The sequence below is a fragment of the Mus musculus genome, chromosome 3 (assembly GCF_000001635.26).
Source record: "Mus musculus strain C57BL/6J chromosome 3, GRCm38.p6 C57BL/6J".
Classification (NCBI taxonomy): Eukaryota; Metazoa; Chordata; class Mammalia; order Rodentia; family Muridae; genus Mus; species Mus musculus.
Window position 1 is genome coordinate 87230791 of NC_000069.6, and position 72089 is coordinate 87302879.

The window sequence follows — 72089 nt, forward strand, 5'->3', positions numbered from 1 at the left end:
TGTCTAGATGATCTGTCTACTGTGAGAGTGGGGTATTGAAGTCTCTCACTATCATCGTGTGAGGGTAAATATGTGATTTTAGTTCTAGTAGGTGTTTCTCTTATGAACTCAGGTGCCCTTGTGTTTGGTGCATAGATGTCTAGAATTGCAATCTCCTTTGATGAGCATGTATTATTCTTCTTTATCTCTTCTGATTAATTTTGGTTTGAAGTCTATTTTGTCAGATATTAAAATGGTTACACCCACTTAACTATTAGCTCCACTTACTTATAATCTTTTCCACTCTTTTACCCTAAGGTGGTGGCAATTCTTGATGTTGATGCATGTTTCTTGGATGCAAGAGAAGGACGGATCCTGTTTCTGAATCTAATCTGTTAGTAAGAAATTGAGAGCATTGATGTTGGGAGTTATCAATGAGCAGTTTGTTGATTCCTGTTATTTTGTTGTTATGGTGTGGGTTTCCCCCCTTGTTTTGATTTGCTGCTCAGATATTCCTTGTGTTTTCTTTTATGTGGTTAACCTCTTCAGGTTGAGGTTTCTGATCTAGTGCCTTCTGAATGTTATGTCTGAGACTCTTTATATGTCTAGAAACAAGCTCACGCTGGACTATGCTCATTCTGCTTATAACCTCTGTGCTGTGTCCACCCCTTGCTCTCTTGAGCTGTCTTGCTACTCTAGCACTGTCTTGGTACTCTCTATTTTCTGGGTTTCTCTGCCTTTGTAGGCTCTGTCTCTTGCTATCTCCACTGTTCTCTCCCGTTCTTCTACTTCCCTAGCCCTGGCCATGTCCAGGTTGCTTTCTTTACTATCTATCTGCTTTGGTCTATTCTCGAAGCCTCTGGGTATTGTCTCTCTATTATCTACAATAACCCCACCTCCACCAATGGAGCAGTCATGTTGGCAGTTTCTTTATTGTGCCTGCTCACGTATACTGTAGAGCTGGATTAGCAAAGAAATGCTGCTTAAATTTGGTTTTATCTTGAACTGTCTTTCTTTCTCTATTTATTGTGATTGCAAGTTTTGCTGGGTATAATTGTGTGTGCTGGCATCTTTGGTCCCTTAGAGTTTGTTCATGCCCTCTGGCTTTTAGACTCTACATTGAGAAGCCGGTGTTATTCTAATGGGTCTGCCTTTATGTATTACTTGGTCTTTTCCCTTGCAGGTTTTAATGTTCTTTCTTTGTTCTGTATGTTTAGTGTTTGATTATTATGTGTTGTGGGGAATTTCCTTCCAGGTTCTATGTATTTGATGTTTTGTATTCTGCTTGTATATTGATAGTATCCTCCTTCTTTAGGTTTGGGATATTTTCTTCTATAATTTTTTTATTAGGTATTTTCTTCATTTACATTTCAAATGCTATCCCAAAAGTGCCCCATGCCCTCTCACCCCCCCCCCAACTCCCCTACTTACCCACTCCCACTTCTTGGCCCTGGCGTTCCCCTATACTGGGGCAATTAAAGTTTGCAATACCAAGGGCCCTCTCTTCCCAATGATGGCCAACTAGGGCATCATCTGCTACATATGCAGCTAGAGACACGAGCTCTGGGGGTACTGGTTAGTTCATATTATTGTTCCACCTATAGGGTTGCAGACCCCTTCAGCTCCTTGGGTACTTTCTCTAGCTCCTCCATTGTGTTCTATCCAATAGCTGACTGTGAGCATCCACTTCTGTGTTTGCCAGGCACTGGCATCGCCTCACAAGAGACAGCTATATCAGAGTCCTTTCAGCAAAATCTTGCTAGTGTATGCGATGGTGTCTGCGTTTGGAGGCTGATTATGGGATGGATCCCTGGGTGTGGCAGTCTCTAGATGGTCCATCCTTTCATCTGAGCTCCAAACTTTGTCTCTGTAACTCCTTCCATGGGTGTTTTGTTCCCAATTCTAAGAAGGGGCAAAGTGACCACACTTTGGTCTTCGTTCTTGAGTTTCATGTGTTTTTCACCTTGTAACTTGGGTATTCTAAGTTTCTGGGTTAATATCCACTTATCAGTGATCATCTATAATTTTGCTGAAAATATTTTTTTCTGCCCTTGACCTGTGTTTCTTCTTCTTTCTCTGTTCCCATTATTCATAGATCTGGTCTTTTTATAGTGTTGCAGATTTCCTGGATGTTTTGTGCTTGGATTTTTTAGCTTTAACTTTCCTTTGACCAAGGTATCCATTTCTTCTATCTTGTCTGCAATTCTTGAGATTCTTTCTTCCACCTCTTGGTGAAGCGTGTCTCTGTAGTTCCTGTTTGAATTTCTAAGTTTTTCATTTTCAATTTTCTCCCAGTTTAGGTTTTCTTCTTTGATTACATGTGGGAGCCTGTGTAAGAAAGCTGTAACTTACTGTGAACTATGGATAGGACAGAATAGTTTTCCTGAAATGTGGCCTTCTAGAAAGAATTACATAAGCTATGATAAATTCATGTACTTAAAGTGAGGATATGAAGGGAAATCCCTGACATGTCTATTTTATCTCTGTGTGAAAGGCAGAAGCTTGAAAGGAATATTCTTGACTCTTTTCACATGATCAAAGATAATAAGACATGGCACCAGATGTATTCCCTTGTTGTACTTGTAAATGTCACATCTGTTTTACTTACTTTAATAATACAAACAAAAACTGCTTTGTTTACACTACTCTTGAGCTTGAAAGCCTGAAGTCCCTTAGTTTCCCTCAAAGGTCTGTGGAATAATCTTCAGTTCTTGGAGACTTAGCCTCACCAGCCACAGGGCAGGTTAATAATTTCATTTCCACTTTCATGTTGTAATCAGTTTTCTCCATCTCATTCCATGATTTGTTTATGTTTTCATAGATTTCATCAATGGATTTATTCAAATCTTCTTTAAGGTCCTTGATCATATTCATAATAGCCATTTTGAAGTCCTTGTCTTGCTTTATCTATATTGCATTTCTCAGGGTCTACTGTTATATGGTTGTTGGGTTCTAGTGAAGACATATTGTCCTGTCTGTTATTGATTATGCTTGTACACTGTGCTTAGTAAGGCATCTGGACTTGGATGATTGTAATTCCAGGTGGAGATATTTGGTCTTGTGTTTGTTGGGTGGGTGTTCATTCTTTGGTTTCTGTTGCCCTTTCTGGTTCTTAGGAGAGTATGATGGCCGTGGGTTGTGTGGTAGGGAGTGCTTCTGAGATCTTGCCTGTTGTGGACACTGGGGGTCCTGGTAGAATGAGTTTCTAGGTATTGGGATCAGACTCTAAGGAATAGGGTTGGGCTAGAAGGGCTGTGAGGGTCCACAGGAGGGAGGGAAGCTGGATGTGCTACCAGGGTCTAAAAAGCCCTGGGAATGAGGTCAATGAGGAAGAAGAGAACACAACAGGTCATCTGTTACAAAGCTGGGGGCAAGACTGAGAGGTTAGAACTGGTGGAGAGAAGGAAGGGTAAAAGTCACTGGCCTGATTCCCTAAGCAGGAGGTTTCCCAGGAAATATCTATAAAGGTTGTGGCTGAGACAATGGGTTGATGTGGTGGAAGAAGGCTGTTGGAAATCTGGGATCTGCTGGGAATGGGGTCAGAGAGGAAGGTGAAGCTGCAGCAGACAGGTTGCTATAGGCTGAGGATCAGACTGGAGCACTGGAATTGGAAGGAAGGAAAGAGAGGGAAGGTGTCAGGTGTTTTCATAGTGATACATTTGTTTTCTAGTTTCACTTGCTTGGAATAACCTTTTAGGCCTTTCTCTCCAATGTAGCATCTCTCTTTAACTGTGAGGTGCATTTCTTGGAAGTAGCAAATGGATGGATTCAGTTTCTGGTCTACTAGTCTCTGTGTTTTCCCGTGGGAGCATCGAGACTGTATTATTGGAAGATGTGTGTCAATGCCTTCAAGTTTACTGATTCTCTAGGACTTGGTGTTTTCTTACTCCGTTTTTTTAAACTACTGTTCTATCATCATCTCTTCTGTCCTCTACTGTTTAGATGTATTTATCTTTTCCTTCAGTCTGAAGAATTCCTTCCAGTGTCATTGGAAAAGTTGGCTTAGGGACCATGAATTCTATTAGCTTCCCTCCCTCCCTCCCTCCCTCCCTCCCTCCCTCCCTCCCTCCCTCCCTCCCTCCCTCCCTCCCTCTCTGGCTCTCTCCCTCCCTCTCTTACCTTTCTCCATTTTGCTGGTTAGTGAAAATCTGAGCAGCAGCTGTTGTCTTTCAGGACTTGAAATATATTACTCCAACCCCTCTGGGATTTTAACTTTTCTGTCACGATATCTGCCATTATTCTGATGGCCTGCCTCTAATGTGACTTAATGTTTTCTCTTGAAGCCTTAATATACTTCGTTTGTTTTATATATTTAGTGTTTTAATCAATATACAACATGGAAATTTTTTCTAGTCTTGAGTATTTGATATTCTACATGCGTCTTGTATCACAATGGGCCTAGACTGGGGAAGTTTCTGTGATTTAATTGAAAGTATTATCTATGCCTTGGCATGATGTTCTTTCACTTCATGATTCATGGGTTCGGTCATTTCATGTCCTCTGTTATGTCACAGGTTCTGTTTGTACATTTTTGTTAATTTATCCTTGCCACTGACAGAATCCCTCTACCAAACTATGATAGCCTGTAATCCCCGTGATCTCTTCCATTGTTGAGGATTTGCACTACGATTTTTTGACTTCTTAATTTTTTCCCCGCTATTTTAGTTGAGTTTTTACCAATAGTTCCATTTCCTCACTGTAGCCTGTTTTCATATCCTGTGTTGTCTTCCTTATTCTATTCAGATGTCTGTTTGTATCCCTTTGCAATTCATTCAGTTTGTTTGTGACCTGTTTGCTTCTTTGAACATTTTTATAATTGGGATACAAAATTCTTTGGAATTTTGTCTAATTTACTAACTCTTGTTAGGGATCATTAATACAAGATTAATAATTTTTGAAGGAAATATATTGTTCCCCTTTTCATGTTTCTTATACTTTTGTTTAAGTACTTGTGCATCTGGAGTTGGGTTGTTGATTTAACTTTTTAAAGCTTAAGTCACTTTTTATGGTGATTAGAATAAAAATAGCCTCCGGTCCATAGAGAATGGCAGTATTAAGAGGTGTGGCTTTGTTGGAGTAGGTGTGGCCTTGCTGGAGGAAGTATGTCACTAGGGGGTGGGCTTTGAGGTCTCAGAAGCTCAAGCCCAGACAGTATATTATTGTCACTTCCTGCTACCTGTGGATCCAGATGTAGAACGAACTCTCAGCTATCTCTGCAGCACCATGTCTGCCTGCATGTTGCCATGCTTCCCACTGTGAAGATAATGAACTAAACCTCTGAAACTGTAAGCCATCCCCAATTAGATGTTTTCCTTTATAAGTGTTGCCGTGGTCATGGTGTCTCTCCATAGCAATAAAACTCTAACTGAGACACCTTTATTCTTCCAGAGGAAGTGATTACAATGTTTAAGAGTGACTAATTATAGTAGGGCTTAGTTGGTGTTTTCCTCTGTTACAGGGTGTTCAGGGCCCTAGACTCCATTCTCTGTATTCTATAGAATAGAATACTGCCTGCAACCATAATTTCCACCAAGAGCAGACCCACTGTGAAAAATACAGTAGTTATCAAATAAGAAACAGTCATACTGTGTGTGCCCAGTATGTAAAGAAGAATAGGGACACTCAGCATTATTAGTTACTGTTGGAATGATCAGAGAGGAAAGGGAGAACAGAATAAGGGTGGTGATTGTTATTGGACTGGTAGATAGTAGGTGGGGGGAAGACTCAAGGTAGACTGGAGAGAGAAAGAGAGAGAGAGAGAGAGAGAGAGAGAGAGAGAGAGAGAGAGAGAGAGAGAGAGAGAGAGAGAGAGAGGATTAGATAACAGTCTCAGGTCTCTGGAGGTTGACATGAGACTCCATTCCAGTCTATGGTTTTGTTCTGGAAAGGAAGATGAAAAGAAGCAGAGTAAAGAAAGAGAAAAGAGGCATACAGGATCAAGAAGAGAGCAGGACAGAGCTGCCCTGACAAACTGCTGTAGGGCATTAAGAGCACAACAAGTATATGTGAGCAGAAGAAAGCCAGATAGCAGTAAGGTACATGGTGCTGTCTGGCCTGATTGCAGGATTCATCATTCTCTGTGTTCTGCTCTCACCCAGATCTTCCTTGGAGAGATATGGTTACAGATGCTTGCCCAGTCTGTAGATGCTTCACAAGTGGAATCTTAGATGCTGGGTCACACCTCTGGGGAGCCTCAAGAGTCAGGTTTCAAATGCTCTTCTGCACCTTTTACAAAGTGTTCCTGGCTGAGGGTGGAGAAATGGAAGAAACACTTTGTTTTTCTTTTGGGGGAGCAGAGGCGAGCCCCCTTTTTTTCCATTGATCTCCTAGTGGCTTAAATTCTGACTTGGTGATTCTAAGGTCCAAAGCTGTAGTGGGGCACAGAATGCCTGTTCAATCTTGGAAGGGGTGTTAGTCACCCCGCAGCAAGAGTGGAGTACCCTGCCCAAAACTTGGGACAAGGAGTAGAGGCAGGCCTCCTGGGGGAGGTGGCAAAAGAAGCTGGGCTCTTTGGTCAGGATTTCTTCCAAAATCATGTGTGAGAGGACCAGGGAGGGGCAGTGGATGTCACTGGTTTGCACTGGGGACTTCCACAGGCCCTGAAATTGTTTCCAGGGAACTCTGTGTTGAATGGTCTGTTCACTACTGGCTAGATAGTGTCCCAGCTAAAGGGACTGGCCTGCTAAGAGTGGGGAAAGCTACAACGAGTAAGCCCTTTAGGGTTCACTTGCCAAGTTAAGATGGTTTGAGGAGTATCTCCAGTCAGGCTGGCTAGCTCCCTCTGAACTGCCCCTGGTCCCCAGCCTGACCCATCTCAGGAAGGCCTGGGCATCACCTACCCTTGTTCTCTGAGTCCACTGCACCCAGGCTCTAGTCAGTCTTTTTGAAGGTCCATGTTTTGAAATCAGGGCACTGGATCCCTTCTTCGGAATGCAGCCAGGAGAGTGCAGAGGTGTTGAGTGTTGGAAGCTGGGTACTGGGGAAGAGCTCTTGCTGCCCAAGGCACCTGGTAGACCCTTCTTAATCTCTCCCACTTCCCTTCCCTGGGATGGCTTGTGTCTTTTTCCTCCTCTGGCACCTCCGTGTACCCCAGACTGAACCCATACTTCCAAGAGTGACTCTGGAATTTATCATCTGTGTAAAACTCTCCACTCTACTTTAATAGTTGAGCTAGATCTATGGAGACATTAAGTACCCCTTCTGAAAGCTGTTATTCAGCTTTTCTCAGGTTATTCCCTGGAGACTCTAGCACACTATGCCTGGGTGTTGTCTTCTAACCTCTCTTATCTTCTTACTTTATAATGTGTCAGCTAGCATACAAAGCAGCGGGGTTTGTCACGACAGTTTCCTAAACATCAGTAGGAATTAGGTTTGCTAATTTGCTGTTTAATTGTGAAATGTTTGAGCACCTGGTTCCCAAGGTTGTGAAGACCTTAAGAGGCAGAGCTTTGCTAGAGGAAGGGAGTCATAGGGGGCGGGGTGTTGAAGTTTAAGAGCTTAGCCCCACTTCCTGTTCACTTCCTGCTTCCTGACTGCCAGCTGCCTCTTGCTCTTGCTGCTATGCCCTCTCCACAACGATGGACAGGATTTTCACAAACTGTAAGCTGAAATAACCCACTTCTTCCTTAAAGTGTCTTTCATCAGGCACTTTGTCACAACAGTGAGAAAAGTACATAATGCCTCTCTCTCGCTTCCACATACTTTCTCACATGCTTCTTCATTACTGCTGGGTGATTCTTCCGCTCTCACGTTCTATGTATATATGTGTATTGTGTATGTATATGCACATATATATGTACATATATGTATACAAAAATTAAGTCTATAGCCTGTACATGAGAGAAATCATGCAACATTTTATCTTTCTTTCCCTGTTACCACCCCTCTACTTTCACATCCAATACATACACACATACTTCTAGATTCCGTATATAGAGAAAATGCAATACTTTTCTCCTGAGTGTGGCTTATTTGACTTAATATGGTGATCTCCAGTTCCATCCATTTCTCAGAAAATGATATAATTTCTCCTTTCTGAGACATTCTCACCATGCATTTGTAATAGCTGTTCTTGGAGTCAACTTGACTACATCTGGAATAAAGTACAGTTCAGAAATGGAGGGTATATCTGTGAGAGATTTTTTTGAGGTGAGGGGGGTGTGGTTTGAAGTGGCTAGATCCATTTCTAGTCTGAACCTTTGAGGTAGTAGGAAGGCACAAACCTTTGTCTTGGTCTTGAGGCAGGAAGACACACTGTTAATCTGGGCTACACCTTCTGCTGGAAGCCTATAGAAGGGCCTGGAAGAAGGAAGCTTCTGTTCTTTGCTCGATTACTCTTGCCTTGCTAGAAAGCCTATCTTTCCACTGGCATAGCATTGGAGCCTACTTCTTCAGATCACAGTGTCTATTGAAGACAAGCTGAGACATCCAGCCTTGTAGACTGAGTAACTTTTGGATTTTTGGACTTTCTCTTCATAACCAGCCACTGTTGGATTAGCTGGATTACAGCCTGTAAGTCTTTCTAATAAAAGTCCAATTGGAGCTGTGACTGCTACATGTTTGGTTGTATTCCTTAAGAGTCTCCTACTACTCAAGTCCTAGGTCTGAATGTTGATTTGCTTTTAGATAGTCTTAAATGTATCCTTGCTGGCCTCAAACTCCATTTCCCTGCATGGGGTATGTGTCACTAGGCCCATTCAGCTTCTGGTTTTAAGTCCTGTTTTGATCAATTGAGTTCACATTTTAGTTCAGTACTGCCTTTTTCCACATAACAGCTCACTCTTCTAGACTCAGATTAAGTGCTGTCTATTCTATTCTATTCTATTCTATTCTATTCTATTCTATTCTATTCTATTCTATTCTATTCTATTCTATTCTATTCTATTCTATTCTATTCTATTTTGAATATCCAGGTGTGGAAACCACCCATCTGAGAGTTCTCAGAGATAGCTGTTCCTACCTGTACCTTAGTACTGAGTGTTAGGGTAGGATGCAGAACTGCTTTGGAGTGTATTTACACAGGTCTACCCATGTAAGCAAATTTTAGAAGGCTTCATTCTAGGGCAAGCAAAGCTACCAGGAGCAGACCCCAGCTGTGCACTCAGGTGGCTCAGTGGGCAAAGTGTGAAAGGCGCTGCTTTTCACCCTCCCCCCTTTTTATTCCTTGGCTCTCATAACAATATTTAAGAAACAAAGCTTCCTTTTTATATACAGAAAAACAATCAACATTAATTACAGAGATTTAAAGAATATTGAAAATTAGGGGGAAATAGCAGATTAGTCTCTGGAAAATAAGTGAAATGAGTCCTATGATACACTGGCTCCCACTCTGTGATGGTGAAGGTGAGTTGTCGGCATGGCAGTTGAATCAGTTGGGAGACATGTCTGTAGAGGACTATCCTGACTGTCTGAGTGAGGTGGGAAGACCTGCCCACTGTGGATAGCACCATTTCATGGCTGAGATCCCGAGGTGTGTAAGTGATGAAAGGGGGTGGAACTACAGGATGCATCCCTTGCTCTCTGCTCCCCAATTGTGGGCAGGACCTTCCCAGCTGCTCTAAGCTTCTTCCTTCCGGCTTAGCTTCCCTGCTATGATGGAATATTTCTGGAACTGTGAGGAGAATAAACTCTTTTTTTTCTCCCTTAACTTAATTTTGTTCAGGATATTTTATCACAGCAACAGTCTATTCATTGTATGAATTTTAATTTAACTCAGTTGTAATCAAGTGATAAAAACAAAATTATACACATTTTGCACACATGGGTAAACTAGTCAACACATTAAAGAAAGGACCTGCAGACATGAGACCGAGTAAGGGAGAAACAAGTAACTTCTGGGATCTCAAACTAAGAATATTTTAGTTTATATCATAGTATATATTCACAAAATCATATTTTCATACACACACACACACACAAAACCTCCTCCTATGTGTCTTCAGAGACCAGAGTTACACAATGAAACCATTTATACCATTTGTCTTAAATTTAATCATAATAAGAAAGTCATTATAATTTAGTTGATAAAAATATATTTTATTCTTTAACTATTTATTGGTTCTTTGTGAAGCTCACATCCTGCACCCCAATCTCACTTATATGCCCACACTCTACCCTTGCAATATCGCTCCCTCAGCAGAAAAAAATCTCATTTAGGAAGTTGGAGTGTGTCCCAGTGTGTCCCACAGTACACCCTTTTGTCTACACTTCTTTGCTTGCAAATGTTCACTGCAAGGACTGGTACTAGGCCTCTGGCTTCTGCTACTCTATCCATACTGGATCCTCACTGGGTTGCCTCTCGGATATCCTGTGGTTGCCCTGTGTTATGGAGATCCTATGGTTTTGGATTGACAAAGGAAGACAGGCGGGAGTAAGAATCTTTAGGTAAACAATCGCTGCAGTACATTGGCCTGACTGGACTTGCTATTCGCATCAGAAGTGGAGTAGGTCATGTTTTATCTGGGTTTTCATCAACTTGGGAAAAAACATTATTTATAAACAATGTTTCTTGGTCTTTGAAGGGCAGTGGAAGGGGGAGCAGAAAACAAAAGAAATATGAAATAAGACAGTCTTGAGAAATACCAAGTAGGCTTTTGACCTCAGGCTAGCAAGGCTATTTAATACGACAGTGTTCAATTGCTTCTTCTGGTTTTGAGTACAGTTTAAAGAAAGAAAGATTTTTAATTTTGCCTTTTCTCTCTATTGGCTGGAACATAGCTTGGAGTAATTTGTTCCAAGATGAGGCTGTACATAGAGAGCCTGTGCTTGATCCCTTTCATTTCTGAAACTTGATTGCACAGGGGAACAGTCAGACTAGGCACACAGTCTTGGGGACAAGTGCCTGTATCCGTTACTTCTCTCACTGCTGAGACAAAACACCTGACCTAAACTCACAGTTTGAGGGGACACATTCCATCGCAGCAGTCAGGGTGAGAGGCTCGGTGAGCGCCATTACATTCAAGCACAGGAAGATGGATGTTCCTGTTTGCTTAGCTCTCTCTCTCTTTTTTATGGATCCTGCCTTCCCAGCCTTCAGAATGGTGCCGCCCACATTTAGGGTGGGCCTTTGCATCACAGTTAACTAAGCATAGGTAATCCTTTACAGGTATGCCCAGACTCTTGTTTCTAGAACTTGTCAAATTGACAGTCAAGACCAACCATCAGGATGACTGTCAACTCTTATGCTACTCTTGATTTATCACTGAAAACTAAGGCTGGGGAGATCGGAGGTCAGCCTTCAGGCTGATACTTTGAATTGTGGGAGGATGCCATTCTTATTTCTTCAAGATTTCTCCACCCTGTGGAAGTGCGATCCCAGGACTGAGTTTGTCTTCTGCACTTCTGCACTAGACTGGAGAGTTGGGAGAATCTTGTAGTGTAAGAAAGTGACTTTTTCTGCTTACTTTCACATATGTCTGCTCTGATTTTTCTAACAGCCAAGTTGTCCTATTGTTCTTCAATTCTAAAGACCTTAAAGTTTTAGGAGATTCATCTTACCCTCTACATTAGTTAGTTACCTTTGCATCATGGTGACTAAAACACTTGCTAGAAACAATGAAGGAAGATTTTATCTAGGTTCATGGTCCCAGAAGGTTACAGGTCACCACAGTTAGGAGGACTTGGCAGCGCTGCTCAGTGTGTAGGTGAGAGCACAGCATGGTGACGAGCATGTTCGTATACCAATGTGGAGCACAGAGGGGGGAGCACGGAGTGGGGATGAGAACCGAGGCTAGGCTACCATGTTCCAAGTCTCAGGCCCAGTGAAGGACTTCCATCAGACATCTCACACCTAAAGGTTCCACAGTCTCTCCAGACAGTGCCACGAACCAAAGAGCTGTGCAGGACACCTCAGATTCAAATCACATCTTCTGTTGGTAGGTTTCTGAGTCTTCAATTTTAGTGTTTAGTATCATTATTAGATTTATCTTTTCCTGGGATTTTATAGGTATTTGTTACAAAACTATAGGACACCAGGTTAGAAGCAGCTTGCCAGATATTTATTGACTCTATAAAGTCTGACTATGAAATTCAGAAGGCTTAATCCATCATAAAGTTATCATTTGCTCTTATAGGGAAGGTGGCTTAGACTTGTTGAGCCACTCAGAAACGAGCATAGAGTAGGGTTTCTAATTCAAGACTCTTTCTCCGACTCTCTCTCTCTCTCTCTTCCAGGTGTCCATATAGTTCCTGCACCATGGAGCCATTGTAAATGGTCAGGATTAGGTGTTAGAGACCACAGTATCCATTCCTTTCAGGGGTTTGCAGTCTAGTCTGCCCTCACCTGCTCATGCCCACAGGTAAGGGAGCAGGCAGGCTACATCTGGACCATGGCTGTTGGAGAGGCGCTTGCCCATCTTTGTCAATATTTCCCCTGTTACTGCTTCCCATTGGTAGCACCTCTGGTCTGATAGGTCAACATTGGGGGAATCCTGGGAAGCAATTCAGGTGGAGGCTATCCCTGTGACAGACAGAACCACGGCATCTATGGCAACAGTAAACAAGAACAGAGAGGAGCTATAGATGGAAGCAGGGTGAGAGAAAAAGGGTCAGAGAAGTCAACTGTCAGGAAGCAAAGGATGATGGGAAATGTTGGCCTCTCCACACAAGTCCTGGGCCGAAGGAGTCCAGGGGGATAAAGCAGAGGATGATTGAGAGGACACTTGAGCAGAGGAATGATCAAAGAAAAAGATGCTATAATCATAACCACAACCCGACATCTGATTTGGCCTCAAACTTAGGCTAGATGTGACAAAAGTAGAGCAGTATCTCTGACAGTGCTTCTCAACCTTCCCTTCCTGATGCTGGTGACCCCAACATAAAGTTATTTTTGTTGGTACTTCATGACTGTAAATTTGCTACTGTTATGAATCATAATGTAAATATCTGATATGGTATGTGACCCCTGTGAAAAGGTTGTTTGACCCCCAAAAAGGGTTGTGAGCCCCAGAACCTCTGATCTAAGGGCTGGTGCCAGAGCTGGCTGGCCTCTTTGCAAGCCTGCAGTTCCTGTGGTTTCTAAGAGACTAAGAGGGCTTGAGACTGCAGAACCCCGACTATGTCAGAAGAGGGCACTCTTTCCTAACAGACTGCTCCTACCAGCCTTTTAAAAGCAAGCCACACTGACCTGTCCTCTCAGCTAGACGAGACACATGGGGTACTTTATTCAGAGTCACTCCCTGATATTAGACCAAACTGATAGACCTGGGATCTTGTGTGGCTACACACTGTTGAATCCACAAATACATAAGGAGAACTGCACACATGTCAGCATTCTCCCAGGAGAGGCAGATGAAGAGGCAGTGCTCTGTGATGATTAATAAGGTATGCTGTACAGTAGCCTAAACATATATATCTCGGATGACTCTAACCATGGTAATAAAACCTTTAAGACATTGAAGAAATAACTGGCACTGCTAAGGGGGCCAAGATCTGAGACTAGGTAGGGAGACAAGATCTGGGACTAGGGAGAAATTCTAACACTGTTATTCTGCAAAAGGAACATAGCCACAAAATGACTTCTAATGACATTCTGCTAGACTATACAGAGAAGCAGCTTTTGCAGTAGATAGGAACTAACATATGGAGTCTCGAATGGGAAATTTGTGCAGTGAGAGACTTAGGAGCACCCTGTCCTAAGTGTGCCGTCTTCATAAAACCCTTCCCTCAGGACTCAGGGATCTATGCAGAAAAGGAGGTAGTACATTTATAAGAGCCAGAGGTGATGGCTGACCGCAAGGAAATAGTGTCTTCCAGAAACAACTGGACTGGGAGGGAGAAGTAGATATAGACTCCTAGCCTTAACTAAGAAACTATCTGCAATTGATCTCTGGAAAAGGAAAAATTAGACTGCAATGGAGTCTCACTGGATAATTGACCACAAATTAGAGTAGGCCCCGCCCAGGAGTAGCTGGCTGACACAACATGAACTCAATGGTGTTTTGTAATTTTTTTTCCTGTCTCATTTGATTTGTTTGGATTAAAAAAAATATTTATTTATTTCATGTATATGAGTGCTCTGTCTGCATATATACCTGCTTGCCAGAAGAGGGCATCAGATCACATTGTAGATGGTCAATGTGGTTGCTGAGATTTATTTATTTATTTATTTATTTATTTATTTATTTATTTACTTACTTACTTACTTTTGTTTTTCGAGACAGGGTTTCTCTGTATAGCCCTGGCTGTCCTGGAACTCACTCTGTAGACCAGGCTGGCCTCAAACTCAGAAATCCACCTGCCTCTGTCTCCCAAGTGCTGGGATTAAAGGTGTGTGCCACCACTGCTCGGTGATTGCTGAGAATTTAACTCAGGACTTCTGGAAGAGGAGCCAGTGCTCTTAATCGCTGGGCCATCTCTCCAATTCCTGTTTGGATATTTTTTGTCACATCAGTCTTTTGATTGTTTAGTTTGATTTCCATTTTGTGTGTGTGTTTCAGGTTATGTGTGTGCGCGCACACACATGTGTGTGTTTCTTATTTTTTTATTGTTTGAGAGAGACAGAGAGAGAATAAAGAGAGATCATAAAGTTGGGGAGTAGGTGGGTATAAGATCTGGGTATAAGATCTGGGAGAGAGGAAAACATGCTCAAAGTATATTATATGAAATTCTTTTCTCAATTTGAAAAAGAAAAGATGTGGTGTGAAGTACCTTGAATTAGAGTTGTAGGTCTGCCAATTCCTGTGTGCTCCTACATAATTTACTTAATCTCTCCAGGCTGTGTTGTTTCTAACTGAAAGAAGCCAAAAAAAAAAAAAAAAAAAAAGGCACTGACTTGGGGTTATTCTAAAAGCTAACTAAATAATTCAATGCAATTAAGGCATTCTGCGTACTGTCTCATTAGAAGATGGCAGTCATCGTGTTCTCATAAAGCTTCTACTGTTCTCAATGATGAAGAGAAGCACGGACTTTATGGAGCAATGCTGTTTTTATTCTCGTTCACTACTGTGAGTCTGAGGTGGTCACTCCGTCTCTCTGGTCCTTGATTTCTGGCATCTGCAGAGGATCAGCTTTCCGCTGATGTTATTGGTGGTGGTATTGTAGGCTAGTAGACATGGTGATGATAACACCCTTAGATCTGCCTGGTGACTCAGAAGCCCATTACAGGGGGTTCCACAGACTTCCAACTCCACCAGCAACCCTGTGGTTTTTCATGATGCCTTTTGGAGACATCTTTGTTTTTTATCCATGAAGAAGGAACCTTGGTCAAGGTAAACTCTTAAAATCCTTCCAAGTTTATTATTCAGGTTTCCTGCCGGAAGTCTGAATCCCTTTGTTACTTCACATGTCTGTCTAGGTGCAGATGTTATTTGACCAGCTTGTATCTTTGAGTTCACTTTTAATTGATCAGATGTGAATTGTCAAGTCCTGTAGTCAAAGAACTCCTGGCAGTCACTGCTGATAGATGAGGAGAGTGTCATGGTAGAGGACTCCTGGGCTGCCAAAGGGTGGCACTGACAATTCATTTCTAAATAACATGTGAACTATCAGTCATTTGCAAAACACTTTGATTGGTGATGGCAGCCCTGAACCACCTAGCAATGAGAAGCTTGAGTGGGTTACACATTCCTCCTCGTCCTCATTCTCGTCCTCCTTGTCCTCCTCCCCCTCCTCTCCTCCCCTCCTCCTCCTCCTCCTTCCCCTCCTGTCCTCCTCCTCCTCCTCCTCCTCCTCCTCCTCCTCCTCCTCCTCCTCCTCCTCCTCCTCCTCCTCCTCCTCCTCCTCCTCCTCCTCCTCCTCCTCCTCCTCCTTCTTCTTCTTCTTCTTCTTCTTCTTCTTCTTCTTCTTCTTCTCTTTTGGGTTTTTTTTTTGTTTGTTTCTTTGTATAGCCCTGACTGTCCTGGAACTCACTCTGTAGACCAGGCTGGCCTTGAACTCAGAAATCCGCCTGCCTCTCCCTCCCAAGTGCTGGGATTAAAGATGCGTGCCACCACTGCCTGGCTTTACATTTCTCTTCTTATAAAATGGAGGGAACATTATCTCCCTTTGGGGTTCTGAGCATTCAGTGTGATCATGCAGATGAGACTATGCAATTTAGAGTGGCAAATAATCAACTCAGTAAAAAAGCAAGTTCTAGTAACTCTCTTCTAATGGAGGACTGTGTCAGACTCACTTCTATCTTAGTATGCCATATGTCATGCACATTACACAATAGGGTTTTAATAATGACTCTGAGTATGTTTTTAATTGAAAATAATTTTTCATAACTATATTCTAATTATACTTTCCCTTCCCTTGTCTCCTCCCTGATCCCACTTGTGCCACATGATCCTTCTCTCTCTCTCTCTCTCTTTCTCTGACTCTCTCTCTCTCTCTCTCTCCCTCTCCTTCTCCCTCCCCCACTCCAACAGTGTGTTTAAAGCAAAGTCAATTTAGCACAGTCTCATTGGCACGGGAATATTCCTTGGCCTTTGGATGTCTAGTCAGCTGTAGTTTGTTTGCAGAATTATAAAAAAATGAGAGTCTGGCAAGGAATGCCATTCTCCCCACAACCCCAGTCTATTCAGGGGAGCCCAAGCATCTAAATACAGCAGCCACAGGTGATTACAGCCAACCCAAGACAAAAGGGCAGCCTTTATAAACAGATGCCTTTGCAATACAAAATCTGTTCAATGCTTTGCTGCTTATTTTTAGAACTTAGTGTTTTAAAAAAGGCAGCAGTAGGAGAAGCCTCTCTCGCTGAACTCCACTCTGTGATAATGCCAGTTCTCAGTCTGAGAACTCAAGAAGATTGAGAGGTGTGGATGACACATACGTACACTTGCATGCAAAGTGAAAATGCTTGCTATGTCTAGCTCTGAGTCAGCATGGACGCTTCTGCTCAAGTAGCTGGAGACTGTACCCTGTAAGCCTAGCACTCAGCAGCCCAGACCCACAGCCTGCACAGGGCTCAGATCCTGGGAACCTTAGGAACCAGAGACTATAGATGAGCTCTGATCTTCTGACACACGATGTCAGGGTCCCTACTGATGGAGACACTGTTTGAAGTGCAGCAGTATAAGAAGTCTTGGGGAAGCATGGTTTAAACGAAGAGTTCAGAATAGGAAGTAATAATGACTACATGCTGTCTTTATTGATTGATGGCAAATAAGAGAAATGACAGAACACAGTAGTCTGAGACAAAATATGGATAAAGAGAACTGGTTATTGGGAAAAGAGGTTTTTGTTTAAGATAGGTTTAGTTGAGGTACAATTGGCCTAGCAGAAGTGAAGTATTCTGAAGAGACAGTGTGTGTCTCTCAATCTCACTATGAGACTATAGAAACAACAAATCCCAAACAAGTGGGAATTTCCCCAGGAATCTCACTCTGGGAGAAGCTACGTGGAGCAGCTAGAGAGGAACATGCCTTCTGGAAAGAGATTCCACACTGTTCTAACACCTGTTAGACCACCTTACAGGGTGAGCCTGAAACCCAGGCAAGGCTGGGTCAGTGGTGTGTGGGACCACACCTTGACCAGGACTGCTTAGCCCTGCTATATTTGTTCCCTATTTATACTTTAAGCTCACCTCAGGACCATGAAGACTGATTTAGAGGATTCACAAGATCTCCTTTTCTTGCTTCCCACTGTAGCCAGGTTGACTAAATCTCCTTTTAAAATAGTTGGATCTATTTATTGGACTATGGAGGACAGGTGTGGAATGTGGACTGTGGACTGTGACTCCCAAGTTTGATGGCAAAAGTTGGTATGGATTGACTGTGCAGAAAATTCTAGTGGTGAAAACATCTTCTAAAAGTTTATTTTATTTTATTTTATTTTTATTTTTATTTTTTTTAGTGTCTGCTACATAAATACGGCGAAAAGCTTGAGAATTGACTGGGATGAAGATAGTTGTAGATTGGATTATAAAGATATTATTCAATCTTTTCTGAGCCTTGGAAGGGTTAATAATTCATGGAAAAGATACTGAAGTAATGTTTATAAAGGAAAATTTGTTTCTTTACATTCAATCCCGTTCAAGAAAATAAGATTGACATGTGCGATGGTTTGTATAAGCTTGTTGTAGGTAGTGGCACTATTAGGAGGTGTGGCCTTGTTGGAGTAGGCGTGTCACTGTGGGTGTGGGCTTTAAGACCCTTATCCTAGCTTCCTGGAAGCCAATATTTTGCTATCAGCTTTCAGATAAAGGTATAGAACTCTCTGCTCCTGCACCATGCCTGCCTGGATGCTGCCATGTTTCTGCCTTGATGATAATGGACTGAACCTCTGAACCTGTAAGCCAGCCCCAATTAAATGTTGTCCTTATAAGACTTGCCTTGGTCATGGTATCAGCTCACAGTAGTAAAACCCTAACGAAGACAACATGCTTATACCAAGAGAATACAAAGGGACCGTGAGATTGGAGGAAGATCTGAGGGAGGGTGAAAGTAGAGGGCGTAATGGAATGATGCGGTAAAAAACCAGACGGAGGAACTACAGGGGGGTTAGAAGAGAACCATCTAGAAGGAGACGGCATAGGGAAGGCCAGTGGGGGAGGGGATAACAAAGTACAATAGCATGTACATATGAAAGTGCCACAAGTAAACCTGTTTTTTTTTTTTTTTGCTAACCTAAAGTGATTAGTTTTTAAAGTACTGTTATAAAAATGCTGTTATAGAAGAGGAAAATCTACAAGAGTAGTTGTCTTTTCCGTAGAATCATCTATCTGGTAGTACATCATACTGATTAAGACATTTGTGGTACTGCCATTATATCACATTTTCCTGAGCTTGGCTGTGAGGTGGGTGGGAGTGGGACGGGAAGATGAGTGAACTTACTCTTTCCACTATTTAGATTAGAACGGTGCTATTCAGAATTCTCTGCCTGGTATAGTTCTTGGTTAGCAAGATCCATAGGCGATATCTTGTGCGATATTTGTAGACTAGCTGCTTTACTCTTGATTTGCTTGAAGGGTTGTGAGTACCCTAGGCCCTGTTGCAGCCCGCCTCTATAGCTTACTCACCTACTTGTTTGGCTGGTGTGGGGTGGTAACCGATAGGAATTCCAGTTCCTGGATGACTTCCCAGCTTCTCAGCCTCCAGGCCTCCTTCCTGCCTAAATTAGTGAGAGAAGCTTCCTTCTCCTCCAGAACTTTTGGGGGAGTTTCTGTTGGTCCTGGTCCCTCCTGCTGACTCGTGCCCATTCAGCTGAGGCCTGGCTGTCTCTGCTAGGTAGTGCCACTGCTGCTGATTCGTGTTTGTTATACTGACTCTACCAAACAGGACTGCTGGTGTGTCCATGAAGTGTCTGCGAGTGGATTGAGTTGCTGCTGCTGACTCCTGTAAACTGAACTGTCAATATCTTGACAATGCAGATGGGATTTGTTCCAAAGAACCATTTCTAAACAGGTCCACTTCCCCTGTATCCTTTCTTTTCTACTACCTCTGGTAAGTGGTGAGCTAGAAGGGAGGTTAAAGCATTTAAGAACCATCATTAAAAATGGGCTTTGAAAAATTAAAGTTACAGAGCATCACACAAAACCAGGCACAATAGCACATACCTGTTAACCAAGCACTCAGAAAATGGAGGCAGGAGAATTAGAAGCTCAAATTTACGCTTGGCTATATCACAAGTTTGAGGGTCATCCTAGGCTATGGTGATGGCCATCTGACAACAACAACAGCATCAACAGCAGCAGCAACAACAACAACAAATACTCAGCAAAACAAAAAGAGAATGCAATTTTAGAATAAGAAACACCAGTGCAAAAATGTTTAAAATAACTTCAAGAAGGCATGTACACATATATGTGTGAGTTTTGTTCATGTATATTTCTCTCTATAAATACATTAAAATTAAATTGTTGAGCCTGGTGTGCTGGCACGTGCCTTTAACCCCAGCACTTGGGAAGCAGAGGAAGACAGATAGATCTCTGAGTTCAATGCCAACATGGCCTACAGAGTGAGTTCTAAAATATGTAGGGCCTTACACAAAGAAAACCTGTCTTTAAAAAAAACCCCAAATAAATGAATGAATAAATAAATAGCCCACAAACAAATAAATAAATTGTTGAATTTAGATACTAAAATAATGTGCAGTTTATAAAGCAATCAATTCAGTTGTTAAATCATCCATCAGTATGAATTCATGATTCATAATCCTTTGGTTAGTATCAGTTACTTCTGACTGTGTGACTTTGGCTGACTTTTCCTTTCTATATATCACTTTTTTTCTAATTTGCTTTATATCTATAATTTAAGAAAATGGTTTAATTTTTTTTTAAAAACTAATTTCATCCCATGTCAAGAAATGAACACGCACTGAGAGTTTCTTTTGTTGTATGTGCTTTGTTAGACCACATTCTACCAGATGGAAGCCCAGGCACATGTATGTGATCCTCACTTGCGCCACCTCTGCGCACGTCTGCCCAAGGAGATAGCAAGAAGGAGCTAGAAAGGCAGGGAACCTGGACAGGGGAACAATTTTTCCAAGCTTGGCCTCTGGGGGCAAGGGACTCGGGCTTTCTTTGGAGCTTTTGGAACATTATCTCAGAGCAGATTAATATAGTTTTGAGTCCTCTTGAATGATAAGCCACAGCTGAAGTCTGGAAGTCCACTGGGAGCTGCAGACCGTGAGGGCTGTGAGGCCCAGTGCAGAAAGTAGGAGGTCTGATGGTCTCTGGTCTCTAGATCTTCAGAAAGTGCTGGGTAAGACTGTGTGTAAAGGGAATGAGAAGAAGTTAGGATGCAGAGACCCAGCAAAGGGCTGTGCAGACACATGCATCAGATTGTCTAAGGAGATGTGCAAGGCAGAGTGAAGGTGAAAGACAGCCTGAACCACAGAAGCCCACATCCCAGCAAACCATCCCAAATCGTCTCCGGAAGGGGGCGGGGCTTCTTCCTACACATGGACTTTCCCAGAGGTCCTGAATATGTGCAGTCCTAATTTTATCTAGACTCAGTGAGGTCTAGACACTACAATTCTCTGACAAAGATAATCAGTCACATAGAAGTTTGTTATTTCTGGGGCTGGTATGTGGGGGAAGCCAACCTCAAAGGCTCTGCAGATCTCATGGGCTCTATAAAGCCTAGTCCTGGTTCCGTTACCTTGAACAAGCTACCTACCACCTTCCAAATGTCTTGCAATGGGCATGGGCCCAGTAATTCTAATTCTCTTTGCAAAAGGCCACTCTTGCATTCAGTGGACAGAGGCTAAGGAGGACAGTGTCCCTGGCTTCCTCTCTAGTCACAGGTTCTGTGGAGATGTGGAAACTTGTAGCAGACCTCAGACTTCTTCCTTTGGAGTTGACTCTCTGGAATCTGCCTTTTATACCCTGATTCCTGGGTCTGACTTTTGGGACCACCAATGTCTTCCCAACACTACCATTAGAATCTAACTGACTGATGGAATTGCAATGAAAGAGCTCAGGAGAGCTGAAGAGACTTCACAATAATGTAAGCATCATCATGCTGACTAAAAACCTCCCAAACTGTATACATTGACAACTTAATGATTTTCTTGACATCATGCCCCAGCAATACAACCATAAGAATACTAATGTTTTGTTTGTTAGGATTGTCTTTTAAGATAGTCAAGTTCACAGGATAGTTTTCTGTAACTCTGGGGCAATCTAATGTGATCTTACAGTGTTGCCCCAAGTTGCACTCTACTGTAGAATAAGTACAAGAAAGAAAGCAGAAGGTGGCAGCCCAGGGAGGGGCTCAGCCCCATGTCAACTCTGTCATCACTCACCTTCACACACAGCTCCAGCATCCTCATCATGTCCACAATCAAAGGCCTCAACCTGGTCACATTCAGCCAGGGTCTTTTCTGTGCCATTGCACAGGGCTACCTGAATGAGCACAGGCAGAGCTTCATCAACTGCTGGTGGATACAGCATGGCTATAGGTGTGTGTTGGGCTGCTCCACAGCCCAGCTCTCGGCACACCACAGCCACATCCCTCATGTCCCAGCCATCATCACATACAGTGCCCCAGCGACCTTCCTGTTCAACCTCTACGCGTCCTTCACAGTGGTGGGGGCCATTCACCAAACGCACTTTGGGTGGGGGCTCTGCAAACAGAGCAGATGAAAGTATATTAAAAAGTGTGCATACTCTTAAGCAGCTCCCATGTACACAGGTCTTTAGAGCAGGCATACTGTTATAGTTGATGTTAACAGTTGATTGACAGTATCTGGAATCACCTAAAAGTCTTTAGGCACCATCACCTATCAGGGATTATCTAGGTTGGATTGGCTGGTGGCCATGCCTGTGGGGAATATACTAGGTTAGTCAAACCGGGAAGACTTGTCCACTGTGGGTGCTAGTATTCCCTAGGCTGGGATCTGTGACTGCCATAAAAGGAGAAAGCTGACTGTGCACAAGCGTTCATAGCTCTGATGATTGTAGATGTGATGTGACAGATGCCTCAGGTACCTACTACCTTGACTTCCCTACCATGACCCCTGGACTGTTAGCCAAAAGAAACACCTTTCTTTTAAGTTGCTTTTGCTGGGCTTTTGTCATGGCAACAGGAAAGGAACCTAAGGCAGATAAGGAGTTGCCAAAGGAGGCATCTTAGAGCCTAGCTTAGCCTTCCTGCACTCGCATTTTTCTCACCATCTCGGGTCACATCACCAATGGCCCCGTTCAGTGAGCCCCAAAAAAGCTTCTGCTTACCCTGGGAAACACAGAGATTCAGGGTTTGTTTTCCATAAGCTCAAAAAACAAACAAACAAACAACGTAAAAACACAGAAGAATATAATTAAATCCTTCCTAATGATAGAGACTGAGACATCGAACGAAGAAAGACCTGCTTTGTTTGTTCTGCGTCTTTTTTATTCCTGTCTAATTTCCAATTTCTGCTTACTTTGTTATTTTGTGTTTTACTTAGTTTGTTGAAAAGGGGATGTCACTGTGTTTCCTGGACTAATCTTGAACTTCAAGCAATCCTCTTGCTTTTGTTACCTACCATGCTCAGGCTTCTTTAAAAAATAAAACTGGAGTTATCAGAAAGGGATTTTCCCAATCTCTCTCCCCCTCCCTCTCCCCCTTCCTCCCCTCTTCCCTCCCCTCTCTCTCTCCCTCTCCCCCTCTCCCTCTCCTCCCCTCTCCTCCCCCTCTTCCCCTCTATATTCTCTTGATACAGGATCTTTTACATAGTCTAGAGAGGCCTTAAACTCAGGATCATTGTTCCTTCTCTGAGATCTCTCGGATAAAATATAGCTTCAAGATTAACATTGTTAGTGGCCAACTTTGCTTGTCTGAGAAAGAAGCTGAATAAGAAGATGAGAGAGCTTGTGAATCCCAACCCACAGGGGAATTACAACAACTACTACTGGTTTCCTGTTAGCATCACTTATGGGAAGGCAGGTCAACTCAGACGAAATTTCTATCATTTGTAGTGAGCATATTGTCTTACAACTACTCAGATCTTGGCAAGATCCCTGAAAAAGGCAGACAGCAACATAAGAATCAATAATGCAAATGGACCAGAGAAAGCACAGATGAGAACAATGCTTTTCTAAGGTAGGCATGGTGGTGCCCACCTTCCATCAACCCAGCACTGGGGAGACGGAGGTAGGAGGAGCTCTCTGAGTTTGAGTCCAGCCTATGATGAGTTCCAGGCCAGCCAGGGCTGAATAGTGAGAGCCTATCTAAAAAAAAAAAAAAAAGCAAAGCAAAGAAATGAAAAGAAAACATATTTTCCAAAACTCGATAAATTAATGAGACCAAAAACTCATAACACTATAGAGACTGCCATATAAGACTAAGTAAGAAAGTAGTTTAAGGAAAAGCAATCTAGACTCCATGTAGACTCCAATCACAAACAAAAATAATATTTTTTTCACAGAAAGATTGACAGCATGCAAAATCATCAACAAAGTTTCAGTGATTTCTTGGAAGTAAAAATTATGCAGACCACATTGTAATAAATGCTGAATACAAGAGCAAAGGAATACATAAGACATTAATAATAAAGGAATGACATAAAATTAATTTATAAGAAATTATAAGTTCTTTTTATAAAAGAATTGAGAACCCTTGTTACACACCTTGTAGACAATAAGCAAGTGAGGGCATTGTATCAAAACTTTTAAAATACAAGGGAACAAGAGCACGTGGAGGAGAACACAGTTTTAAATATATTTGTTAGAAAACAAAAAAGACACAAAAGAAGTATTTAAGAAATTAAAGAACAATATGAACTATAGGAAGGAGAAAATATAGCAGACAAGTAAATGAATTAGAAAAAATACTTTGAAATAGTAAAATAGCATGGACTTGAAGAGTCAAAAAACAAAAAATACAAACAAATGAGACAGTAAATTAATATGGACTTGAAAAGTCAAAACAAACAAACAAAATCCCAACAACAACAGCGACAACACCCTGGAATTTTTTAAAGAGAAAATATAACAGAAAAAACTCTGGTTAAATCTGATGGGGCAAAGGGGCCATCCAGGTACCTTAGAAATGGGGAGAGAGTATAGTCCCACACTGTAAGCTAAACATGGGATATGGTGCACAAGGGTCTAGGATAAATTTCAAAGTCTAGATTTTCATAGTTTGTCCATTTGTGGGGCGGGGGAGAGCACAGAAATGGTTGTGGGGCAGCCGAATGAGGCTGAATGTGTGTGCGTACAATGTATGCGTGCTGCGTGCTGAGGGAGGCAGAAGAGGATGCCGAGGAGCCTCCAACATTCTCCGCCTTATTTTCTGGAGACAGGCTCTTGCACAGAACCTGGACCTCAGCATTTCTCAACTGCTAGTCAGCAAAACCCTTCAGCTCTCCTGTCTCCACTTCCCCAAAACAGCCATGTTCAGATGGGCTCTGAGGTTCCAAACTCAGGATCCACACGTGAGGTAAGCGATCTTACCCAGCCAGCCGTCTCCAAGCCTGACAACAGTAGCCATATAATAAAAGATTGTCCTAAAATAATTTTAAAAATTGAAAAAGCCAATTAACAAAAAATGATTTGACAGTCTACGGGGGCTCCTTTGGCTAGTTACAAAGACTGTCAAGTAATAGAGGATCTAAATGTTTTAAATTTCTGAGCACAAAATCTGTGGAGACTCCCTGAAACCATTCTTATGTAGCTAAGCTATCCCTGGCAAAGAAAAATGAGCACTCATGTGTTAATAGGACTCAGGGGGTCGAAAAGCATATCCTTGGCACACTTGAAACCCTGGTTTTGATGCCTAGCACTAAATAATCAGATGCAAACATCTGAGATAAAACATTAGCAAGTCATATAAAGCTACTACCGTGATGACTAAGATGAGCTTAGAGGGAAAGCTCAGTCCATTTAATAACTCGCGAAAAGATTCTCTCCAATAATGGATTAAAGAAAAAAAAAAGATCACACTACCACCCAGACCTGTTCACACAGTGGCGAAGTCCAAAGCTCCTTGGCTCTGGCTGCCCTGACTTTCAGCTCCATCTCTGTTCCTGTTCATGGTACTCATATTAAGTAACCTTGGACAAACCGCTTAATTTAAATCATATTTTTTCTGTAATAATTATGTTTCTATGGAAATTAAGTGATACGGTCTAAATAAAAATTTAAAGCCCACTCATCTGTTTTGTTTGTGCCTCTTTTTTTTTCATTTGTCCTTAACTACAAGAGCTAGTGGGAGCTCCCTAGACACCCTGAGTGAGCCTCAGCGAACTCTAAGGACATCTGCCTTCTCTCTCCATGTTTTACCTAGCCTACCCGTTACACTGGTCAGATCCCTGATTTTACAATACGTGATTCTATGGAAAGCATACAGGAAAAACAAGCAGTGGACAGTGATGCTACTGTTAGAGCACTCCTGGGGGTAAGGGTGGTCCTCAAATGGAGCTCCGGTTTCCTGAAGGGTGGGAGAGTACAAGGAGAGGAAGAAAGCATGGCTCGGCATAATGCAAGTTGCACCCTGGAATGGATCATTAAATTGTCCTACCTGTGACATTGAGCGTTACCACCTCACTGCGCTTGGTACCCCAGGCGTTTTCAGCCTCACAAGAGTAGTTCCCAGAATGCCCTGCAGTCAGAGAGAGCTTAAAGGATGCCTTTCCTCCAAAAGGTGCCGAGGTGTTAGCCAGAGTGATATTTTCATGATAAAACCAGTAGAGAACCGGAGGAGATGCTCTCTTGTCTTCACAGTGAAGCTCCGCCACATCTCCGATGAAGGGCAAGACCCCAGGAACACTGATGGAGAGGAGCGGGTTCAACACTGGAACTGAGAGCACAGCAGAGTATCAGAGGGAGTGCTGGGAAAACTTCGTGAATTTTTCACCTAAACTCTCCCACTCCAGCCCCGTGCATTCTTTCCTAAAGTCTCCTGCTTGATCTAACCATCCAGGGAGGCTCCAGCAGAGCGGTTACACACTGTGGGAGATTTCTGGAAAGCATGCCTCTGGTTGCCCCACACTATCTGCCTCGCGTTCCATCTCTGTGCCCTCTTTCAGTTCTGATGTGGCTGTTGCCACTTTGACACCCACCGACCAAACAAACAAAAGCCGTGCTGTGTTCAGACAGCTTCCCAGCCTCTTCCTGCCTTCCTTGTACCTTGCCATCACTTCAGACATTTTTCTCCAGCTGGGAGTCGTTGCCTCCGATTGGGGAATGCTACTCACTTTTCACGGTGATGTTCACGATTGCACTCTGGATCAGGCCGTAGTTGTTGTCTGCTGTGCAGTAGTACCCCCCAGCATGGCTTTCCCTGATAGTAGGGATCTCCAGCTCCACTCTCTGGGAACGCTGACTTTTCTTCCCCACACTTTCCTTAGTGTCCTGCCTATGCCAGGAGAATGTGATTAGCCCAGTGCCTTTAGCCACAGAACAAGCAAGGACCAGGGGCTCCCCTTCAACGACCAGTGGCTCCCCTTCAACTCCCCAGCCTCTTGAAGGCTGGATCTCCATGGTGACTTGAGATACAGGGATCCCTGTGTGAACAGAAGATAATTGTTAAAGACCAGGTAGGGTTCAGTATCACCTTCTGGGAATTATGGCAGGTAGATATTTGGAGTTGAGAGTTCACCCTGTTTGCCTGAGTGTTTTTCATGGGAATGGCGCATACTGAGGGGCATTGCACAGGACCGCTCTGCAATCCGATGCTCGGTAACAATCCTGTTCTCCACTTCCTGTGCTTTTTCCTGCCTACACGCATGACCACAGCCCTCAGGGTTCTTGACTTCCTTGTGAACCTGAGGCAATAGGAGAGAGGCTGGAATCTCATTTAAATGGGGGGGGGTGTGTCTGACCAGAGTAACAATTACATTCTGCTATTTAATAACGCAGATTCTGAGTAAGTCAGTATCTCTAATCCTCTGTTTTTCTCAATAGCATTTGGATAATCATAGAAACCTCACGGAGTTCTCATGAAGTTTGGCTGAGACACATACACAAAGCAGTCTTACACCAGCAATGTTCAGCAATGTCAGCTAGTGATGCTGGTATCTTCTGACAGGGCTGGCTGGGAAGTGCTATAAAGTGTTTAAAGTGTGTGTACAGGGCCAGAGTAACCACGTTGTTTAAACTCCAGGTCTCTCTGCTGAGTTTCCTTAGGCAAGTTTCTAATAGCTCTTTGCTTTGGGTTTCCTCGTCTGTAAAATGGGGAGAGTAACAGGACCCACTTCATAGGCACTACACATAAAACTATTTCACAGACCACTGTGAGGACAAAATGTTCAGCTGCTCTGAGGAACGTCTTACAGGTGGCAGATCCTCCTGTCCTCTCTTTTGCAGATATTTGTAAAAGCCAGAGAGAGAGAGAGAGAGAGAGAGAGAGAGAGAGAAAGAGAGCGAGCGAGCAGAGCATCACAATGACTTTAGCTGAGCTCTGCAATATAGTAATTCTTTTTATGAGTTAAAAATTGTTATTGTCATTTCAGATATTATTATTTGTGCCTTCATTGTATCACCTCCTATCTGGGGGTGGGGACGTCTCTCCTCAGAGACAAAGGCTGGACTTCATTGACCTTTTGGTTTTCTGAGTAAAGTTACTATTGTCTCTTTTCTGAAAGGTAGGGCAAAGTCATTGGAAATTATACCCCTACAGAAATTAGCATTCAAGAGTCCCGATGAGCCATGATGTCTCCCACCCTCAGGGATAAAGAGGAGCCTGCAGTCTGGCTGGTACCCCTGCTATCCCTGCCTGACTCAGCCCCATCATTCCAACCCATAGACGCTCACTCTCTACATCTATGTAGGACCGGTGACTCTGCTTTGAGACACTGCGAGAGGCAGTCATTGCTTCACACCAGTAATTTCCTGAGTCTTCCTTCGATATTGCTGAGATGGTAAATTTTGATGAGGTCCAGCCCGATTGCAAAGTGTGGCCATCTTTGAAGAAGGAATAGCGTAGCTGGGTCGTTGCCCTATCTGAAGGGAGCCAGGTGTTGCAGGACAGGGTCACTGAACTCCCCTCTACGGGCTGCAGGGGGCTGGCTGTCAGCCCAGGTGCTGGAAACAGCTCTGGAAGGAAGACAGAATTAGAAGAGACCACCCATTAGTAGTAGACTATACACTTCTCCAGAAGTGCCTACAGAGCAAGACACACATACCCATACTCCAGGACAGACAGCCTACTACCATTTATCCACCCTAGCTTAGTGTTGTATGCCCTCTAGCCTGGCTCTCCTATCCAGGCACTCTCTTTCCTAGACACAGCCGCATGAAGAATAGTCCCCTACCTTGGACATTCAGCCACTTAGATCCTGTTTCTTCTGTTGTGTCTATAAATAGGAAAAATTTCCTATCTGCCTTACAGGAATAGGAGCCACTGTCACCGCGTCTTGCATTCCTAATGGTGTAGCTTGAAGCACTGCTGTAAGTTTCTATGTGATATCCATCCTTGAAGTACTTCAGTCTCTTTATGTCACCATTATTTTTCCCTGTGCAGCTTATAACTACTTGGTCTCCTTCATAAGAACGGTGTGGAAGGCTGATGCTCAACCAGTCTGAAAAGGAAGCAAAGGTGCAGACAGTGACAATGTGGATCCTGCCTCGATGCTCCTGGGGAGACAGATCCTCTACATGTGTTTATAAGTGGATGACCCACCGCTGCCTGGAGCCCTACCAGCTTTGTTAACTTTCTGGCTCAGTGGAGTGAGCTTCACTGGATGATTTTTTTCAGATGTGTGTTTTGTATGCATGTTAATATATTGTATGTGACTTTCCCCAATTTCCAACAGCTGTACTAACCATGGATTTAAAATGAGTCCACTAGCTCATTGAGATAGCACAGGTGTGGAATTACAGCTATTCATGAAGTTAAGGCAGGTAGATCACAGATTCAAAGCTACAGATGAAGTTTAGGGCTAGCTTGGGTGACTTAGCAAGACTATGACTCACAATAAGCAGTAAACAGGGCCAGACATAGACAGCTTAGTGGTGGGGTACTTACCGAGCACATGCAAGACCCTGGACTTGAGTCTCAGTACTCCTCTTCCCTCTACTAGAAGATTCCATGGGTATCTCCTTATACCTATTGGTGTGGCCTCAGATCCCCCATGGCAACGATGATTAACCCCCTCTGCTTGTCTCATGCTTTGGAAACCTTGTAGAGTAACATGATAAACTCCAAGTCCTTCTCTTGTGTGTCGTTATCTCTTGATAAAGCCAGTGGGGTCACAGAGGCTCAAGCTCTGGAATCTACATTTCCAGTCTCTGACTACAAACTCTTTCAGACAAATCATTGCCATGCTTGGCCCTGTAGGGTCCCCTCAAGGAAGAAGTGGGGCCTCTACTTACTCAGGCCATTGCTTTCCCTAGAGGACAGTGGTCATTCAGTGGCGAATGGATAGCTCAGGTGTTTTGGATCTGCCACAGCAGGAGAAAACACAGAAGAGCAGAAAGGATCCTGTAAACCTCTCTGAAGACAGAGGAGCTCACCAGCATGCTGCTCTGGCAGTCTGCCCCACAGCCTCCATCTTCCTACAGAAAGATTTCAGTCTGCAAAGAGCTCGAAATTCAGCTTCAAATGCCAGGTTGGAGATGTAGTGCACTAGGGAGGCAGCATGGCAAATGTCTGTTGCTCTGATAAAAAGGCCAGACCCTGTTCTGAACACAGCCCTTCATCAGAGAGCACCACTCCCGTTCAGAGTGAAATAAGACGCTGCCCAGTGTAAGTGAAGATACAGTACAAAAGCCATGGTTAGTGCCTGCCCAGCTTGTCCTTCTGACTCCCAAGGGCCTGTCTCAGGAAGAAAAAGCTAAGGCGCTAAGGCACCTATAAGGTGTAGATGAGGAACAGTGAGAACTTCCTAAAGCATATGGCACTCCAAAGCCCATCTCATGAAGATGATCATCTCCGATGAATTTCCATTCTTCCTTCCTTCCTTTTTTTTTTTAAGATGCTGGGGACCGAACTTGGGACCCCACACATTCTGCTCAGGCCAGCTCAATTCACCTTCTCATCCTCCACGCTGTTGGGTTTATGTATGTATTTCTCATTGTTCACATATATCCATGTACACCTTTTTGTCTATACCGTGTTTGAGCTGCTCATTCAGATGGTTTCAGTAGGACAAAGTGTCCAGTCAAGCTCAAAGGTACCTTCTGATTGGCTTTGAAAGATAATGGGAATAGAGATAGATGGCAGGGCACAAAGGTTGATAAAAGAAGTGGTGAAGGCCAAACTGAGAATGATGGAAGGGCTAGGAGACAGAGAAACATGGTAGCAGTTTTCCCTGAGACTGAAGTAAGGATGTTAACTGCAAGACACTTGGGTTAGCGGTCTTCATTTCTGAGATTTTACTTGGAGCTGTATTTCCTCAACATGGCCACAGTTATGCATCTATAAACTTTTTACCACAATTTCTGAAGGCTCACTGGATCCCATGAGGTTGCTCTAGAGACCTCCCCAACCAAGTAATTTAAAAACATTCTTGTTTAAAATTACAAAGCTGGGCACACAAGTATCATCTTTTCTCCATGTTGTAGAATGAATGTGTTCTCAAAGGCTTAAGCAAGGAAGAAAGTATAATTTCCCAGGCTGCCATGAAACTAAGTGACTTCTTAATTTCATTATATTAAAATTCCAATAAGAAAAGGAAAGCACATGAGGCATTGGATTGTTTATGTCCCAATGGGGACCTAAGGGTGTCCTTGCCTTCTGCAGAGCGTCTCCTCTGCCACAAATGTACTCTCAATTGCCGCTTGCGATGGGCATGAGAATCTTTGTCCCCATTGACTACACAGATGCCTTTCCCTGTCCTGTCTGCCAGGTCAGCAGCGAAGGGGAAATAATTCATTGCCTTGAGAGTCAGGACATGGTCTTCTTCCTATCCAGCAATAGCTGGCAAAACAGAGGTTGTGGCATACCCTGGCCCTGCTGACCAAGGGTGAGGAGTGAGGTGCCCTAATCCTGCCGCTCTCTTCACCCTAACTCTGACTTGGATTCCTTCTGCTACCTTCTGCTAAGATGGTTTGCTAGGCAGAACCTCCCATGCCCAAGAGAGTGAGGTTCTGGAGATGTAAAGGAACAAAGAGAAGACTTGCTCACCGGACTGGACTCCGACAGGAGCTGCAAGGGAACAAAGGCAGAGAGATTACACAGGACCAAGGGCTTCACACTTTTTCACAGGTTCTGGCCCTCCGAGGACTCCCAAGCACTTCCCTCTCTTTTTCCTTTTGCTTCTTCCCCCTCCCCTTCCCTTTCATCTTCCCTCCTTCAGTTCCTCTATCTTTTTCCTCCATCTTTTGTTCATCCTTCCTTCTCTCACTCACAAACAACATTCCTACAGAACCCAGGATTCATTTTTATAATTCCAATCATGTTATAGCTGGTTCTTTTCCATTTCCAGGAGTTTGTCTTTTGCAAGCAGAATTTCAAGAGTTTCAAGTCGCCTACCTTTTCAATTTAAATGGGTTTTTTTGAAATTAAAATAAAATTAAATCATTTTCTCCTTTCCCTCCTCCCCAACTCTTTCTCAAATTTATGGCTTCTAATTCTCTCTCTTTCTCTCTCTCTCTCTCCATATATGTATATGTACATACACACATATACATCTCTATATAATACAACCTGCTCAATCCATGTAATGTTACTTGTATATATATGATTTCAGGGCTGACCACTTGGTATTGGATAACCAGTTTGCGGGCTCCACCTTGAAACTGTCCAGATTATTTTGCTTAAGAGAAATTACCTACACAGGGCAACCTAGGTGCCAGGAATGGGCCTGCTTATATTTCATTGAGGTTAGTTCTCTTCCTTTCTGCCTTCTAGACCTCCTGCTGTGTATGGGGCAGTGTAGATATGCTCCTATGATATCAACTATTATCAGCCAGGTTTGAAGTCTATGTAGTGTCTAAATGTATGGAGATATGAGCTCAGCCAAAAATGGTGGAGCCTGAAGTAGAGTCCGGGCCTTGGGTGTAAGATTTATTGGGCTGTGTATGTGTTCACTCTAACAGAAACCACCTTTGAAGCTCTTTTAATGAAAATTTACTGTTTTTACAGAGATCAAACAGAAATAATAGAGACAAATCACCAGCCTTTAGTAAGAACACACACACACACACACACACACACACACACACACACACACACACACACACACACAGAGCCTTTTCCTTTTCTTGGGAACCCTGCTTTTCTCAGTTCCCATTTGCATTATACTTGCTAATATTGGATCAGAAGGAGAAACCTAGTGCTACCCCTAGCCCCCAGTGGGGAGATATATGCTCAGGAAGAGTGTCTAGGGCTGACCAAGCAGAGGGAGTCCCACCCTGGCACCACCCCAGGCCTTTTGAGCATCTTACCTACCGAAGACCAGAAGCAGCAAGCACAGAGGCATGAGACTCGAGGCAAGTAGCTCCCTTTGAGACAGGTGCAGCTCAAGTCCTTAGGGCAGATGGACCACAGATCTGGGATAGAACACTGTGGTTCAGCAGGGATCTGAAATAGGAAAAAAAGGAAGTGGCAAAGTTGTCTGTCAATCAGTCCATACCCCAACCCAATGGGTGCTGCAAAAGCAAACGTCCTTCCTCTTTACAGACTTGCTTAGATATTTGCTCGCTGGTGCGACATGCTTCTTCCTGCGTAGGACGCCTTCCTTTTATAGATAAGCTTTCTACTGCACTTGCCTTTCCAGAGAATACTGAGTTTGGGGCCCACTGAAATTCAAATCAGGTGCTTGGTAGTTTTCAAAATGTAAATCTCTTCTTAGTAGTCAAGAGACAGTCCCTACTAAGCAGCACCGTTGCCAGAGCTGGACTGACTCCTCTCCAGCGGTCAGTCCAGACTAGGTGGTAGAAAAATGACAACTTGTAAGAAATGGTGACAGGTTTAACAAGTTATTGTTCGGTAGTATGCATGCTCTTGGTACCCAGAAGGTGCATTTCCTGCTCAAAACTTCCTGTTCGGGAGATGATTGGTCAGATACAAGTAGGAATGAAAAGCAGGATGGACACAGTATGTCTACTGGAGGGTTTCTCTCTGAACTGTAATAGAGTGGTCTGAAGGGCCTCAACTCACATAGGAAAGATTCTTCTTCCACTCCAAATAATGTGGAAGGACATAGGTGCTGGGAGGTGGGTGTTGCACAACTAGCTGTGCTGGTTGGTTTGTGTCAACTGAAACAAACAACAGTTGTCTGGGAAGGGGGACTCTAGACTGAGAAAATGCTTCTATGAGAGATGCCCATAGGCAAAGAAGTAGTGCATTATCTTGATTAATGATTGGTGTGGGTGGGCTGAGATCACAGGGAGTTGTACCATACTCCTGGGCAGGGAGTACTGGACTGTATAACAGGTTGAGTAAGCCATGGGGAACAAATAATATTCCACGATGGCTTCTGCTTAAGTTCCTGAGTCTAGGTTCCTGCCCTGACTTTTCTTCATGATGAACTTACCTGAAACTATAAGCTGAAATAAACTCTTTCCTTCCCAGATTGCTTTTGGTCATTGGGTTTTTTGATAGCAATATAAACTCTAATGAAGACACGAATACACCATACACACAACTGATGGGTGGTTGCAGGGACTTTGAGATCAGCCTACACTGGAGTTCCCCAATGGCACCCTACAACTCTCTCCACAATTTGAGTAAAACTCATGTGTGTTGCTTCACTGTCTTGGTGTGGAGAAGACTGCTGGGAGAACGGTAGCATCATTTGAAGTAGAAACTTGAGGGCTTTCTGGAAAGCCAGTTGTGTTAGACAGTGATTGTTGAGACAGACACATAAAGCAGTGGTTTTCTAAAGTGGATGCAGGTGGAAAGATGTTTCATGAAGGCAGACTCATAAAAAAACCTCATAAGCAGACACAGGGGAAAAGATGTTCTGTTAAAGTAAACACATACGAAGACATATGATAAAGGACTTCTTGCTAACAACACACGTATATTGGCTCACCTTATATTGTGTAGTTGAGCTCCATTTGTTAGGACTCCATAGGAAAAAAAATGCACCAAAAATACCTTTTGATGATATGTTGCAGCTCCGTGCCACTATTTTTGGAATCAGGCAGATAGACAAAATGATGTCAACTGATCCAGACTCATGCAAAGTTTTGTAAAGACAGACTCACGTATTGAGACAAGACATGCAGTGAGATAAGACCCATGGAGGATGCGTGATGTTTAGAGGAACTAAAATAGACCACGAGAGCGGCTTGCTTTAGAACTAACTGTACAACACCTTTTGGTCTCATGTCTTCACTGGTCTTCACTTCGCTGAGAGAGACAGCAAAAAACTTCTCCTAGCGCCCCAGTTGGTCCTGACCCTGCTGAATTGTGCTGTGCCTATCTGGCTGAGACCTGGATATCTGTTCAGTCTTACCATTGCCGCTGATTCATGTTTGCTATCTCAACTATAAAACTGGACTGCTGGTATATTTGTAAAACATTTGCGAGTAGATTAACCTGCTTCTGCTGACCTATAAACTAAACTACTGATTTGCTAACAACACAGATGACATTTTCTGGAAAAAACAATTCCCAATCAGGTCTGCTTTTCCCATATCCTTTCCTTTCCACTGCCTGTGGTACCGGGTGGTAGACTGAAAGAGAGGTTAAAACGTTTAAAAACCATCCTTAAAGTTAGACTTAAAAAAAAATAAAAGTTACAATCATTAAAGTAATGGTGATTTTCTCTATGTTGAATGATATTTAGAGCTTCAGGGAGCAGATTCAATGAATGTAAAAATGGCCCCTCTCGGGACACCAGAAACTATAATTGGAAAAGAAGTTCCTCTGGCAATTCTAGGGGTACAGATTTCTTCCTGTGTTCATCTTCCAATGGTGCATCTTTTATGCTGGAATCCTATACCCTACCAAACCTGATCCATGGACACTGTTATCAAAAGATTTTAAAAAATGGAATGGCTCTAGCACAGGCTCTGAAGGCAAGCCTGGATCGTGTGACATGCCTGGACAGTAGGTGACAGCCACAGTGAGCAACTTTTGGTCCTATATTAGGTCTGGCCTCTGGCTTAAGTGCATGTGGAGAGACTCAGGGTTCATCTATAGACACAAAAGCATCCTACTTATAATAATAATTCAATCTTGCACTGTTCCAAAGCACCCTTGCATAGGTAGAAGCTCTGTCTTTCTCTAGGACTAACAACGGCCAGGAAAACACAAGAGCAAGTGCAAAGGCTATGCTTTCAACTCTAGAGATGGAAGGCACATGGAGATTACCAGGAAAGCTGAAGTCATTTTGAAATAGTTTGTGTCCAAGCACCATTCTCAAGAATAGAGATACTCATGGCTCCAAACTGACATCTGTTTGACATTTGTGCGTCTGCTATCAGGGAGGAGAAATGGAAATGTCAGCAAGTTGTTCCTGCCTGGAACAAAACCTCTAAGGTCTGAACAGAAAAAGAACAATTCTGCCTGCCTCTATCTCTCTGTCTCTCACTGTCTCTGTCTCTCCCTCCTCCCTCTTTCCTGAGCCCCACCCCTCAGATATAACCCAGGACCTGGAAGATACAATCAATTCTACACACAGTCCTGATGCAATTCTCCGACCTGCCAAAATAAAAATAAAACACAGTCAGCTCGAGCAGGACAGAAGCTTCTCTCTACCAGGTTTGTCCAGACTGCAGGCAGATACAGACATTAAGATTCCAGGAAATGAACTCAGGAAATATGTGGGTAAAGTGTTAGTTGCACAAGCATGAGTTCAGAGCTCTAGCACCCACTTAAAATGCTGGGTGTGTCAGTGTGTGTCTTTAATCCCACTGTTGGGTGGAGCGGATCTCCAGGGTTTGCTGGCCAGCTAGTCTAATCAATCGAAGAGCTCCAGTTTCAGTGAGAGATCCGATAATAATAATAATAATAATAATAATAATAATAATAATAATAATAATAATGTAAAGAGTAAGAAAGACATCTGATGTCAAGCTGTGACTTTCACACACATACACACACACACACACACACACACACACACACACACACACACACACACACACACACACACACACACACACACAAATGTGCATGTGCTCCAGAAAGCACAGTACTATGTATTACAAAAGGTCACAATAACTTGACCTTTGCCATTAGAATCTGACGGGGCTCTATAATAAGGCCTAAGTTTGGGCCTTTAAGAATTAAGTAATAAGGTTAGCCTTGAGTTTCATTTCTGAGTTTGGAGCCCTGTGAAGAGATTTTCAAAGTAAAGAAAGTGGTCAGCTCGTATAGAGCAGACTCTGAACCCCAAATGAGAGTCAGATGCAAGGCTCCGGTGTCTGGGTAGATACAACTTTTAGAAATTGATAATTTTACACATACATACAATGTGTTCTGATCAAATCCAAGCTCCCCTTTCCTCGCACTCCAGTTCTTCCCCTATACTCTATACCCTACCATTTATTCTCTCAAAACTTGCTGTGCTCGGTTTTATTTTTAACCCACTGAGTCCACTCAGTGCTGTGTATGTATCAAGGACCTCGGGGCCACATCCTTGAAGAAAACAGACTCTCCCTCTCCCCATGTCCACTAATGGCCAATAGCTCCTCCACTGCAGGTGGGACCTCATGACCACCTCCCTGTGCCATGCATGCATTTTATCTGGTGTGATTTGTGTATGCTGTCACAACCACTGTGAGTTCATATGTACAACCACCCTATTGTGTTCAGAAAACACTGCTCTTGCAGTCTGTCCTACCTCTTCTGAGATGATTCCTGAGCCTCGGGAGGAAGATATGTGATGTAGATGTCCCACTTAGGGCTGAGCACTCCACGGTCTCTTGTTTTCTGCATTCTGACCAGTTGTAGGTTCATTGTCATCTACTACTAAAAGAAACTTCTCTGATGAGGCGTAAGAGATGTGCCGATCTATAGGTATAATGGTAAGTCATTGAGGGTTGGTTTAATGCTATTTCGTCAATGAGATAATATTTATAGATACACCTTTAGGGTCCCTGACTTATCTAACCACATATGTGGATACATTTTTGCTTTGGGATTCACAACTGTTCACAAGGAGTGTGCACCAAGTACTGTATTCCATGGTTCTAAGGGACTTGTCTCAATATCAGAAACAGAAAGAAAAGGTGGACAAACTAGTCACCTCAGTTGTCTGGAACTAATATGGCGTCCTGTAAACTTTCTTTTGCATTCATGTATCCTAGACTCAGGCCTAAAAAAAAAAAAAAAAAGAACCTTGAAGGCTGAAGTATTCAGAGACAGCCTGAGAAAGGCTGTCACTCTCTTAGCCAGAGGACATGGGCATGCACAGTGCAGTAACACACACGTTTGGAAACAATAACTATGCTGCTTTAGCGTGATTTAACACCACAAGGAAAAATGGCGGCCTATGCCCACAGGAGAAGTAAACAAGGATGCCTAGATCTCCTAATGATGGGCCAATGGCTGCCCACTCTCTCTTAGAGTGCTGTTGTCAGAGAAGCTTCCTGACTCATTAAGTGAAGGCTGTGTGAGGTGTCTGGGGTCCTACCCCTGCCCAATAGTAACAAAGTGGCCTCTGTCCCCCTTCTGTTTCTTCTATTGCACAGTGACTTAGTTCAGTGGTCATTTATAAAAATTCATAATACAAAATTACAACTCTAACCAGTTTTCGTGGGTGGCTTTATAGCATTGAACACACTGATACAGTCCTCACCATTATCCATCCAGAGCTTTTGCTCTTCCCTAAATCAAACACTACCCATTAAACACTAGCTTTCTATGCCTCTTCCTCCTAGCTCCATAAACCACCACTAAGAGAAATGTTCACACACTTGGAATCACACAGTGTTTGGTTTGTGCATGTGGCAGCTTTATGTCACTTATCATAATACTTTGAGAATTTATCTGTATTGGAGGAAGTGTCACAATTCTCTTTCTTCTTCTTCTTCTTCTTCTTCTTCTTCTTCTTCTTCTTCTTCTTCTTCTTCTTCTTCTTCTTCTTCTTCTTCTTCTTCTTCTTTTTTCAGGTAGAGCACCACTTTATTGCCGCATTTGCCTCTGCTGCCTGGCTGTCTTTGCGACAACTGTTTGTCAGTTCTTGGGGTTGGACTCTGAAGACTTCCTTAGGGACTTAGGCTGGCTGAGTGTGGAGTTTGCTGATATTCTTGCCCTCCCTTTGAAGCTGCTGAGCAGGGATAAATGTATCCACTCTTTCCAGAGAGCCTGGTTGAGAAAGATGCTCTCTTCCCAGAGATGCATATTCTTTAAACAGTCTCCAGGGTCCCCAGATCCATTTATCTCCCTCCACAAAATGTTTAGTTTTATATAGTTGCCAAAACACAGGTAGAGTCCTTTGAAAGTCTTTAGCCCCTAGCAACTGCCTCTGAGCTCTGACAATGATGAACTTAGAATGACCATGGACACAGAGGTAGGACATTGGCTCTATACTCCAGGTCTTACACAAACATGGGCTTTAATAACTCTGCCAAGCCAAGGGCTCTGTATGCATTTCAGGGGCTATCAGTCACTCAGCATCAACAATAGGCTGTAATGGACATAAAAGACCAACTGTTTCAGGGATAGCAAGCACTGTATGTGGATGAGTCAAGTCAGGCAAGCCTTCTTTTGGTGGTGTATGTGAAGTCAGCCCAAGCCCCCAGAAACACAAATGATACTCTTAAGGGTTTGGGGGGGGAGACAAAACCTTTACCCTATGACTTGAGCAGCTGTTTGCATGTATATGGGATGGGTTCTTTTTTCCTAGTGTATACAAGTGTCCAGTAAGTACCAGTCAGACGACAACTTGTAAGAGGCTGTTCTTCCACTCTGTGGGTTCTGGGGATGGAACTCATTTTATCAGCCTTGGTGTCAGGTATATTTGCCTGCTGAGCCATCTCACCAGTGTGGAATGACCTTTTCTATCCCACTGCCAAACATGTATGAAACTTTTCTTTTTTTAAAAATTTTAAAAAATATTTTTATTAGGTATTTCCAATGCTATCCCAAAAGTCCCCCATACCCTCCCCCCCACTCCCCTACCCACCCACTCCCACTTTTTGGCCTTGGCATTCCCCTGTACTGGAGCATATAAAGTTTGCAAGTCCAATGGGCCTCTCTTTCCAGTGATGGCCAACTAGGCCATCTTTTGACACATATGCAGCTAGAGTCAAGAGCTCCGGGGTACTGGTTAGTTCATAATGTTGTTCCACCTGTAGAATTCTCTTTCTTCTTAAGGCTGAATAATGTTCTGCTGTGTGTAGGTATACACGTATGTGCCATGTTTTATCCATTCATGACTTGCTAAATACTTTGGTTGCATCTTCCCCCTTAATGAGAACAACAAATACCAAGAACAATGGCGATGACCTATAATGCTGTGGGTTTATGAGGCCCCAGTGGCTAACAGCTGCAAAGGAGGCAACTCATTCCTGGCACGTGACTCTTGGTAGGGATAGGGTATCCCTACATATTCTCCTACGGTGGAGTTATAAGGTAACTCCATTTAAGCTACTTTTGTATGTATATATTTTAGAAAGATACTGAGAACCTATCTCAAAGACCCTAGGGAAGAACTTACTATTATTTTGCTAAGTGGACATAATATTAAACTGATTTCTAATGACTTATCACCATGCCCATAGGCCAGTCTATCTCTTAACCCTCATCTGAGAAGTTTCTTTTAGCAGTAGATGATCAACACAGAAACTCACAACTGGTCAATGTACAGAGAGTAAGAGACTGAGAAGTGTTTAGTTCTGGTGTATATCATCTATCTATATCACACCCTTCCTTCTGAGGGTTAGGGGACAGAAAGAATATAAAAGCCAGAGGTGGCAGATGACTATGGTGAGATAGGGTTTCCTGGACACAGCAGAGCAGTTAACACCTGTGAACTTGTAGTAGCTGTAACAAAATATGCCAGACTTGTGCAAGCCAATCAGACAAAAAATGAGCATGGATAGGGCAGGTGCGCAAAAAGTCCCATCCCTAGCTGAGGGGCACTGCCAATTGATAGCCTCTGTGAGAGGAAGAGTTAATTTTATTTAAAGGCATGATTATTGGTAGGTTATCCATACTCTAGGAGATGACCACATATCTGGACTTGATGGGCTTAAGAAGAAGGAGAAGGAGGAAAAAGAGGAGAAGTGGGAGGAGGAGGGTGTGGAGGAGGAGGGAGAGGAAGCAGAGGAGGAGGAGGGAGAGGAGGGGAGAAGGAGGGAGACATGAAACTGGGTGGGTAGGGAGATGAGAGAGGATCTGAGAGAAGGAGTGGGTATGGGTAAAGCAGAGTGTAGGAAATTCTTGAAGAATTAATAAAATTACTTTTATAGTTGGGTTCTCTTTTGTCTTTACACAATTGAGCTCTCTGAATATTTTGAATATTAGTGCTTAGCCATGATGTATTTGGTGAATATTTTCCCTGTTCTTTGAATCTTCTTTCACCTGCTGAATTGCACATTTGATACACAGAACTTTAAATTTTTTATATAGTTAAATTTATTTTTCTTTCATTGCCTATGCTTTTGGTGTCAGAGGCAAGAAATTGATGTAAAACATAATGTCATTAGCATTTTCTTATGTTTTCTGAAAATTTAATAGCTCTAGAACTTTTATTGAAGTCTTTAAACTATCTTGAGTTAATATTTGTATGAGATATAAGATTTTTTCTTTGTACATGTGTATATCCAGCTTTCTAGCACCATTTAAAAATGCTTTTAATTGAAATAAAATTATATTACTTCTCCCCCCTTTTCTTCCTCCAGCCTCTACCAACTACCCTCCCTCAAAACCCTTCTATGTCCCCTCAAGTTGATAGCTTCTTTTTCTTCAATTATATATGTGTTATATGTGTGTGTATATATATGTGTATATATATATATACACATACATATATGTGTATATATATGTATATACATACATATATATACATACATGTATATATATATATACATATAGTATGTTTGTGTGTGTGTGTGCGCACACGCGCACATATGTATATATGCAACTGTTGAAGCTTTTTCTTTTGTGTGCATACAGTTTCAAGGCTCACCACTTTGCACTGGAAGACCAGTAAGGGGATCATCCCAGGAGAAGCTGATCCTTTCTCTCAAGTCAACAATGTTCTGTAGTTCTTTGTTCAAGGGTAAGACCCCATGAAAAATGTCCCCTTCCCTGTGCTACACAGGAAGATACTTATTAAAAATAGAAATCGTGTGCTGGTGAGATGGCTCAGCGGGTAAGAGTACTGACTGCTCTCCCGAAGGTTCTGAGTTCAAATCCCAGCAACCACATGGTAGCTCACAACCACCCATAGTGAGATCTGATGCCATCTTCTGGTATGTCTAAATACAGCTGCAGTAACAATAATAATAATATATAAATAAATATAATAATTAATAAATCTTTGGTCCAGAGTGAGTCAGGGACTGAGCAAGCAGAGTTGACCGGAGCGAGCAGAGGTCCTAAATTCAATTCCCAACAACCACATGAAGGCTCACAACCATCTGTACAGCTACAGTGTATAGATGTTTATATACATAAAATAAATAAATAAATAAATAAATAAATAAATAAATCTTTTTTTTAAAAATTGAAATCGTGTCATTATTTGAAATGACTTCTTTTTTATATATGAATTTGTTTGGGTCTTTTCCTCTGCATCTAGCTAAAGGAGCAATTTATCTTTTCAAAGAGTCAACTTATCCTTGGTCACAGAATGTTTAGTCTGTTGCTCACTGATGTTCTATTACTAATTGTTCACTTTTCTCTATGAATTTTAAATTTTGTACTTTTCTCCTCTTAACATTCAACTTCTTCAATGTCCCATTTTTGGTTGCTTGCAATCTTTGCTTCTTCTCCTTTTTCTCTCCTCTCCTCTCCCCTTTCCCCCCTCTCCCTCTTCTTCCCGTTCCTCTCCACCCCCAGTCAAGATCTTACTATGAACTCTAGGCTGTCTTCAAACTCACAGTCTCCTGCCTCAGCTCCATTTTCCTTCCTTTTCTGATGCAGGGGCGAATTGACCCCAGCGTCTCTCTTAGAACTTCCTTACTGATGTTTTGAGACAGTGCTCTATGTGCTTCAGGCTTGACTTAAAATTGTCATCACTTTGCCTTAGCCTGCCAAGGGCTGAGGTGAGAGACATGTGGTACCAGGTCCAGTTTAGAAGTTTTTTGGTGTTGTTTCCTGCAGGGTTTGATATGTTTTGTTTCTATTCAACTTATCTCTAAGTTTTAAATGCTACTAGCCACTCAGGAGCATATTGCTTGAATTCTGTACATTTTGAAAGGTCTCTTAGTTCTTCTAACAACTCTCCCCAAATTGTATTCCATTGTGCTCCAAAGAGACGCTTGAAATGGCTTAGAGATCCTTAAGTTTGTCCACTGGTTTGTGGCCTTAGTGGGTCCAATCTGGAGAATGTCTCATGTGCACTTGGGAAGAACACGTGTCATGCTGGTTTTGGTGGAATATTCTGCAAATGCCTGTTACATGGTGTTATAGTAGAGTTTGTATGTGTTCTTTCTTTGTTGGTTTTAATGTCTGGATACTGTTTCAATTGCTGATCATAGGATGTTGAAGCCTCCTGCTATCTTAGCTAGATTTCTGTTGCTGTGATAAAACACTAACTACCAAAAGCAACTTGGGGAGGAAAGGGTTCATTTTACATTATAACTTACAGCATTCATGAAGAAAAGTCAGGACATGAGCTCAGGACAGAAACCTGGAAACAGGATCCGGAGCAGGGGTCATAGAAGAATGCTATTTACTACAGCTTGTTCCCCATGGCTTGCTCAGTTTGCTTTCTTGGACACTCCAGGAGCACCTGCCCAGCAACAGCACTTCCCACTGTGGACTGGGCTCTTCTACATCAGCCATTGATCAAGGAAACACCTCCACAGTCATGCCTATAGGCCAATCTGATGGGACATTTCCTTACTTGAGGTTCCCTCTTCTCAGATGACCCAAGATTGGGTCTAGCTTGGAAAACAGTAACAACAACAACAACAACAACAACAACAACAAAGCAAAGCAAACAAACAAACAAATGGACCAGTACGTGTACTGTTTATATTACAACCCAGGCCTTCCTTTAGATCTAACATTTCTTGTGTATACTTGGATTCTCTGACATTGAGTGAATATATACTTATCATTGTTACATTCTCTTGTCTTAATGAGTTGACATCTTTACAGGTGTCAGGCCACAGCTTACCTTTTCCCGCTCTTTTTATAAAGCACATGTAAAATGTGAAGTCTGGCCCATCAGTTATAAGTCTCCAGACTCGCTTCTGGTTCTTCTCACTTGCGTGTGATTCTCTACGCCTTCACCTTTAGCTTATGTGTCTTTTCAGGCAAAGCTCATATCTTCAGACAATATAAAGTTGGTCTTGTGGTTAGTCCATTACCTGATTTTGTTTCCTTTAGGTAGAGATCTTGGGACTCTTGGGACTTACTTCTGCCATTTTTGTGCAGTTTTCTAATAGCTTTATGCAGCCTTTCTTCCTGTCTTCCTCTTTTGCCACTCGGGCCTGTGGTTTTTGTGGCCTGGGGAAATGCTAAGCTGTTTCCTCTCTTATTTGTTTATCTGCAGTAATCACTTTGTTGTTACTGTGTAACTTCCATTTGAAGATTTCGTAGTTGTAGTATGTGTTTAATCTGGTTGGTCACAGTTTACATTTGGCTTCAGGCAAATATTCTAGAATTTTCCACATACAATCTTTTTATATGATAGTTTGCATTTTTTAATATGTATATTAAATTGTATCTGTAATTCACTATTGGGCATTTTGACTTTTGTTCTTTTGATTGTTTTTATTTTATTTTATTTTTTTTGAGACAGGGTTTCTCTGTGTAGCCCTGGCTGTCCTGGAACTCACTTTGTAGACCAGGCTGGCCTCGAACTCAGAAATCCGCCTGCCTCTGCCTCTGCCTCCCGAGTGCTGGGATTAAAGGCGTGTGCCACCTGCCCCGCTGAATTTTGTTCTTTATAGCAGAGATTTAAAAGATTTGCATACTGCCCTTAGGGTAATGTGATAGGTGAGTGAATTTGGTTATGAATATATGCCATTGTCTCTATAGAACATCTCTTTTTCATCCCTGACATTAAGGCATTCTACAATTCCTATTTAAGGTGGGCTTATTGTTACCAATCTTCTCTTTTCAAGACAGTGCTTCTCTGTGTAGCGGCCCTTCTGATTGCTGCACATTTAGTTTCATTTTTAAAAATTTATAATTATAAATTTGGGCAAATTATTTAAAAAGCACAAAGTTCCATGTACCTTCTGCCCAACCTGCTGCATGTCAGTAGTATTTTCTATAACTATAGTACACATCAAGTCCAGAATACTGCTAAAGATGTAGCTTAGAACCATGGCCTTCTGCGTTCCATCCAGAGGGCCCGGGGATATGAGAATACTCCCTGCAGCCTCCTTTCCCTCCAGGCAATGCTAGGGATGACCAACGGACATTCACTGTTCTAGGAAAGAGCTGAATGTTCCCCTTACTCCCGCTATCTGGGAAGGAGATGCAGGCAATGACTGCAGGCACTTAGCACAGATCACATACTAACCAAGCCTGCTGCTCTGTGATGTAGAACCTCTCCCATACTCTGGAAACATTTAAGAGTGGGTACACCTGTCTGCTGAGACTGAAGCCTCTTCTTCAGCCCCGTACAGTATTCTTCACGCATAAAGAAGATTCCTCTCAGATCTTTTCTAACTTCCTCTTTTTCCATCCCTTCCTGAAAATCTAACAATTACCCACTGTGCTTAGTTAACACTTCACCAGTTAATATTTGCATTTGTTTTTATTATTTGTGCATTCATCTGTATGAGAGTATCAAGTACAGTTTTGTAGTTTTGCCTGGTTACCACAAGAGGATATTTAATTACACTGTTACTCTAAAGGTCCCTAGTGTTTAACCTGTCCTAATCATACATACTGTCTAAACCATTTCTTAGCCCCTAGCAGCTACTAAGTTGGTTTCTATTTGTTAATGTTTGCCTTTCCCCAAATACTGTATAAATAGAGTCATGTGGTAGGCATTTCTCCCTGTTTAGGGTACTTTTTTTTTTTCTTCCATTGTTTGTTTTTGTTTTCCTGTGTGCTAGGGTTGGGTAGGGTAGGTGGGTAGGTGGGTAGGTGGGTAAGCACCCTCATAGAAGCAGGGGGGGGAGGATGGGATAGGGGATTTTCAGAGGGGAAACTGGGAAAGGGAATAACATTTGAAATGCAAATAAATTAAATATCCAATAAAAAAATAAAGCAGCTGTGAAGATAAATTTTCATTTCTCTGTTTTGGGTTTGGGTGTTAGATGGTAGGGTAAGTCCCTTTTGCCTTTGTTTTACTTTTCTTTGGCTTTTTTTTTTTTGCGATAGATATCCCAGTAAATCTCCAGCTGACCTTACACTCTTCACCCGGCTGCTTATGTCTATTGCACTACACAACTGGCTCCATCCTTTTAAGGATGGCCGCAGTGTTTTCCTGAATGTTCTGGATGTTACCGCCACCTATGCACGGTATCATGATTCTCCTCTTTTTCACTGTGTTTAGTGTATGTTTAAAGTTTAAATCTTCTACTGGATAAGTAGATAATATTTTACAGGGATTTTAATCGGCATTTCTCCTGTAGCAAATGACCTTACACATTTATTTGTCATTTGTAAAACCCCTGGCAATCTCTTTGCCCATTTAAGATCGGATTTTTCATTTTTCCAATACTTAGTTTTAAAGTTTGAAAAATATATTACCCAGTCTTTCTCGGTTCATGATGCAAACACTCCCCCAGTCTGTAGCTTATACTTCATCCTCTTAGACAGACTGTGTGGAAGTAAAATGTTTTAAATTATTAGAAAGTCAAAGTTTTCAATTTTATCTCTTATAGATTATGTTTTTATGTCCAAATCTAAGAATTATTTGCATGGTTGTAGATCCTGAAGACTCTATTCTTTTTTTTTTTTAATTTTTTTATTAGGTATTTTCCTCATTTACATTTCCAATGCTATCCCAAACGTCCCACATACAGTCCCCCCCCCACTCCCCTACCCACCCACTCCCACTTCTTGGCCCTGGAGTTCCCCTGTCCTGACTCATATAAAGTTTGCACAACCAATGGGCCTCTATTTCCAACTAGGCCATCTTCTGATACATATGCAGCTAGAGACACGAGCTCTGGGGGGTACTGGTTAGTTCATAATGTTGTTCCCCCTATAGGGTTGCAGATCCCTTTAGCTCCTTGGGTACTTTCTCTAGCTCCTCCATTGGGGGCCCTGTAATCCATCCAATAGCTGACTGTGAGCATCCACTTCTGTGTTTGCCAGGTCCCGGCATAGTCTCACAAAAGAAGCTTTATCAGGGTCCTTTCAGCAAAATCTTGCTAGTGTATGCAATGGTGTCAGCGTTTGGGGGCTGATTATGGGATGGATTCCCAGATGTGGCAGTCTCTAGATGGTTTATCCTTTTGTCTCAGCTCCAAACTTTGTCTCTGTAATTCCTTCCATGGGTGTTTTGTTCCCAATTCTATGGTCTTCGTTCTTCTTGAGTTTCAAGTGTTTTGAAAACTGTATCTTATATCTTGGGTATTCTAAGTTTCTGGGCTAATATCCACTTATCAGTGAGTACATATCATGTGAGTTCTTTTGTGTTTGGGTTACCTCACTCAGGATGATGCCCTCCAGGTCCATCCATTTGCCTAGAAATTTCATAAATTCATTCTTTTTAATAGCTGAGTAGTACTCCATTGTGTAAATGTACCACAATTTCTGTATCCATTCCTCTGTTGAGGGGCATCTGGGTTCTTTCCAGCTTCTGGCTATTATAAATAAGGCTGCTATGAACATAGTGGAGCATGTGTCTTTCTTACCCGTTGGAACATCTTCTGGATATATGCCCAAGAGAGGTATTGCAGGATCCTCCAGTAGTACTATGTCCAATTTTCTGAGGAACCACCAGACCGATTTCCAGAGTGGTTGTACAAGCTTGCAATCCCACCAACAGTGGAGGAGTGTTCCTCTTTCTCCACATCCTCGCCAGCATCAGCTGTCACCTGAATTTTTGATCTTAGCTATTCTGACTGGTGTGAGATGGAATCTCAGGGTTGTTTTGATTTGCATTTCCCCGATGATTAAGGATGTTGAACATTTTTTCAGGTGCTTCGCAGCCATTCGGTATTCCTCGGGTAAGAATTCTTTGTTTAGCTCTGAGCCCCATTTTTAATGGGGTTATTTGATTTTCTGGAGTCCACCTTCTTGAGTTCTTTATATATATTGGGTATTAGTCCCCTATCTGATTTAGGATAGGTAAAGATCCCTTCCCAATCTGTTGGTGGCCTTTTTGTTCTATTGACAGTGTCTTTTGCCTTACAGAAGCTTTGCAATTTTATGAGGTCCCATTTATCGATTCTCGATCTTACAGCACAAGCCATTGCTGTTCTATTCAGGAATATTTCCCTGTGCCCATATCTTTGAGGCTTTTCCCCACTTTCCCCTTTATAACTTTCAGTGTCTCTGGTTTTATGTGGAGTTCCTTAATCCACTTAGATTTGACTTTAGTACAAGGAGATAGAAATGGATCAATTCGCATTCTTCTACATGATAACCGCCAGTTCTGCCAGCACCATTTGTTGAAAATGCTGTCTTTTTTCCACTGGATGGTTTTAGCTCCCTTGTCAAAGATCAAGTGACCATATGTGTGTGGGTTCATTTCTGGGTCTTCAATTGTATTCCATTGGTCTACTTGTCTGTCGTTATACCAGTACTATGCAGTTTTTATCACAATTGCTCTGTAGTACAGCTTTAGGTCAGGCATGGTGATTCCACCAGAGGTTCTTTTATCCTTGAGAAGAGTTTTGATATCCTAGGTGTCTTAGTTAGGGTTTTACTGCTGTGAACAGACACCATGACCAAGGCAAGTCTTATAAAAAACAACATTTAATTGGGGCTGGCTTACAGGTTCAGAGGTTCAGTTCATTATCATCAAGGTGGGAGCATGGCAGTATCCAGGCAGGCATGGCACAGGAGAAGCTGAGAGTTCTATGTCTTCATCCAAAGGCTGCTAGTGGAAGACTGACTTCCAGGCAACTAGGATGAGGATCTTATGCCCACACCCACAGTGACACACCCATTCCAACCAGGTCACACCTATTCCAACAAGGCCACACCTCCAGATGGTGCCACTATCTGGTCCAAGGATATACAAACCATCACATTCCAATCCCTGGTCCCCATAGACTTGCTCAAAAACATGCGTCTATGGGGCCATACTTAAACATAACATACTGCAAAATGCATTTAGTCCAACTTTCAAAGTCCTCATAGTCTATAGCAGTCACAACAATGTTAAAAGTCCAAAGTTCAAGGTCTCTTCTGAGATTCATTCAACTTAATTAACTGTAATCCCCAAAGAGAGGCAGGAAAGCAGCTGGGCAAACTCCAAACTCTGCATCTCCATGGCTGATGTCAAACCGGTCTTCAGATCTCCACTCCTTTTTCATCTTTGTTGACTGCAACAAACTGCTTTCTCCTGGGCTGGTTCCACTCCCTGTTAGCAGCTTTCCTCAGCATGTATCCCATGGCTCTAGCATCTTTAACATCTTTGAGTCTCCAAGGCAATTTCAATGTTACAGCTTCTTGTTTCAGTGTCTGGGATTCCACTTGATTTTGTGGACTCCTCCTAAGGGCTGGCATCACTTTTCCAGCTCTGCCCTCTGTAGCACTCTAAGCTCAGGTTGATCCACTCCACTACGGCTGCTGTTCTTGGTGATCATCCCGTGGTACTGACATCTCCAATACACTGGGGTGTTCCACTCCAACTAGGCTTCACCAATAGCCTCTCATAGGCTCTCTTCAGGGTGCCAAGCCTCAAATCCTTTGCATGACCCCTTCACTCCTGGGCCATCAACTACAGCTGAGGCTTCACCTTCTCCAATGGCCTTCCCTGGCCTCTCACAGTGCTAAGCCTCAGCTTCTCTCCATGATCCCTTCATTCCTTTACAAGCAGTACCACCTGAGTGACCCTTACACATTACCAAGTCCAGCTGCAGCATGAGGTACAACCTTGGGTATCTCTGGAACACAACTTCTTTGTGCTCCCAGAAAACAATTTCCAGAAGATTTCACCTCAATGATGCTGGTCTCTTCTTAATCACTGCTAATTCCTTATCTAACCAGCATCAATTTTCCCAGTAGTTCCTTCCATTCTTAACTCTAGAGCCAGAGCTACATGGCTGAAGCAGCTGAGTTCTGCTGCTTTCATGACTCCCTTGTACTGTTACATTGTCATTGGCTTTATGTTTTCTAAATCCTTCACTGCCTAAGCTTGGCTATCCTGGTTCTTGCTCTGTATATTGACCTTGAATGCAGACATCAGCATGCCTGTCTCATGGGATTAAAGGTGTGTACCACCATTTCTGGTTCTAAATTCAGCTGGGTAGGGTCTTGCCCCTTAATCTGTTATTTCCTAGAACACAGGATTTTGCTCTATTTCACTTCCTGGTATGCCTTTAATACTCGAACCATATATTTTATATTTTGCCTTTCTAAGCTTGCTATGCTTGTTCAAACTTCTCTTTGTGAGACTTAACCAGAGAACAAAATCTCTGCTTTTTTGAAACTTCCTTTGTCAATGCTATTAATTCAATTAATCCAAGTCTCTTCACCTTAGCCTCAGGCAGACTTTTCAGACAAGGGTAAAAAGTAGCCACATTCTTCAACAAAATACCATAAAAACTCTTTATGCCACATACTGAAATTCTTCTCCTTTGAAATCTCTTGGGCCAGGTCAACACAGTTCAAATTACTCCCAGCAACAAAGTCTTCCATATTCCTACTAGGATGACCCATTAAGCCCCATTTAAAGTATTCCACTGAGTTCCAAATCCAAAGTCCAAAAATCCACATTCTTTCAAATAAAAGCATGGTCAGGCCTATCACAGCAATACCCCACTCCTGGTACCAACTTCTGTCTTAGTTAGGGTTTTACTGCTGTGAACAGACACCATGACCAAGGCAAGTCTTATAAAAAACAACATTTAATTGGGGCTGGCTTACAGGTTCAGAGGTTCAGTCTATTATCATCAAGGTGGGAGCATGACAGTATCCAGGCAGGCATGGCACAGGAGAAGCTGAGAGTTCTATGCCTTCATCCAAAGACGGCTAGTGGAGGACTGACTTCCAGGCAACTAGGGTGAGGAACTTATGCCCACACCCACAGTGACACACCCATTCCAACCAGGTCACACCTATTCCAACAAGGCCACACCTCCAGATGGTGCCACTATCTGGTCCAAGGATATACAAACCATCACACTAGGTTTTTTGTTATTCCAGATCAATTTGCAGATTGCTCTTTCTAATTAGTTGAAGAATAGAGATGGAATTTTGATGGGAATTGCAAGGAATCTGTAGATTGCTTTTGGCAAGATAGCCATTTTTACTATATTGATCCTGCCAATCCATGAGCATGGAAGATCTTCCCATCTTCTGAGATCTTCTTTAATTTCTTTCTTCAGAGACTTGAAGTTCTTATCATACAGATCTTTCACTTCTTTAGTTAGAGTCACACCAAGGTATTTTATATTATTTGTGACTATGGAGAAAGGTGTTGTTTCCCTAATTTCTTTCTCAGCCTGTTTATTCTTTGTGTAGAGAAAGGCCATTGACTTGTTTGAGTTAATTTTATATCCAGCTACTTCACCGAAGCTGTTTATCAGGTTTAGGAGTTCTCTGGTGGAATTTTTAGGGTCACTTATATATACTATCATATCATCTGCAAAAAGTGATATTTTGACTTCTTCCTTTCCAATTTGTATCCCCTTGATCTCCTTTTGTTAAATTGCTCTGGCTAGGACTTCAAGTACAATGTTGAATAGGTAGGAAGAAAGTGTGCAGCCTTGTCTAGTCCCTGATTTTAGTGGGATTGCTTCCAGCATCTTACCATTTACTTTGATGTTGGCTACTGGTTTGCTGTAGATTGCTTTTATCATGTTTAGGTAGTGGGCCTTGAATTCCTGATCTTTCCAAGATTTTTATATGAATGGGTGTTGGATTTTGTCAAATGCTTTCGCAGCATCTAACGAGATGATAATGTGGTTTTTGTCTTTGAGTTTGTTTACATAATGGATTATGTTGATGGATTTCTGTGTATTAAACCATCCCTGCATCCCTGGATAAATAAAACCTACTTGGTCAGGATGGATGATTGTTTTAATGTGTTCTTGGATTTGGTTAGCGAGAATTTTATTGAGTATTTTTGCATCGATATTCATAAGGGAAATTGGTCTGAAGTTCTCTATCTTTGTTGGATCTTTCTCTGGTTTAGGTATCAGAGTAATTTTGGCTTCATAGAATGAATTGGGTAGAGTACCTTCTGCTTCTATTTTGTGGAATAGTTTGTGCAGAACTGGAATTATGTTGAGTATATACTTTTGTAGAAGGATCTGATGGTGTTTTGGATTTCTTCAGGATCTGTTGTTATGCCTCCCTTTTCATTTCTGATTTTGTTAATTAGGATCCTGTCCCTGTGCCCTCTAGTGAGTCTGGCTAACTGTTTATCTATCTTGTTGATTTTCTCAAAGAACCGGCTCCTCATTTGGTTGATTCTTTGAATAGTTCTTGTTTCCACTTGGTTGATTTTGCCCCTGAGTTTGATTATTTCCTGCCATCTACTCCTCATGGGTGAATTTGCTTCCTTTTGTTCTAGAGCTTTTAGGTGTGTTGTCAAGCTGCTAGTGTGTGCTCTCTCTAGTTTCTTTTTGGAGGCACTCAGAGCGATGAGTTTCCCTCTTAGAAATGCTTTCATTGTGTCCCATAAGATTGGGTATGTTGTGGCTTCATTTTCATTAGACTCTAAAATGTCTTTAGTTTCTTTCTTTATTCCTTCCTTGACCAAGGTATCATTGAGAAGAGTGTTGTTCAGTTTCCATGTGAATGTTGGCTTTCTATTATTTATGTTGTTATTGAAGATCAGCCTTAGTCCATGGTGATCTGATAGGGTGCATGGGATAATTTCAATATTTTTATATCTGTTGAGGCCTGTTTTGTGACCAATTATATGGTCAATTTTGGAGACGGTACCATGTGGTGCTGAGAAGAAGGTATATCCTTTTGTTTTAGGATAAAATGTTCTGTAGATATCTGTTAAATCAATTTGTTTCATAACTTCTGTTAGTTTCACTGTGTCTCTGTTTAGTTTCTGTTTCCGCGATCTGTCCAGTGATGAAAGTGGTGTGTTGAAGTCTCCTACTATTATTGTGTGAGGTGCAATGTGTGCTTTGAGCTTTACTAAAGTTTCTTTAATGAATGTGGCTTCCCTTGCATTTGATGCATAGATATTCAGAATTGAGAGTTCCTCTTGGAGGATTTTACCTTTGATGAGTATGAAGTGTCCCTCCTTGTCTTTTTTGATAACTTTGAGTTGGAAGTCGATTTCATTAGATATTAGAATGGCTACTCCAGCTTGTTTCTTCAGACCATTTGTTTGGAAAATTGTTTTCCAGCCTTTCACTCTGAGGTAGTGTCTGTCTTTTTCCCTGAGATGGGTTTCCTGTAAGCAGCAAAATGTTGGGTCCTGTTTGTGTAACCAGTCTGTTAGTCTATGTCTTTTTATTGGGGAATTGAGTCCATTAATATTAAGAGAGATTAAGGAAAAGTAATTGTTGCTTCCTATTATTTTTGTTGTTAGAGTTTGCATTCTGTTCTTGTGGCTGTCTTCTTTTTGGTTTATTGAAAGATTACTTTCTTGCTTTTTCTAGGGCGTGGTTTCAGTCCTTGTATTGTTTTTTTTTCTGTTATTATCCTTTGAAGGGCTGGATTCATGGAAAGATAATGTGTGAATTTGGTTTTGTCGTGGAATACTTTGATTTCTCGATCTATGGTAATTGAGAGTTTGGCTGGGTATAGTAGCCTGGGCTGGCATTTGTGTTCTCTTAGTGTCTGTATAACATCTGTCCAGGATCTTCTGGCTTTCATAGTCTCTGGTGAAAAGTCTGGTGTAATTCTGATAGGCCTGCCTTTATATGTTACTTGACCTTTTTCCCTTACTGCTTTTAATATTCTATCTTTATTTAGTGCATTTGTTTATCTGACTATTATGTGTCAGGAGGAATTTCTTTTCTGGTCCAGTCTATTTGGAGTTCTGTAGGCTTCTTGTATGTTCATGGGCATCTCTTTCTTTAGGTTTGGGCAGTTTTCTTCTATTATTTTTTTGAAGATGTTTGCTGACCCTTTAAGTTGAAAAATCTTCATTCTCATCTACTCCTATTATTCGTAGGTTTGGTCTTCTCATTGTGTCCTGGATTTCCTGGATGTTTTGAGTTAGGATCTTTTTGCATTTTGTATTTTCTTTGATTGTTGTGCCGATGTTCTCTATGGAATCTTCTGCACCTGAGATTCTCTCTTCCATCTCTTGTATTCTGTTGCTGATGCTTGCATCTATGCTTCCAGATTTCTTTCCTTGGGTTTCCATCTCCAGCGTTGCCTCACTTTGGGTTTTCTTTATTATGTCTACTTCCCTTTTTAAGTCTAGTATGGTTTTGTTCATTTCCATCATCTGTTTGGATGTGTTTTCCTGTTTTTCTTTGAGGACTTCTACCTGTTTGGTTGTCTTTTCGTGTTTTTCTTTAAGGACTTGTAACTCTTTTACAGTATTCTCCTGTATTTCTTTAAGTGAGTTATTAAAGTCCTTCTTGATGTCCTCTACCATCATCATGAGATATGCTTTTAAATCTGGGTCTAGCTTTTCAGTGTGGTGTGGTGACCAGGACTGGGTGAGGTGGGAGTGCTGTGTTCTGATGATGGTGACTGGTCTTGGTTTCTCTTAGTAAGAGTCTTACGTTTGCCTTTCCCCATCTGGTAATCTCTGGATTTATTTGTTATAGTTGTCTCTGGTTAGAGCTTGTTCCTCAGGTGATTATGTTAGCCTCTATCAGCAGACCTGGGAGATTAGCTCTCTCCTGTGTTTCAGTGGTCAGAGCACTCTCTGCAGGCAAGCTCTCTTCTTGCAGGGAAGGTGCCCAGGTATCTGACGTTCGAACCTGCCTCCTGGCAGAACTTGTGTTCCACTCAGCAGAGGTCCTAAGATCACTTGGAGACTCCTCTAGGGACCTTGGGGGTGTCCGATGACTCTGCGCCCAAGGTGACCCAGTGCTGGCGCTGACCGGAAGGGGCTTGTGACCGTGGTCAGACCAGGTTTTCTGCTTCCCTAATTAATGCTGTCTCGGGTCCTGCATGCAATTGAATTGGAACAGAAGCCGTGTTCCACTCACCAAAGGTCCTAAGATCCCGTGGAAAGTCCTCTGGGGACCTTGGGGGTGTCCGGCGACTCCGCACCCAAGGTGACCAGGTGCTGCCCCCCCTTTTTTAAAGATTTATTTTATTTATTATATGTAAGTACCCTGTAGCTGTCTTCAGACACCAGAAGTTGGCATCAGGTCTTGTTACAGATGGTTGTGAGCCACCATGTGGTTGCTGGGAATTGAACTCAGGACCTCTAGAAGAGCAGTCAGTGCTCTTAACCTCTGAGCCATCTCTCCAGCCCAAAGACTCTATTCTTTTGATTTACCTCTAAAAATTTTATAACTTTTTCATATTTAAGGCCATGCTCCATTTTTTGTATAAGATGCATAGTGTGTTTGCTTGTTCGTTCTTTCTGTCCTTCTTCCTTCTTCCCTCCCCCCCATTTTCTTTCTTCCTTCCTTCCTCTTTCTTTCTTTCTTTCTTTCTTTCTTTCTTTCTTTCTTTCTTTCTTTCTTTCTTTCTTTCTTTCTTTTCCTTCCTTTCTTTCTTCCTTCCTTCCTTCCTTCCTTCCTTCCTTCCTTCCTTCCTTCCTTTCTTCCTTCCTTTTTTTCTCTCTTTTTTTCCTTGTGAGAAAGCAGTGCTATACTATACAAATTATGTAGTCAAGTTTCCCACACAGGAGTAGATGTACCCAGCATGCTGTGGACGAGCCTTGCCCTGGGAAAACCACCTCAATCATAGTATATATCCTGCCAAATAGATTTTGTGCCGCAGACCCTCTGGGCCCCTTTGTCTGTGTGGAATGGGTTTCTAGTTGCGGGTGGGCAAAGCGTCAGATGGAATGACAGACAGATGCACACAGGAGAGGTTGTGCAGAATCTGAATGTATTTTGTCAAATTGAGCATCAAACTTTTTATACAGAAGACAATAAGAAAGTTGGGTGACATACCCGCAAGGTACAAATGAGGTAGCCGGATGCTTAATGACTCTTACACAGAACAAAGGAAAGAAAACGCAAAGATCAGAAGGAACTGGGCAATAAAAATAACTGAGACAAAGTCAGCCCTATCTAAGGTCAGCTATAGTCTTAGAAGCCAGGTGTGAGGTCTTTACACTCCTAGGGCAAGGGCTTTCACACCCAAGTCTTGGTTCTAACTAGGGAGTTCCGTTCTAGCTAACCATCTCATGAATAATGCAATACTCTAAAACCACAGCCCGATCTACCTCCTAAACCAAATTCCTGTATATGGGAGCGACTTGGCTTTTATTCTAAGTGATAGTGTAATACCAGAGGCTATTCTGAATGTCACTGAATAGCAACATTCTTACTGAATTCCAAGCCCAAGGTCTTGCTCAAGGACTTTCTAGGACTGTTGGAACATTGGCGAAGGCTTTAGCTATGTCAGAATTCAATCTTAAAAGGCACTTATAATAGGATAATACTAAAAGAGAGCACGTGGATTCATGCACTAGACTAACTCGGGAATGGAAAATTAATGTATGGGTTAGAGAGAACGCCAGACTCCAGGAGTGAGTTTCTGTGAAACACTTCTGCCTCGTGAGTAGCTTCCAAGCCTCAGCTTATCAAGCTGACTCGACCAGAGTTCGTGGCAATTTTGTTTTGATTTTTTTCTGTTTTTGTTGTCTGTAGATGTTTGATTATTTTAATGCATTTGTTTAAAAGACTATGCCCAATGGTTGGACCATTTATACTTACTTATAGAGTATTAATTGAGGGCTGGATATATCGATCAACCCATTAAGGCACCCGCCTCAACACTTCACTATTTGAGATCACTAGGAGCTGCAAAGTAGGAGAGAAAAATCATCTGCATGTTGCCCTCTGACCTTCATTCAAGTGACATGGTGCATCCAACACATACCCATACAATAAACAATCAAACAAATAATCAAATTAGTGAAAAATGTTAATTGGACATCTTTGTGCTGTTCCATTTCTGGGTTCTTTGTTCTGTTCCACTACTTTGTGTTTCATCCATATTTCTGTGAGTACTGTCTTTAACTAGAACTACATTTCTACACTTAACATCAAGAATAGTGATTCCTTCTGTTTTATTCTTTTTAAAGCCTGGCTGGCTCTAGGGGCTGGAGAGATGGCTCAGTTGTTCTTCCAAAGGACTATGTTTGATTCCCAGCACCCACATGGCAGTACACAACTTTCTGTAGCTCCAGCCTCAGGTGAGAAAGCGCCATCATCTGGCCTCCCCAGGCAATGCACTCCACTGTGCAGCACAGACATACATTCAAACATATAAAATAAAAATAAATGCACCCCCCCCAACAACCTGGCTTTATTCTGGTACCTTTCCTGTTGTATGCAAAATTTAGATGATCTACTATTTTTGTAGACTAAGTTAATTTTAGGGCTTGGTTTTAGCCATAATATCGAGTATAATGTATAATAAGGCAATGAATAGTTATTGGATGACATAATGTACCTTACATGTCATAGACATGGAATAAGGAAGGGATCTAGAAAGTTTTTACCAATAAAGAAATGATAAATATTTGAGGCAAAAGGCATGTTTTAAACACTACACAATGTATGTATGCATTGAAATGTCAAAATAATATATACAATTTTCATGATTTTATGCTTTGCCAGTGCCTGGCAAATACAGAAGTGGATGCTCACAGTCATCCATTGGATGGAGTACAAGGTCCCCAATGAAGGAACCAGAGAAATACCCAAGGAGTTGAAGAGGACTGAAGCCCCATAGGAGGAACATCAATATGAACTAACCAGTACCCTCAGAGCTCCTTGGAACTATACCACCAATCAAAGAAAACACATGGTGGAACTTGTGGCTCTAGCCACATATGTAGCAGAGTCATCAATGGGAGGAGAGGCCCTTGGTCCTGTGAAGACTCTATGCCCCAGTATAGGGGAATGCCAGGACCAGGAATGGGAGTGGGTGGGTGGGGGAGCAGGGGTAGGGGATAAGGGATCTTCAGAGGGGAAACTAGGAAAGGGGATAATATTTGAAATGTAAATAAAGAAAATATCTAAAATAATAAAAAAATTTAAAAATTTAAAAAGTAACAACTCTTGCTAAATTTTGAAAGCAATTTATTAAGGAAGAATTAAAATTTTTCTTGTGTTGAGCCTCTAGTCAATAAGCATGTTATATATATTTTTTAAATTTAGATATTTGTGTTGATCTGATTATAAAATGTTTCCCATAGGCTCATGTGTTTGAATACTCAATCCTCAGCTCATAAAGCTCTTCTGGAAAGTAATGGAACCTTTAGGTGGTAGATCATTGATGGAAGAAGTGGGTCATTATGGACAGACTTTAATCTTCTGTTCTCATGTTCCTGAATGTATACAATGTGACCAACTACCTTCTACATAACTTCCCTGATGAGACATTGCTTTTTAAATAATAAGCCAGAATAACCTTTTCTTCCTATAAGTTTCTTTATGTGACATATTTGATCACAGCAATGAGAAAAGTAACTAATGCAGACAATTGGTACAGGGAGTGGGGTTATTACTGTGCTAACCCTGACTGATGGTATAGGTAGGCCTTTGGAATTGTTTTGCAGGAGAAATGTGGAAGAGTTTGTACCGTTAGCCTATAAAAAGCACTAGAATGTTTGTTAGCCATAGTCAATGCATTTATAAAGCTCCTTCATTAAATAATGACAGGTCTCAAACTAAAATAATGTTGATCCCTAAGCTAAAGCAACTCATTTTTTTTAGACCCTTACCCTCCATTTGCTTTCTAGCCTAAGTAATAGCTGATCACAGGCGTTCTGTAACTCATCACTCACTGTCCTTCCTTAGCAACTACCAACTACAAGCTGAAAAAGAAAAACTGTCAATCTCCTTCCCTCTTTCTTATTTCCACTGTAGGGTGATCCTAGCCTAGAACTGAACTGAAGCCTCTCTGTTTTTTACCCTAAGGCTCCACATCTCCAGTCTTTTCCTGAATAAAGCCTATACTGCTGTTGAATTGTGCATTCCTTTGTCTATCTTTTCACTGGATGTGAACAGGACTTAATGGGCCGTTCTAGTAGGAGTTTTAAGGATCAGTGTCTTAAGGTTTTATTGCTGTGAAGAAACATACATCATGACCATGGCAACTCACTTTTTAAAAAATGATTTATTATTTATTTTTACTTTTATGTGCATTTGGTGTTTTCCCTGCATGTATGTCTATGTGAGGATGTTGGATTTCCTAGAACTGGAGTAACAGACTGTTGTAAGCTGCTCAGTGTGAGTGCTGGGAATTGAACTACGTCCTCTGGAAGAACAGCTAGTGCTTTTAACTTCCAAGCCATCTTCCCAGCCCTAACCATGGTAACTCTTATAAAGAAAAGCATTTAATTGAGGTTGGGTTACATATAGTTCAGAGATTTAGTCCATTATCATCATGGTAGGAAGCATGGTAGCACAGAAGCAGACAGTGCTGGAGAGGTAGCTGAGAGTTCTACATCTGAATCTACAGGCAGCAACAAGAGAGAGTGAGACACTAGGCCTACCTTGAGCTTCTGAGACCTCAGAGCTCAGCCCCTAGTGACACACTTCCTCCAACAAGTCCACACCTCCAATAATTCCACTCCGTATGAGTCTATGGGGCCAGTTTTCATTCAGACCAGCATAACCAGTAAGCTTTTAAAAATTCATACAGTTGAGTTCTGGCAGTTCTTATGAGAGTTGAGAAGGGAACTAGAGGGGATAGAGATGGTTCTACTGTTAAGAGTACTTGCTGCTCATAAGAGGACACATGTGGCAGCTCACAACTGCCTGTAACTTGAGTTCCATGAGGCCCAGTGCCCTTTTGTGACCTCTGAGGGTGCAGGCATACATGTAGTACACACATATACATGTAGGCAAAATGTTTGTCACATAAAGTAACAAGAAACCCTAAAAATAAAAGAAGAGAACTGGGCTTGAGGCCATTTGTGGTAATCTGGCTGCATTCTGTTCTTGTCCTGAGAATCTAAGTAATGCTGAATTACAAAGCAATGGGCTAGTTTGTTTTGTCAGAAAGAATTTCAAGACAGCACAGCATTCCAGTTCTGTCATGGTAACGAGCTCTGTTCTTATCCAGAGTCAGAGTGAGCGAGAGCAGGTATAGCCCCAGGATGTGTTAAGGGTGGAATTTGGTGGGGAAAATATAGTAAATACGTTTTTCAGTTAATTAGCTTATAAGATCTGCTCCATAAGGAGAAACCCTGTACTATTAATTGAGACTATAGCAATTTTGGTGAGACCAAAGAGCAAGGTCCCACTCATGGCATATCCCACTTTTTTTTTGTTTGTTTTTGTTTCTGAGGACTCAATTTCTTGGGTCTTTATTAGATCTGGTATTCTTTTTTTTTTTTTTAAATATTTTTTATTACATATTTTCCTCAATTACATTTCCAATGCTATCTCAAAAGTCCCCCATACCCTCCCCCTCCCCACTTCCCTACCCACCCATTCCCATTTTTTTGGCTCTGGCGTTCCCCTGTACTGGGGCATATACAGTTTGCTTGTCCAATTTTTAAAAATGCATATTTGTTTGAAAAAGGAGTGGTCCAGAAGGGTTCCCCTACTCAAAATAACTGCCTTAGAAAATGTTTTCTCAGATCTAGTTGCCGTGTACCTAGAGACTAATATGTCTTTGGTTTAAGGGAGCAGATAAACTGTAATGTTGGGAGCAGAACTTTGCAGCCTTGGCTATGGGTACTTGTTTTGTAGGCGTAAAATATCCAAGGTGGGTGGTGGGTCATGGACGCACATATCAAGGCTCCAGAAAGCCATCGAGGCCAATCAGTAGATGCCAGAGTCATATTTTCTAAAGAGGGTCTTTGGATGCCATGGAATGAAACTGTGAAGGTGAAATCTAAGTTTCAAAAGATACCTGATCATAGGATGTCAGTCAAGGAAAACTAGACACGGTATGGAGCTGGCTCAAGAGAGAGGCTGTCTATTACCTGGGGGTTATCTAAGCCCCTTGGAACCCAGATGTTGGACATGACACTGCAGAACTTAATGTTTGGTCTGATCCTTCCATACAGTGATCTTCTGTAACAGACTTGGTTGCTCTGTGTGATAGGATGCAGGAAGTGTGTAACTCATGCTTAGATTTTACAAGGGCTCATTACGAAGAGACTGGCTTACATTCACAGGAGACTTGGATTTCACTTTCAGTGTTGTTGGCATAGGAACTTTTAAAATTAGAATGAATACATTTCGTATTGTGGAATGACCATGAACCTGTGGAGGCCAGAGGTAGATAAGCTGTTGTAACTTGAATATGAAATGTTCTCTATAATAATTATTTTTTAAAACCCTTGGTCCCCAGCTAGTCAAACTAATGCACAGTTGTAATCTTAAAATATGTACTCTTCCATGCCTCTGACTCAGAGTAATGCATGTGTATCATCAAAAGAAGAGGTTGGAAGCAATCTTATAAAATGAATATCCACCATAAATGTTGTTCATAACATTTGGGTAATGCTTGATAAACAGTGATGTTTGTAGAATGGTTTGTTATCTGGGTCAGTTGGAGTCTGTGATTTAATTCCTTGTGAAAATCTGCTAAAGGGTTCTTTAAAATACCCCATTCCTTCCCTCCATAAGATGCTTTCTGTGCAATTCAATAAAGACAGAGCAAAGCCTATTGCCAGCGACAGACATAGGTACCAATTCACAAGACAGCCACGGAGTCGGACTCACACACCAGGCAGAAAAGAGGACGGTGGATAAATGAAGATTAAACTAGAGGGTTCAAATCTGGGCTCATTCTTGTTAAATGACACCTAAGAAAAGAACTTTGATTTCCTTCCTTAATGGAACATTGACACATTGTTACTTGAATTTATTATTAATGTCCTCAAAGTGCTGGCAGCTTATTTTCTCATGTAAACTTAAAAGGAACTTGTTTAGTGCAAAAGATCATTAAAAATGTTTATGGGGATTACACGATATCTATATGTATAATGACTAAAAACTACATGAGTATATGAAAATATATAAATATTCTGTAATAATGGTGCTCTGAAAATAGGATTTACATATGTCTCGTGCTATCTTTTCATTATAATTTGAATTTTTAAATAAGTTGTATATTTTTGGCTTGGTTTGTTAAAAACTATATTATTAATTTTCTATTTGCAAATACAATTTTTACTATTATATTTTTATTACCAACTGGCATTAGACATTTAAAGACTAGATCCATATTTACAAATTATTTAACAAGATGGTTATATAATTACATGTTGAAATCCAAACAGTTGAGTTATTCCTCCTTTGTCTTCTGTCCTCTTCCTGTCTGTCTGTTGTGGCTGACTCTGTGGCTGTCTTGTGAATCTGTCCCTATGTCTGTCCCTATGAATAGAGAAAAATTACATTAACCGCCCTAACTCCTAAACTAATGCTTCATTTCACATTAAAGGTCAAAACACTGTCATAGTAATCTATGAGATCCTGCCTGCATTCTGGCTTCCTGGAGTAACTCAACATAGAGGCTTACAATCCTATTGCCACCATCTTTATTTTTCTTTAACATTGCATTGAACAATATATGACATATGTACTTGATGCATTTGCTTTTTCTCTCTTCAAAACAATGTAGTTCTAGCAAAGCCCTTCTCTTTGTTTATTGTTCTGTTATCTGTATTTCAGTGTTTGAGACCTGAAACTCTTAGTCTTGGCAGTGCCATTGTATTGCACCTAACCTAATAGATTTGCAAAGGAATCACACTTCATCCTTCATCAAGCTCCTTAAGTTGTTCAGGATCCACCTGGAAAGCTGTGGGGGTTTGAATGAGAATAGGTCCCTAGGCTCATCTCATACATTCAAATACTTGGTCCCCAGTTGGTGGAACTGTTTGGGAAGAATTAGAAGGTGTGGCCTCCATATTGTTGCTCCTCCTAGAGGGCTGCAAACCCCTTCAGCTCCTTGGGTACTTTCTCTAGCTCCTTCGTTGGGGACCCTGTGCTCAGTCCAGTGAATGGCTGTGAGCATCCACTTCTGTATTTGCCAGGAACTGGCAGAGCCTCTCAGGAGACAGCTATATCAGGTTCCTGTCAGCAAGCTCTTGTTGGCATCTGCAATAGTGTCTGGGTTTGGTGGTTGTTTATGGAATGGATCCCCAAGTGGAGCAGTTTCTGGATGGTCATTCCTTCAGTCTCTGCTCTGAACTTTGCCTCTGTAACTCCTTCCATGGGTATTTTGTTCTGCCTTCTAAGAAGGATCAAAGTGTCCACACTTTGGTCTTCCTTCTTGAGTTTCATGTGCTTTGCAAATAGTATCTTGGGTATTCTGAGCTTCTGGGGTAATATCTACTTATCAGTGAGTGCATATCATGTGTGTTCTTTTGTGATTGGGTTACCTCACTTAGGATGATATCCTCCAGATCCATCCATTTGTCTAAGAATTTCATGAATTCATTGTTTTAAATAGCTTGAGTAGTACTCCATTGTGTAAATGTACCACATTTTCTGTATCCATTCCTCTGTTTAGGGACATCTGGGTTCTTTCCAGCTCCTTGTTATTATAAATAAGGCTGCTATGAACATAGCAGAGCATGTGAGCTTATTACAAGTTGGAGCATCTTCTGGGTATATGCCCAAGAGTGGTATTGCTGGATCTTCTTGTAGAACTATGTCCAATTTTCTGAGGAACCGTCAAACTGATTTCCAGATTGGTTGTACCAGCAAGTGATTGGAGGAGTGTTCCTCTTTCTCCACATCCTTGCCAGCATCTGCTGTCACCTGGGGTTTTGCTGTTACTGGTGTGAGGTGGAATCCCAGGGTTGCGTTGATTTTCATTTCCTTGTTGATTAAGGATGTTGAACATTCTTTTTTTAGGTGCTTCTCAGCCACCCGGTATTCCTCAGTTGAAATTTATTTGTTTAGCTCTGTACCCCATTTTTTAAAATAGGGTTATTTGGTTTTCTGGAGTCTAACTTCTTGAGTTCTTTATATATATTGGATATTAGCCCCCTATTGAATTTAGGATTGGTAAAGATCTTTTCCCAATCTGTTGGTTGCCTTTTTATCTTATTGACAGTGTTCTTTGCCTTACATAAGCTTTGCAATTTTATGAGGTCCCAATTGTCGATTCTTGATCTTACAGCACAAGCCATTGGTGTTCTGTTCAGGAATTTTTCCCCTGTGCCCACATTTTCGAGGCTTTTCTCCACTTGTCTTCTCTATAAGTTTCAGTGTCTCTGGGTTTATGTGGAGTTCCTTGATCTACTTAGACTTGAGCTTTGTACAAGGAGATACTAAACCACCAATCAAAGAAAACACATGTTTCTTTGGGGACATGTGACTCTAGCCACATGGGACTCCTGGCTCTAGCTGCATATGTAGCAGAGAATGGCCTAGTAGGTCATCAATGGAAGGAGAGGCCCTTGGTCCTGTGAAGATTCTATGCCCCAGTATAGAGGAATGCCTGGGCCAGGAAGTAGGAGTGGGTGGGCTGGGGAGCAGGGGGAGGGGTGAGAGGATAGGGGATTTTTGGAAGGAAAAATAGGAAAGGGGATAACATTTGAAATGTAAATAAAGAAAATATCTAATTAAAATAAATTTAAAAAAAAAGATGTGACCTTGTTGGAGGGTTTGTCATCAGGATGAGGCTTTGAAGTTTCAGTAAGGTCATATTATTCCCAGTTAGCTCTCTCTGCCTCGTGCTTGTTGATCCAGATGTAAGCTCTCATCTACAGCTCCAGCATCATGCCTGCCTGCCTCTGGCATGCTACCTGCCATGATGGCCATGGACTCTAACACCCCAAAGCTGTAAGGCTTTCTCTTATAAGTTGTCTTGGTCATAGTGTTTTGTCCCAGCAGTAGAAAGTAACTGAGGAAGAGGTGCTTCTGTGCCCAGAAAGATGAGACCACCATAGGAAAGAATTACCCAGCAAAGACAGAGTCACATGTACAGAGTGCCCAGTCTAAATTCACAGATGTCAGAGGATTCTGCTGAAATCATTTCCTTTTCTGTCTCCCACAGGAAGCAAACGTCTGGAAACAGGACCTGTTTAAAACATTGTTTCTGAACAAAGCTGGTGAGGCTTCTCAGAAGGGGAGAAAGCCAGTTCTAATCGTGAGAGATTTCCATCCATTCTACTTACTTCCTCCTTACTGGAAAAGAAATCGGTCATGATGAACTTAGAGAAGCAGTGACTCATTTCCTTTTAGACTGTCTTCCATATATATGTATGCATATATATATATACATACATATGTATGTATAATGTATATATATATGTGTATATGTATATATGTGTATATGTGTATATATGTATATATGTATATTTATCTAGAACAGGACTGAGTCCCTGGGTGGATAAGATTTCTAAGGATGAGCTTCCTCAAAAAATACCCAGGTATTTATCATTGCTTTCTCTTTGAGAAAATACTGTGTGAATGTTGGGTCCCACATTCAGTCTCTGTGTTTATAAACTCATAATTTAAAAGTGTTAAGTCACCTGTATGTTTGAAATTTAACCTCAAATTGAATTGTTCAAAATTTACTATGCAAAGTTATTAGCAAAAGAATGCTCGGCTGGGCAGTGATGGCACATGCCTTTAATCTCAGCACTTGGGAGGCAGAGGCAGGTGGATTTCTGAGTTTGAGGCCAGCCTGGTCTACAGAGTGAGTTCCAGGACAGCCAGGGCTACACAGAGAAACCCTGTCTCGAAAAAAAAATGTTCATTTTTGAAGAATTAATTGTGTTGAAAATATTGAAATTATTAATGTTAAGGAAATGGTTAGATTACTATATATTCACAAAATGAGATGTCATATTATAGTTACATATAAAGTAAATTTAAATATATAGTATTTGTATTACTTAATTTTGTGATGGGACCTGGGCATCTGGAATTAGTTCGTTGGTATTGCTTCTCGGTGTGGATTTTTGCTCTAACCCTTGACAACTTCTGGATCCTTGCTTGCTCTGACCCAACTTGTTAAGTTGAGGATCAGCAGAGTTATACTTAGTATTCAGTCATAGGGCCACTCTGTGTTGGTTTGTGAATGGAGTGTCAGAGGTGGTCTCAGCTCAGGTAGACATAGGTGCAACTCTTGAGTCATAGAGTTAAGCCTCTCTCTGTGAACCTTCAGAATTTTGTAGTTGGCCCACTGTGTTCTGCTAGTGGCCCTTGGGTAGCAGAGACAGCTTTGGGTTGCACTCCATGCAGTGCTGGTGCTATGAGAGGAGAGGATGGGGTAACTGGTAGGCAAGGGGCAGAGAAAACAGGTCTGAGTGACCCACGTGGCATTTTAATTGGTCTTCACCTGGTGCCGGAACCAGAAGAGGTGTCTGATAGGCAGGCAGGTGGGGGGATGGGTGTGGGCAACTTACTTAGAATTCTAGTTGGGCCTCATGAGGTGCTTTGCCAGGCGGTGGTGAATGGGGTGGATAGGCAGGCAGGTAGGGAAGCTGTCTAGGTGACCTATATTATACCTGCAGTCTAGTCTAGGTGACCCATATATAAATAGTGAAGTACAAAGTGGCATTGTCATAAGATCTATTACAAAAATGTCTCAAATTTTTCTATTTAATACCAATGTCAACTTGTGAAAATTAACCCAGAGATAGCAAAGTTATCTCAGGAAGAAAACCAATTTCTTTTTAAAGGAAAGAGCATACTCTCTGGTCAGGTTAAGAAATGCTCTTCTTCCATCCTCACTGTCACGATACCTAGGTGGTAATGGAAGGATGAAGAATGAAATTTCTTCTAATATAGAGTGTAAAGAGCCTGGGAAATGTTTTCAACTATAACAAGGCTCCTTTCTCAGTGCTAGATAATTACTCTCAGCTGGAGCTGCTTTGTCTGTGGCTGTCCCTCAGAGTCCTCTAACAACACTACAGCATCTCACCTGCTCCTCACAGGGATAATGATCATCAGATCATTTGCAGAGTGAATGATTCATCAAAACCACCCAAAAGCCAAATAGAAGGAGTTAATGGAAGGTGCTTAGCGTTGGCTCTGAGTTCTGGCACCTAAATAAATAATAAGACACAGGGAAACACTCTCATCATAAGTGGGTAAGTGAAAAATCAGACAATAGACCTGCATTAGCATATCCCAAACCTCAGAACAAGTAATTATTAAGAATATTAATCTATATTTTAGACTTAGCAACTCAGTTTTCATAGCATCAGGGCTGAACACACACTACTGAACTAACTAGTTATTTAGATGCACAAAAATCTCATTTATAAACTCAGAGTCAAGATTTTTAAAAATATTACAATTTTATTCACTATATATGTTTCTTAAGGTTCAAAACACTTGGTAACTATAGACAATACTCTTTTATTATTACTATGACAATTGAAAAATAAAAGTCATTCATTCATTCATTTAGTCACTCAAACATTTATTTATTGCTTACCTATGTTTTGCTGAATCCAATGATAGAGGTTGATTCTTGAATGACATACAAAACACAAGTAATCCTTATTCCTAGAGTTACATGTAATATAGTGTAAGGTAAGAAAATAGCTACTGGGTGGGTTAAATTGGGAGACAGAGGGAGGTGGATCTCCAAGTTTAAGGCCAGTCTGATCTACAGAGTGTGTTCCAGAGCAGCCAAGACAGGGGAACCCTGTCTCAAAGAACAGAAACAAATAAACAAAAAGAAGACAGATATTGTCTTAGGGTTTTTATTGCTGTGAAGGTCCATCACGACCAAAGCAAAAGGCAACTCTTACAAAGGAAACATTTAATTGGACCTGGTTTATAGTTTCAAAGGTTCAGTCCATTATCATCATGGTGGGAAGCATGGCAGCATGCAAGGCAGACATGGTGCTAGAGACGGAGCTGAGAGTTCTACCATCTTGACCTGTAGGCAGGAAGGAGGAGACTGTATGACTGCTAAGCTAGGCCTAGAATATTCTCAGCCTCTAAGACTTACTGTTGAATAATCTCACCTCTTTCTAGTTCTTTCGGAACTCTGGCTGGCTGATTCAACTCAGCTGTTCTTGCTCAAACTCTTCTCTGGGCTAACTAATTCAGTCTGGCTTCCCCTGGCTTCTCCTGAATTGCTCTGCCTGGCCTCATACTAACTTTGGCAATCTGTTCTAATCTTCTGGCTCCTTCTCAGGCTCTGGCTTGTTCTGTGTTTGCCCATTTCTATCTGGTTCTCGCTCTGCAACTGTCTCTGTATAACTGTCCCATTAAAACTGTCCCTCTCTCTGCACTGCTCTCTCAAGTCACCCTCTTTCCTCTCTGCTCTCATGAGAGTAGGGCATATCCATAAAACAAATCTTTCTCTGATTCATCACTTTGTCTGCCGCTCAATTAGAAATCATTTTCAAACATGGCTGCTTCCTTCTACAAACTAATTTTACCTTTGTTGTTTGAGGTTAAAGGTGTATACCAAGGGCGTGTCTGTATTCCAGCCAGAGGGATTAGAAGTATATGCTAAGGTGGAGCCACACCAGGACTAGAAACAGGTTTTCCCAGGAAACAACACAATCTTGGGGGTCACAGTGTGATCAAATATTTTGCAAGACTCTAGGGGTTTATAGCTATTCAAACCACCACAGCTATTAAGAATTATAATTGATATATGCCACAAAGAAAAATTATAAAATGTGATGGACAGAGGTCAAGACATCTATATTTGGTTTTGATAAGTTATGATTCTTGTGAGTGGCAGAAATTCAAATTTAGGTTTAAAAAAGAAAATGCCAGAGGGAATATAATAGTACAATAGTCTGTGTTTTCTAAAACTCAGCCTGGAATAGGAGGTAAATTGTTGACAATTTGGGGGGAAAGCATAAGCCCAACAAAGGTAAGGGAGAAGGAAGTTAGGAAAGCGCACAGGTAGGAGGGACTGTGACATGGGGCACTGTCATGCTGTTCTTGAGCACATCAAGCCTGAGGGAAAACAAGGTCATAAAATAGATGACTTAAGAAGACTTCTCTTGGGAGGTTGTGTGGTGCTGTTCCTCAGGAGGAATGGAGAGTCTGTGATTCTCTGTGTCCTGAGTAGTGAGTGACGCTACCCAGAGGTTCTCAACTTGTAGGCTGTGACCTTGAACGACCCATTCGTGGGTCACTTAAGACCATCAGAAAACACAGATACCATGATTCATAACAGTAGCAAAGTTACAGTTGCTAGTTAAGAAGTAACAATGAAAATAATTTTGTGGTTGGGGTCACCACAACATGAAGATCTGTATTAAAGGGTCACAGCATCAGGGAGGTTGAGATCTACTGCCCTAGAAAGTTTAAAGTGCCCATAAGTGGAGTAAAGAACTTGATATGCAAACTGTGGTAGAGCTAGACTTCCCTTAAAGAGAGCTTCTCAACCATGCATGGATGGCACACACCTCTAATCCCAGCACTCGAGAGGCAGAGGCTTGCAGACAGATCTCTGAGTTCAAGACCAGCCTGGTTTATAGAGTGAGTTCCAGAACAGCAAGGGCCAAAGAGAAAAACCCTACCTTGAAAAGCAAAAAACAGAGATAGAAATAGATGATAGATAGGTAGATAGATAGATAGATAGATAGATAGATAGATAGATAGATAAATAGATAGATAGATGATAGATCATAGATAATAGATAGATGATACATGATAGATGGATGGTAGATAGATTATAGATAGATGACAGACAGACAGACAGGCAGGCAGGCACAGGCAGACAGACAGACAGACAGATGAATGGATGCTAGAGCATTTCAATTCCTGCTGCACTGTGACACACTGACCGGGATGACAATGATGATGGCAGAGGCTGCTGAAATCCATGTCACTTATTTCCCGCTATTGTGGCCTCCCCCGTGTCCTCAGATGTCTGCACTTGGCACTTGTTTGCTCTAAAAATATTGCTTGATATGAGGAAGTTCGAGGCCTGCGGGAGAAGACAGGCACTCCATGGTGCCTTTGCATGGGGACTAGGACTGGCTTCTGATTGCAGTGGCTACTGAGATACCTGTATGCCTGGCTTGCTTTTTATTCTGAAACAGGGAATCAATTCCCTGAGGCTGAAGAAGGCTGGCAGAGAAGTCATCTAAAGGTGTGAGGCCATAACTGCTCATCACAATGTATGAAGACAGGGAAGTTTGCAGAATGCAGTTCTTGGAGACATAGGGAAATTAATTTGCTTTTCTCTCCTGGCTTTTGTTTGTTTTGTTTTTAGATATCCTATTTACTCATGGCCCATTCAACTAATTGACACAAACGTCTCTGCATTCAGTGAGCTTCTGTAGATGACTGGGGCAAGGGCTTCCCATCAATGGTCAAAGGGAGAAACCTGAGCATCATCAACAGTATAAGTTTGTTAACTTAAACCTGCAGTATTGCCGCTGATGTATTGCTAAATTCTCCACTCCCTGATGAGAGAGGAGTTTTAAAGATTTATTGGAACAAATCTGTAAATGATTCTTGTGTGTGGATCCCCACCCAGATGTTTGTTTTGTGTCTTCCTCTATGCTGCTTTCTGACTTTTGCTGTGCATTGAGATCAATATTTATGCTTCATACAGCTCAGCTCACCATGCACTGCTGGAAACATCTCTGTATACTACAATATTTATTTTCTTCTCCAGGGGATCTTTCTGAAATCTAATCATTGGAGCTAAAGTGATGGCTTCGAGGTTAAAAGTGAGTACTGCTCTTGCAGAGGACCTGAGTTTGGTTGCCAGCACCCACATGAGTCAGGGGACTCATAACTACCTCTTACTCCAGTTCCAAGGGATCTGACACCTTTTCTGGACTTCATAGTCACCAAGCATGCACATACTACACAGAATTAAGTAAAGTGAAAACATTAATACACATTTAAAAAAGAAAAGGAAAAAAAAAGGACAGAACAGGGCATGGTGGCCCACACATTCAATCCCAGCACTCAAAACAGGAGGCAGATGAATCTCTTGTGAGTTCAAGGTCAGCCTGCTCTACATGGTGAGCTTCAGGCCAGCCAGGGAAACATAGTGAGACCCTGTCAAAAAACAAACAAACAAAACAAAACAAAAACCTCAAAACCAAACCAAACCAAAAAACAAAACAAAACAAAAAAAACCCCACAGAGTCCCAGCTGGTTGATTTTACTGTCCATGAATGCTAAGATCCTCACTTCATAATAAGAAGCCTCAGAGTGGTAAAAACCTGGCAACTCATTTCACAAACTTGGGTGTCAGCTCTGAGTGACTGCAAGGAACAGCTTTTAGTCAAGGCAAGCAAATTTGCCCAACACTTTTCCGAGGAAACAGCAAGGTGTGAGCTTCCCTGTCATCTAGGTGTGATCTTTCCCTTTGTTTCTTACCTGTGTCTCTTTTCAGCAGCAGCAACAACAAATCCAAGACTTCACATCTCTGCACTTGGCATCCTGTTTGGTTTAAGCCTTATTAAGTGCATGACCTTGCAGGCAAGCGTGGTTGTTTGTAATTGTCTACTCTGTGTGTGTGTGTGTGTGTGTGTGTGTGTGTGTGTGTGTGTGTGTGTGTGTGTGTGTGTGTCGGGGGGATAGTTAGACCAGCTGACACTAGAAAGGGTCCAGCATTTACCTGCATTTGTACCTAAGTTGCCTGGAAGCACGTTTGAAAATGAAGCATCAACTTTAAGTTCCTATAATGTAAAAAGACACCCCTCGGGGCTGGTGAGATGGCTCAGTGGGTAAGAGCACCCGACTGCTCTTCCGAAGGTCCGAAGTTCAAATCCCAGCAACCACATGGTGGCTCACAACCATCTGTAATGAGATCTGACTCCCTCTTCTGGAGTATCTGAGGATAGCTACAGTGTACTTACATGTAATAAATAAATAAATCTTAAAAAAAAAAAAAGACACCCCTCACTTCACTAGGGGTAAGAGATAATCTTAATCCTGGAACCATATGTGAGTGATCAGGGCTCAGGAACACAGATTTAGATTACCTCTGATTCTATGTCCCAACCTTGTAATAGTTTCATGGAGATGTCATAGTAACAGAACAAAGAAGTTACAAATCAAGACACTTTCAAATACATGCGTAGAAACGTCAGGTCGGTGGGTCCAGCAAAGCTAAGCCTTGGTTGCTATCTAACAGTAGTGGACATTGGAAACCAGAGGTCTGTTCCTACCTTCCAAAGGATTAATTTAGCGGTCACAAAGATGTTCATTTGTGTATAGGAAGGCAATAAATGGCTTTCGAGCTGGGTAAAGATGCCCCAAGATAATTTGGCTCTGTACTTGCACTGTTCCAACCTCTAGATACCATTAAACCTTGCAGAAGGTTCAATGGAAGGTCCAATTCCTTTCAGGTACTTTGCTTCATATTACAGTAGTTACATATAAGATGTGCATCGTTTTGAGGTTACTATTTTAAAATGGTTGCTAAGATACCTAAATGAGATTGTTGAATGATACCTGAGGGGCACCTGACAGGATTGCAATCAAGGTGAAGTGTATATCACAGCCAGGCTGTACACAAAAACTGGGGAAAGAAATGAGGTCCCACCCAAAGTCACATACATTTAGTCATTAGATTGAGTTTATTGCTATTTTAGAATAAAAATGGCTACAATAAAATTATATAGGATAAACTTAAAAATATTAGACAAAAATGAAAGGAATGTATTCTCTGCATCAGCAACCCTTAGAGAAAATGTTTATTGTGCTGGGATTCTTGAGTCTCCGGCTGGTGAGA

General features: G+C 41.9%; 1 protein-coding gene and 1 long non-coding RNA gene across 3 annotated transcripts; one reads left to right on the plus strand and one right to left on the minus strand.

Annotated features, from left to right (window-relative positions):
- Nucleotides 1-19945: 19945 nt before the first annotated feature.
- Nucleotides 19946-32975, minus strand: Fcrls (Fc receptor-like S, scavenger receptor). Of its 2 annotated transcripts, XM_006502369.2 has the most exons (9): nt 32888-32975; nt 32655-32786; nt 31389-31409; nt 28576-28842; nt 28076-28357; nt 26518-26826; nt 25842-26120; nt 21646-21966; nt 19946-20606 (listed from the first exon to the last, which is right to left on the minus strand). In XM_006502369.2, the coding sequence occupies exons 2-9, from the start codon at nt 32683-32685 to the stop codon at nt 20587-20589; spliced, it is 1530 nt and encodes a 509-aa protein (XP_006502432.1). In that variant the 5' UTR covers nt 32686-32786; nt 32888-32975; the 3' UTR covers nt 19946-20586. The 2 variants fall into 2 exon arrangements, with proteins under 2 accessions (XP_006502432.1, NP_109632.2); NM_030707.3 differs by lacking the exon at nt 32888-32975 and having other exon boundaries at nt 20175-20606; nt 32655-32734.
- A 26571-nt stretch (nt 32976-59546) lies between these two features.
- On the plus strand, nt 59547-70117 carry Gm31879. Its single transcript, XR_375779.2, has 3 exons — nt 59547-59576; nt 64455-64547; nt 70014-70117. It is a non-coding gene; the product is annotated as a predicted gene, 31879 (long non-coding RNA).
- The last annotated feature ends 1972 nt before the right edge of the window (nt 70118-72089 follow it).

What these genes read in the sequence shown, in the direction of transcription:
- Fcrls (XM_006502369.2), bottom strand. Translation starts at nt 32,685, where the DNA reads ATGCCTCTGTGCTTGCTGCTTCTGGTCTTCG. An exon ending in CGTGAACATCACCGTGAAAA is followed by an intron (nt 26,121 to 26,517) that starts GTGAGTAGCATT and finishes CTGTGCTCTCAG; the next exon opens with TTCCAGTGTTGAACCCGCTC. An exon ending in TGCTGGAGCTGTGTGTGAAG is followed by an intron (nt 20,607 to 21,645) that starts GTGAGTGATGAC and finishes CTTTACACACAG; the next exon opens with TCTTACCCAGCACTTTCTGA.